The 72,089-nt window shown below is 41.0% G+C and overlaps 1 non-coding gene across 1 annotated transcript; it reads right to left on the bottom strand.

Annotated features, from left to right (window-relative positions):
• Window positions 1-69,906: 69,906 nt before the first annotated feature.
• Window positions 69,907-70,013, bottom strand: LOC141615876 (small nucleolar RNA R71). The gene has a single exon (XR_012530265.1). It is a non-coding gene; the product is annotated as a small nucleolar RNA R71 (small nucleolar RNA).
• Between the last annotated feature and the right edge of the window lie 2,076 nt (window positions 70,014-72,089).

Below are 72,089 nucleotides of genomic sequence, written 5' to 3'. Positions count from 1 at the left end.
ACATGATGCATGATATTAAAAATAGACTGCTTAAAAACATGTCCAATAATAAAGATGGGTCATTAACTCATTAGTTTAAATACATGACCAACCATAAAAATTAATTAAAATCCCTACTTTGCTCACATTTCCTCATTCATTCAGCAGTCAATCTTCTTCTTCAACCCTCAAGATTTAACCCGGCCTACAACGGAGTAAATTTCCTTCTCACTTCACTCCGTCTCACCTACGCTGCTACACTATTTCCATTTCAAGATCATCGGAACACCAGCTAAACACTATATTTCTCAATCCCCCTTTCTTTTGATCCTTCATAAATTTCTCCCATATTTTTTTGATTTCGATAAATTTTTTATTTATAGTCTTTTATGGCTATATTATTCGGGTTCGGTAAATTTTTATTTTTTTATCGAAATATGTCTGGGTGTTACTATTTAACAAAATTTAATAATTGATTATTTCGGTAAATATTCAGATATCAATAATCAGATATATCCGTAGTTCCTCGGATCAGACATCGAAAAATTTGAACTTTAAATCGGATATCTGATTAACGTAATTTCAATTCCAACAATTTTTTCACTCCTCTTTAATTATTTTCTAGTATTTTTAAATTACATTTTTCGTTATATGTTTTCCTGGTATTTTTATTTTAAGAAAATTATTGCCTATTATTCAAGTTATTTTTTTTTTTTTTTGTAATTTTTGCTCTATTATAAGCAAATTATTATTATTTTTTTCTGTGATTTATGCTCTATTAAGTTGATAAACTGAATTTTTTCACTTGTTGATTTTGTTAATTTTAAATATATATGTTTACCCATTAATGTTTAATTATTTAAATAAAACTATAAACTCCTACTACTTTGTACTATAAACTACTCGTACTTTAAAAACTAAGGAGTAATTGATTGTCAATGGTATACATAAAGGAGTTTATTCAACAAAAGTTGTTGGATAATTAATTCATATACAGAACATGGGCCTAAAAATCAGGAAACTAAAAACCGCCTTTGACATATTGACTTTTAACCACAGAGCGACACGTAGGCTCTGTGGTTGTTGCTTTAATATATAGGATATAGATATATAGATAGATAACTCTTGCCTCTTCTTTATTGGAGATTTGTCCTCACCTTTGTGTGAGTTTTGTGCTCATCTTGTGTGAGATTCATCCCTCTATTTGAGAGGTTCAAGAATTATGTGGAAGATCAATGGTCTTATATGTAGTCATATGGTGCTGCAATGGATATTGGATTATTGCCTACAATTTGTGAGATCGGACAAGATTCATCTCCTTCAAAACTTTATTATCAGATCTATGGATCCCTCGCAGTTGGCTGTATGAAGAAAAAACGGTATTTTAGAGGGTGGTGTGCAGAAGCGCTTTTATCTAATAACGATCTTAGTTTTAAGAAGACTTTGTCTTGCTCGTGTTTTACAAATTTGTATTCAGTTAATTTTAATTTTTGTTGCAATTCTTGTATGAGATATTATTATCATTAATGAAATTGATCTTTTACTCATCAAAAAAAAAAAAAAAAAAAAGCTATTTAAGGGTGGATAGAGTAAAAAGCGGTTGACAACCCTTTAATTGGAAGAAAAATTTGTTTGTCATTTCCGTTAAAATTTAAAAAATACTCCCTATATTATATACTTCGTCCGTCCCGGTCATTTGTTATCCTTTGGTTTTAACAAAGAGACTAAGAAAAAAAGAGGGGTTAAGTACTAAATGATATGTGGATCAAATTGAATGTAAATGATCAAATTGTTCATCAAATGAATTCCTAAAATAGAAAGAACAGACAATTAACCGAGACACTCCAAAATAAAAAAAAACAACAAATTACCGGAACAAAGAGAGTACATTAATTTGTCTTTGTCTAACTGACTGTAAATTAATTAAATAGAGCCATAACGTTTTATAATTTTACGTGTGTATAATTGTATTGAGTATATGTCGTTGACTGAGCTGCCGACTTTGCTCCAAACCACTAGAAAATATAAGTCTACATGCAATCATTAGTAAATATGGGTTTCATACACTTAGACCTTGTTCTTTTCAGCTGAAATAAGCTGAACTGTATTAAATGGAATTGAGCTGAAATAAATCAAACTGAATAAGGGTTAATTTTGTAAAAAGATGAGCCGAATAAAACTAATTTAAGCTGACCGAAATGAATAGAGCTAGACTGAACTAATAGGGGTTGAAATTAAGCTAACATTTTTAAATAAGCTAAGCATTCTAAAGACTTAACCAAGAAGGTAGACTATGTTCCATTTAATTACCCACTTGATGAACTAATCCAAGGATTTACTCCGTAGCAGTTGAGCACCAACTTCTGATGATTTGATTCCATAAACTTTTGAATTTTGATGTGAGAATATTTTCTTAATGGATAGTTGGTAAAGACTCGGGATTTATTTATTTGAACGAAAATAGGTAGCACAATTTAAGGAATCAGTGAAGAAGGAATATTTGAGTTATTTGACCTAACTTGCTGGCATGATGCAATCATTCACAAAGAATTAGTGTCTTAGTGAAGAAGAGGAAAGAATTAGTGAAGACTTGATTTCACCAACAATCTACTACTACAAATCTACAATATTGTACTCAATAAAATAACTATAAATATTAACTCTTTATTTGATAGTATAACTAGCCTAGATCCCGTGCTACAACACAACATTTTATAAATTTTATTATATACAGTCATAATAAATTAGATTATTTACATAAATTAACTATAGTTTTAATTTAATATTATAATCTACTAAATTTAGAATATATATCATAATAGTATTAAGAGGTAAAAAAAGGGATGTGTACTGCCATTGTTGATACTTAAATTATCTTTGTCTTAACCTCTATTATTTTTATTATTAAAATTAATAATCTCATTACCTGTAACTAATGAAACTTTATTGGCGATTTTAATGAAATTTTATTCTCTACTGAGATGAAGGGGGGAAGCCGTCCACAATGGCAAATGAACAACTTCCGTGAGGCGATTGAGGACTGTGAATTGTGAGATGCCCCGTGGGAGGGTTATAATTTTTCTTATGATAATGGTCAGGTTGGTGAGGCAAGTAGACAGAGCATGATTGATAGAGCTTTAGTTTCGTCACCATTGTTGGACATGTTCCCATATGCGAGACTGCTTTACCTTGATAGGGAATGGTCGGACCATGCTCCTATTAAGCTGGTTCTCAACCATAGAGAGAGGGGCGAGGTGAAGACATGGAAGTTTAAGTTCGAGCAAATTTGGGTGGGAGAGGACGGGTGTACTGAGGCCATTGAACGTGGGGTAGAGCGTGGAAGAGGGGATTTGCCGAGGATGCTGGAGGCGTGTGCGAGAGAGTTGAGGGCTTGGAAGAGTATTAACATCTCGAAAATTGGTAGGAGTGTTGGGAAGAACCTGAAACAGCTGGGCTCGTTGAATGAGAGGGAGAGGACTTTGGAGAACGTGAATAGACAAAGGAAGCTTGTGGCGGCACTGGCAAATTTGAGAAAACAGGAAGAGCAATTTTGGCGCCAACGATCGAGAGCACTTTGGCTTAAAGATGGCGATAAAAATACAGTTTTTTCATACTCGAGCCGGAGAAAGAAAACGCAAAAATTTCATCGCCAAGCTTGTTGATGACGACGGGGTTTCCAGGGAAGGAGATGAGGGCGTGGCTGGGGTTGCAAATGCCTATTTTCAACACCTTTTTACGTTATTGAATCCTGTGGTTGCTAGTGATATTTTGCAGGGCCTTCATAACCGTGTAACGGAGGACATGAATGCAATTCTTAGGCGTGATTACAGCGAAGATGAGGTGCTGGAGGCGTTAAACCAAATGCATCCACTGAAGGCCTCGGGACCAGATAGGATGAATGGCCTTTTTTACCAGACTTACTGGAGCACAGTTGGGGCGGAAGTGATGAGTACTGTCCTTTCTATATTAAGAGGTGAGCTTTCGCTAAGGGACTTGAATAAGACAAATATTGTTTTACTCCCTCCGTACCACACCAAAGGTAACGTAGGGAAAAATGGAGTATTTAAGAAAAGGTGGAAAAAGTAAGGGTAAAGAGGGAAAAAATAGGTGGGGTATGTAATTGTGTGTTTAATTGTGGGTTGGTAGGTGGGGTATGTAATGGCATTTTGTGTAAATATCAAATGGATATAAGGATAATTTGGTAATGTTGTGGGCCAAATAAGGAATGTTACCTTTGGTGTGGTACGTCTGTTTATAGTAAGTGTTACCTTTGGTGTGGTACGGAGGGAGTAATTCCTAAGAAAAAAGCTCCAGATAAAATTCGTGACTTTCGACCCATCAGTATGTGTAATGTGGCTTATAAATTTGTGTCGAAAATGTTGGCTAATCGGCTGAAATTGTTCCTTAATGAGATTGTCTCGGAAAACCAAAGCACATTTACACCTGGTAGGGCTATTTCTGATAACGTCATGATCGCTTTTGAGGTCTTTCACTACATGATGTGCTCGTATAGTACGGAGGAATACATGGCTATTAAGCTTGATATGGCCAAAGCTTATGATAGGGTGGAGTGGCAATTTTTGAAGAGTGTTCTTGATGCGATGGGCTTTGATAGGGCGTGGGTCAATAGGGTGATGGTTTGTGTTTCGACCGTCTCTTTTTCTGTTCTCATTAATGGTCACCCGTCTGAAGAGTTTGCACCATCTAGAGGGCTAAGACAAGGAGACCCGTTATCGCCTTATTTGTTTATCCTATGTGCCGAAGCTTTGTCGAGTCTGATGCGGAGGGCCGTGGAAAGGGGTAGTCTACATGGGGTCAGGATCTCGAATGGTGCACCATCCATATCGCACCTATTATTTGCTGATGATAGTATTTTTTTCACGAGAGCAACCACTGGGGAAGCTGACGTGGTCTTGGATATTCTTCGACAATATGGGTATGCCTCGGGCCAATTGGTTAGTGTCGATAAAACCACTGTTTCAATTAGCAAGGGCATCCCAAGGGCGAAGAGAAGTAATTTAGCTCGGCGGTTGGGCTACTTGGAAATCGAGGAACAGGAACGTTATTTGGTTTTACCCACGGTTCTAGGGCGCTCTAAGAAGGCACTGACGGATATCCTGAGAGATAAGCTAAGCAAAAGGCTGAGTGGCTGGCGCGGGAAAATATTGTCTAGGGCTGATAAAGAGGTTCTTATAAAGGTTGTGGTCAATTCACTGCCTACCTATGTGATGAGCATTTTTAAAATTCCCGTTAATTTTTACGATGAACTCAGATCTTTGATATCTCACTTTTGGTGGGGCCATGAAGAGGGGAAGCACGACATTAGCTGGGTGTCGTGGCATAGGCTGTGCAAAGCGAAGAGTCGAGGGGGTATGGGCTTTCGGGATTTCTATCTCTTTGATGTTGCTCTTATTGGTAAGAAAGTTTGGAGATTGATGACAGAGACGGAGGGCTTATGAGCTCGTCTTATGCGCGCGAAATACTATTCTAGTGGGGACTTTATGGCTGCAACCTTAGGTAATTATCCGAGCTATACGTGGAGGGGCATTTTGGAGGCAAGGGATGCCTTAGGGAGTGGATGGCGAAGACGGATTGGGAACGGGTTGTCAACTCGGGTATGGTATGATGCGTGGTTGGTTGGAACGCAGACGGGAAAGGTTTTATCTCCTAGAGTGGAAGGGCATGATAACATGGTGGTGGCTAGTTTGATGAATACCAATGGGCGCGGGTGGAACATGGAGCTCCTCTCGTCTTTATTCCTTCCTTTCGAGTGCGAACGTATTAATAATATCCGGGTCAGTGAGCTTAGGCCGAATGATGCTTGGTATTGGGCGGTGGAGAAGGATGGTATCTTTTCTGTGAAGTCCGCGTAGAGGAGGTTAGCCGGGGAGAAGGAAGCGTTGGATTTTGGGGGAGTATCGAATGGGGATAGTGAGAAATGGCTATGGAATAGGATCTAGAAAGTCCCGGTGTGGCCCCGAGTGAAGCTCTTCTTTTGGCAACTCTGTAACAAAGCATTGGCAACGAGAGCGAACATAGCAATCCGAGTTCGAGGTGAGTGCTCCTTTTGTTCCTTATGCAATTCTTTTTTAGAGTGTAGTGTCCATTTATTTTGTGATTGTTCTATTGCTAAACGGGTTTGGGAGGGCCTTGATCTTTCGGTGGATGAAGATGCTGACTGCGGGGATTTGCGTGGCTGGGTGGAGGAGAGGTGGAGGGAGTATGGGTGTAGGGAGCACATGTTGTTTATGGTGGGGTGCTGGGCCTTGTGGGAACATCGAAATAGTGTTATTTTTGATGCTAAGGAGGTGAACCCGTGGGATGTGGTAAGGAGGGCGAAGGAAGTGGTGGAGGAGATAGAAGGTGGAGGATTCACACGGGTGAGCAGGCGGAGTGAGGGAGTAAGTGAGGGGCAGGATGCGAGGAGGGGATAGCTTCGACCGCAGGCGGGCTTCGTTAAGGTGAATGTGGATGCGGGTGTCAAAGAGGGCGAGGGTATTAGTGTGGAGGTGGTTTGTAGGAATGCTAAGGGTGAGGTTTTGTGTGTGGGGGGTGGGGGGGGGGGGGGTGTCGGAGGTCAAGGAGCAACAATGCGAGCCTCGGGTTGCGGAAGCAGTGGCTATGCTGGAAGGAGTGAAGGAAGCGGAATGGCTTGGGCATAGAAAGATCGTTGTGGAGAGTGACTCTTTGCCTTTGATCGAATAGCTGAAGAAGAAGAAGACAGGAAGAAATATGTTTGCTTTAATTCTTGCGTAAATTTTATTGTTATGTAACTCTTTTATTTCGGTTTCGTGGTCGTATACTAGTCGCGCAAACAATGGTGTGGCACATGCTTTAGCTCATTTATTTCCTAGAGTAGTTGGTGTATTTCAATGGTCGGATGTTTTGCCACCGACTGCGAACAGTGCTGTTACCTTTGACTCTTTGTTAGTAATGCAGTAAAGCCTTCGGGTTTTCCCTTCCAAAAAAAAAAATATCAATATTGCTAAAAGTAATACTCATTATACCAAAAAAAAAAAAAAAACTAAAATAAATACTCACATCACATACTCGAATACACTTACCACCATTGCAAATCACCACCCCATATTAAGTACATAACCCATCACCAATTTTTTTAATAATAAAAACACAATTAAATAATCCGCAATTCAATTCCGACGAAATCAACAACAAACTCAGCTAAAATCATCTATTACATGGTTCGATACCATGTAATGAATGAGTATTTTTGTGTATTAAGCAAGGATGATTTACAAGCCTATTTATACTAATTACAAAGAGTACTATACAACTAATCTAATCATTTAACTAAGAGCAAATCCGTTGAATTGGGGAGATAATGATGGTAATAATTTATACATGATTTACACATAATAAGAATATATAGCTACAAATATGGGATCAATTAGTTTTTTTTTTGATTAATAGAAGGGATAAAATCCCAGAGACCTACAGAGAGTAGGGTCCCGAAAAATTCACAAGAAGCAGGAATAAAACAAAACGAGTACAAAAACAAAAACAATTCATCCTTTTCATCCTTTTCAACACGAAAAACTTGCGCGTACTAGTATCACGCACCAAGCCTCCTTTGCATAATCCTTTTCTCCTTCCATGATCTTAATGTTGTCCAATTGTTTAGCCATTCCTCCAAAGTGTAGGGTAAAAGTGTCCTCCATGATGTGCACCCCAATCCAAAACACAAGAGCAATATATCCATTATAGAGGGCCGATTTGCGTGCTTTTATGATAGAATGACGCCTCAGGTATCATTCCGGCAATAAAATTACTTAAGTAGAGCGGCAATGTCCAACCTTTCACCAACCCCAAAGCCCAACAACTTACCTACCTCTTTGGTCTTTCTTTCTTCCACACTCCTATCACTATCATAGTCATCATCCGACCAAGGTTCAGTGCTATCTTCCAAATTTACTTCCGCCATATTTGCGATTTCGTCTCTTAAGAATAGGTCTTTCGCTTTCATGCTCGACTTTTTTTTTGAATCTTTAGTGTTCTTGCTATTAAACTCCTTTGCTGAAGACTTGGACTTCCTCTTGAACTTTTTGGCATTGAAAATCTTCTTGAAGCCAGGGGGACAATCATCATCATCATAAGACAAAGTGTCTAATGGGTTTTCTAAATGAGCACCGTCTAATCTCCGCCTCATTGAAATTATGTCCATTTCCTCATTAATATCATAATTGACATTTCCAGTCACAGTTACTGTTCTTTCACTTTCTTTTGCTTGGTCATTATTCTCAGCTGTTTCAGCAGCCGTAGCCATGTTCTCAGAATGCTTAGCCCCCTCACAATCTTGGACACCAAACTCAACATGGTTAAGGACTGATAGTGTATCATCCCATTGATGGGATGACAAATTCAAGTTGAGCTCAGGTGGTTTGATATAACATGTAGTCAAGTTTAACCCCTCCCTAACAAAAATTGACTTTCCAATAGATTGCTCGTCGATGTTCAAATACACAACCTCAGCAATATACGACATAATATTGGTATCAATCATCATTCTACAGGTAACAAAGCTATCAGGGTTTTCCGAACTCGAGTCACAACATACTAGGACACCAAATTTATCAGCAATCTTTTCACAAGTATCTCTGGACCATACTTGTGGAGGAATTCCCATGACCTCTAACCAAATCCTCCTGGTATCCCCTTGTTGGTATATATCCTATGGACATACATGACTAAAGTATTGCATTAGGAGGGGATTTTTGGTCTCAATAGCATGCTCCATGTCTTCTTTTTCCATGAAAGTAACTATAAACTTATACGGTCCCAAGTCACGTACCTTAGTAATTGAATTCCATTGGTTGGTTAGTGTCTGAGAGAGTACCTCCACTGATCTTGGATCAACACTTTCGCCAATTAAACTTCGTTCCAATTCTTCTACCATAGTTGAATTAACCTTGACCTTAACTATTTTTTCTTCATCAATTGGTTTCATTCCTATGTGCATTCAACGGACCTTTCATCTGTACAAATCCAAAACATTTTGAATTGTTTAACCTTCTTTTTCTGGAAATGAATACATCACAAACTTCCCCAAATTTCTCGAATTGTGTCCTAATCATTGTATTTGTTGTCCTTAATTCAATATTATCCACAAAGATTGAGATAATTTCGTCTTTTCTTCTCCATTCTCTAAATCGTCTTCTGTAGTTTCCCCCTTGTCTCCACTGATTAAATCGTCTTTTTCCCAGATTGCGATTGAAATAGGTAGACCTCCTCCAGCAATTGTTGTTTCCATCACTCGCGAACGATTCCATGTAGCCTACTGTAGTAGCCCCCGGAGATCAGACCACCCTGGTGGTTGGTGAACCTCCGAAGACCACCGCAGTAGTTTTCCCAGTACGACGCCTTTTTAGTTGCATTGCATTGTGTGGAGATTTTTTTGCTTGAGAATATTGATTAAAGATGTTTGACAAAAAGACCCGTAAATCAAAGGTACCCAGGAATCTTGTGACGGAAAATTATAAAACTTTTCTTTTTGTTGAGTCAAGAATAAGTTCAAAACATGTAAGGCTTTATGTCTCGAGATCATAGAGTTTCATGTAAAACCAATCTACATGTAAATCCAATAAATAAGTTAATGCGAATAGTTACCTTAGCTACATGTTTAGGTCAATTAGCTTATGACTTCATACTAATACTTATGTACAACCGTCTTATGCAGGCAAAAGTTTAAAATTAATACTTATGTCCAATGGGAAAAAAGCTCCTACAATTTCTAACCTATGCCCACTAGGCATAGGATAAGAAACCCAAAATAGAAAGTAATAAATGTATTTTCTTGTAAATCAAAGTAAAAGTAGTTGATATTGCAATTTCCCATACAAATATCATTTATTTATTTTCTTTTTGGGTTTCTTATCCTATGTCTAGTGGGCATAGGTTACAAAAACCCATTCTTTTATATCCCAAACAAATAATAGAGGAGTTTTAGTGGGAAATCCAAGCGTAATCGCCGTGACCATCGTCAATAAACCCGATTTACTGCATGCACACGTACCATGTAACCTTATATGCAAACAACAAATTTTATGAGTAATAACAAAAACAAATGTAGTATTCAATAAGTAGAGTATAATATTGTGTGGTTTATCTTTACGAAAATTAAGAGTAGAAAACTCTCTGCTCAATCAATACGATATACTTAAATAAATTGTTTGTAATATTTTTTTTATAATATTCTATATACATCATAATTATTCATTTAAAAAAGATAATATAATAAAACAAAATAAAATGATAAGATACGGTCTTAAGATAGTGTACTTCTGATAAGATTAAAACACAATCTCTGCTTACTATAAAGAATTAGGGAAATAAATTTCTCGAAAAGTCGATCACATTTATTTTTCACGTTGAAGAATTTACATTCTTCATAAGCTCATTTAATTTATAATTAGACCAATGTAAATGACTTAAACGGCTAAACATAACAGTCAGTCTTACTCATTTATCTATACTATATAGTTAAAAGGCAACTTAATACATTTAATTTTTTGCCATGTAGGATTATAATAATTAAATTCTATTAATTTATATTGTTAATATTAAGGCTACTTTAATAAATTTATTAAAATTCATTATAAGGTTTAGTAATTTTTTTTTGTGTGGAAACCATAAGATCATGATTTAAATTATAAAAATAAATTAAGAATTTAGTCTCATCATTTAAATCATTCAATTTGTTCATCTAACTCCTCCTTAACCATAAAAATAGTAGCTAAAAGGTCTTATATAGTAAATAAAAAATCTAATAATTTGGATTATAAAACTACTAATATCTACAAATTAATAAATATAATTAAAAGGAAAACCAAAATATCTATCATCATCAATATGTCATATTTTAATTACATATACAAGATAACTTTTTAAACGACTTTCATGCAAAGTAGAGTTTGTAAGAAAAAAATTAATAATAATAATAATAATAATAATAATAATAATAATAATGATGATGATGATGATGATAATAATAATAATAATAACAATAATAATAACAATAACAATAACAATAACAATAACAATAATAATAACAATAGTAATAATAATAATAATAATAATAATAATAATAATAATAATAATAATAATAATAATAATAATAATAATAATGCAAACCTTTTACATACCATTTCTCATTTTCCCATATTTATGTTTATATTAAACTTCATAATAATGAAAAATGGATGCTCAAAAGTCATGAACTTTATCTTTATTTATACCTATATTAAATTTGATAATAATGAAAAAATAATATTTAATAGCCATAAAACGCATCCTCAATTGTTTATATATTTTTTATGGAAGGCAAAATTTGTAAGCAAGCAAATTCTTATCTCTATCGTTAGTAGAATGGTATGTTTCACCGATATTATTAACTAATTTTTTTTATTTATTTATTGGAAGTTTCATTGGATTATGAGGTGTTCATCACATTTTCAATTTCGCGTATGTGTTTGTGTTCTCATTTAGGTGCTAGGTGCTATCAAGATTATTTATTGTGTTAAGCTCTTCCAAGGTAAATATACTTATATCTCTACGATTTGATTATCATTCCCTCTTTTTTTCATTACAAGGTGAAATTAAGTTAATAACGATAATATTGCATAAAACATATTCCACTATTATCGTGTTACTTTTTTTTTAATAGGTATGATTTATTGAGGAAATAAGATTATAAGGAGAAGTGAAATACTAAGATTGTTTAAACAACTATATTTTACATACTAACTAAAGAATGGTGACATCAACGTGGAATCGTGGATGATTAATAATTTTTTGAGCATTTATTATATATATTTTGAAATATCACAAAAAAAATCCGGAGAGACGGTCTCTCAATAGCGTTATTGAGAGACCTTTCACATGATGGGGTGAAGGACCCACTGAATTTCTTTTTTCCCTATTATGTCTCCCACTAAATTAGTGGGAAACGGTCTCTCATGAGACCTACTGAATATCATATATGGATAAAAGGTGGAAAAATTGAGGGGGTGACATAACATTTTTTGTATAATATTGTTTAATAGGTGAAGAATTCGGCAATAATGATCCAATTGTTGTTCAAGTTGTTGCTGCTTTAAAATTTTTAGTTCCGCAATTTATTATTGTATTAGCTTCAATTTTATGGGGGTATGAAATGTTAGTTTTGTTATAACATTTCTACTTGTGTGTTTTATGTTATTTTCAGAATTGTTGATGAAATTTTGATATCTAATTTGTGAGGGTGCTCTATCTTTGGGGATCTTTGTTTGATAATATAGTTTTGTTTAATTTAATTACATGAATACTTATATTATTAATTCATTTTAGCTTGCATTGAGTTACTTTAGTTTTGATAGGGGTATCTTAATATATCTAATGTACGAAATTTTAATTTCTGATAAACTGTTGTATAAAAGACTAATTGAATTTATACAACCCTTAACTCATGGAAACCGTAAATTGAATTGATCGTAGTATGTTATTGTATTAAATTACTAAAGTATTACACTAGAAACAGAACAACCCGTGAATTTCACGGGTCACAAAACTAGTTAAAATATAAAAAAGCTAGGTATTCAAAAGGAAAAATAAAGCAATCAACAATTAATGAACAAATACATAAAACTAACTTTTAAAACTACAATCAGAAAACAAGGTAAAAACGATTAGTTTACATTCATTAAAATATAAAAAAGCTAGGCATTCAAAAGGAAAAATAAAGCAATCTACAATCAATGAACAAATACATAAAACTAACTTCTAAAGCTACAATCAGAAACAAAGTAAACACGAGTAGTAAACACCTTGCAAAATATGGAGTAACCTTTTCACAACTAATAACACAAAATCACCGAGTCATAACACAAAATATGGAGTAACCTTTTAAATCATGAATTATTTGTCAATTGTAAATAGAGTACCTACAAACAAAATCAAGTGGTATAAAATTAGAGAACTAAAAAAATAAGAAGAAAAAGCACAACAAACACACAGATTATAAACAGACTTATCATGACTCCGTATGAAATTGTTAAATTTGCATTTTGATAATTTAATATATAAACAGAATAGACTACCAACAAATAATATAAAACCAAAAAAACGACTTGAATATGAATATAGAGAGTAGAAGAAATCAAGCTTTATATAAAAAACTTCCAACGTATAATTGCTAATGCCCATATCAGAGTTGTATACAAACACAATATTAAATCTTATCATATTATAGGAGTAAATTACTTATCTTCGTTTTGTATCATAGTCAAACACATTATGTTATTTTCTTTATCTTATCATGAAGTGATTCGTAAAAGATATAGTTTTTGGCTCAAAAGTGTTTCAAGAGTTTGACTCTCTGTAATCGCTCGAAAAAAGTTTTCTTTAATAATATAGATAGATATAATATAATATAATTAGAATTAGGAAATAGCTAACTCAAAAACTAAAGGCATTCTTCGAGCTGATTGCAGTACAAGCGACCCGCACTGTTGGCTGCGACTTGCACGTAAACCTACTCATGCTTCCTATTCTTTTTGTTCCGTGTTTGTGTTCACACAATTGCATGTTTGTCCAAGTGGGAACAACCCCATGTGATCTTGTTGGCCACTAATGAGCTCTTGAATTGATAGGATTGTTAACCCGTTTCTTTTTGTTCCGTGATTTTGTGTTCACACAATTGCATGTTTGTCCAAGTGGGAACAAGCCCATGTGATCTTGTTGGCCACTAATGACCTCTTGAATTACTAGGATTGTTAACCCGTTTGCGATAGTCTAAGGCAAAATCGGACTTTTTATATGCATCATCTCAAATGCTAATTCAACACCACTCTTAAAATGCTAATAGACCATTCACAAAATCTCATTTGTGACGGCACGTATCCGTCACTTTGGAGTGACGGATACCATTTTCTCTCACAAATGACCCAAATAGAGGAGAGAGGGAAGCACATGGGAGTGCCCCACCTTGTCCCCCCCTATCCGTTTTGTGAGTGGCATTACTCGTCACTTGCTCCGACCCGTCTTCAGCAAGACTAACTGTAGACCATTAGTATGACAAAATGATAAAATGAGAATTTGTGCAATTACTCTTCTAAATCTCCTCTTATTTTCCCAATAGACATTTCAATCGACACTTATATACCGTACTAAATCCGTCTTATCAAACTTCCCCACACTTAGATCTTTACTCGTCCTCGAGTAAACTCAACGAACACATTAGTAGCTCACACCAACACCGATCCACAGAAGCATGAAAAAATCAACTAGACTCACAACGCTTATACCAGACGGTCTTCAACATAGCAACGAGAGAGCAAATAGCATCGGAAGAATTTATTTTCTTTTACCTAAATCTCTCATTTTGCCTAGAGCGCTCGCCCTTGCGGGATTCACTCTAGCCCTTTCATTTTTTTTCAACTCACTCTACTTTCAGTGACACGCAACTCGATTTTTAATTTTACCTGGAGCGCCCTTTCGGGTTTTCACTCCGTCCTCGGCCACATTCCAATCTTGCCTAGGCGCCCTTTCGGGTTTTCACCTAGCCGGGATACTTTTTTTTCTTTTTCATCTTTTTTCTTTCCTTTTCAACTTTTTTTTTGTTGCTGAAATAAATAACTGAAATAAAAGCACACAATACACGGACAAATAACTACAAATTGGAACGATTCTCCCTCCCCACACTTGAATGAAACATTGTCCTCAATGTTGTATGTACACAATAAAGGGAAAAGGAGAACAAACCTCAATGGATAAAAATGCCAGACGACCAAATAGATATATCAATCCTCAACATCGCACATCCTCCCCACACTTGGCCATTAGCATCCTCCATAAAGTACAATAACAACTAGGCAAACAAAAGACAAAAGTAACCAAAGAAGACTAGTGCCCCTTATTACTCCGATCCTAACAGATGACCAAGTAGCTCTAATAACATATGTGCCAGCAACAGATTGCACATAAATAAAATACTTCCACAACTCCGAGCTTACATGGTCAATCCTAATCTCCTCTACGCCAAATCAATAAATCATCCAACCGCATTAGCAAGGTGCCACAACAACGCACCGCGGTTTCTCCACATCTTAGCCATTGTCCTACCCAACTGGCCTTCTTTGTCTCCCTTCTTACGTCACCAACACCAAAAATCAAGGCAGTTCCGATTGTTTTTTTTTTCTTTTTTTTTTTCACCTTTTTTTTTTTGGAATTTCGTTTTTTTTTTGGAATTTCGTTTTTTTTGGAATTACGAAAAATGCACACACAAATCTATGGGTTGCCTCCTAGAAGCGCTGTTGTTTTACGTCGTTGGCTCGACATCTCGCGGAGTGGTAAACCACCCGACTGAAGTAAGAGTCTAGAAATTTACCTTACCAATGGAACGGGGTGAGCACTACTTGATTTAATATATATGACTTGTGTTGCTTTACCGGAGCCCTTCCGGCGAATTAATTATCAAAGCAAGTCTTACCCTTCCTTTTACCAGCCTCGACATCTTTAAGATTCTCCCATAGAATAATACACATTTTCTTCTCTCTAGGTGGGTATTCCTGCAAAATCTCACAATCTTTGCTCGGAAGTTGTGGCTTCCGACTTCTCATAGAAGTATGGTTAGTAGCAATAGCACAAAGAGAATAAACCGCAGAGCTAGTCAAATTAGGTGGATTAATTTCGAATTTAACCACCTTCCCATTAAACTCCATAGTCAATGAACCATTTGGAACATCAATTCGGGTTCCTGCGGTCTTTAAGAATGGTTGACCCAATAAAATTGGTACTCCATCGACCTCCCGTGCCATATCCAAAACATAGAAATCAGCAGGAAAAACCGGCTGATCTACCTTAACCATTACATTCTCTACTACTCCCCTAGGGTGAACACTAGACCTATTAGCAAGTTGGACTACCACCCTAGTACTCTTTAAAGTACCAAGCTTAAGAGACTCATAAACATGGAAAGGAATGACATTTATCGACGCCCCTAGATCTAACATGGCTCTTTCAAACCGTGTATCACCTATAGTGCAAGGTATAGTAAAGACACCCGGATCACTACATTTGGGAGGGGTCTTACTCTTAAATAAAGCCGACACAAATTCACTAGCTTTTCCCTTTGCCTTTTTAAAACTACGTTCCTTTTGATTTCTTTTAATTGTACAAAGTTATTTTAAAAACTTTGCATACCTAGGAACACTCTTAAGCAACTCAAGTAAAGAAATATTTACCTCGCATTTACGAAAGGTTTCGTAAATATCATTGTCATGCTCCTTCTTCTTAGTATCTTTTAAAGCATCAGAAAAGGTGGCAGTGGCTCATAAGAAGGTGTGGACAATGGGGGCCCATAGGGGCGCTTGGGAACAAGCGTTTGCATTTGTGGAGTCGCCACCAATTTATTGTGGAAAATTGGAAATCGTTCGAATACTTTGCGTCATGTCAAGACACAAAGTAGTGACATAGACACTAAGAACTCGTAACCCTTAGCATTCTATGTCTAGAATGACTCTCGTGGATGCCAATGAATACGGATGTTCACAGAGATCTGGAGTAAGGGGTGAGGGTACATATTAGGAAGCTCTTTTGATCGAACACCTAATCCCGCCCGCCTCGATAGCGGCCTCTACTAAAGATTAGAGAAATCATCTATACTTGATATGTTGTTGATTATATGCATGCAATGCAACATCTAATAAATTAATCCTAGTATGTGAGGATTAACTAAGTCGGTGAACATGTAATTTAGCACTAATTAAGTTGAAGTAGGAATTTAAGGTTGATTACATGTGAAAACATACAAACAAACGATAAATAAAATACATCAAAAATACAATAATCAAAATTACAATAATTACAATGGTTAATGATTTACGTCGAAAATACATTTAGAAGGGATAATTTTAGAAAAGAAGGAAAATAATTAAGGTTAGAAAACGAACGGATTAATAGGTGATAATACGAATAATAGTCGATTAATACGTAAACTAATGAACTAGGTCAAAGCAAGAACGGAAGTTCAGAGAAAGAACTCAACCCGGAATAGGCGCAACAATGCTGCGTCCCTTGGAAGAGGCGCAGTGGTCACTGCGTCTGTTCCTGAGGTGAGTTCTGGCTGTGAAGCCGGAACTGCATATCGTTAATGTTCGTTGGTAATTTTAATGGTTAGTTTGATGATTGACTCGGATGAAAGTGGTTTATCAGATTAATTACATACGAATTGGTCATGAAAGCAATAAAACACGAGTTAAAACGGATTATTACTAATTAAAACGAAATATGAACAAGTTAAAAATAATAAACAAGTTAAAGTTAATTAGAATGAATTAGGTTAAAACATGAAGATGGAAAAGACGTGAAAAACGATGAAAACATGTACAAAAGTCGAATTCCAGAAACTTGATATGAACAAATCGAGTCTCTAAAATCCGGGTTCGATGTTAATGACGAAAAATCGCAAATATTGATTATTAGGGATTTAAGTCGGATTTAAAGCGATAAATTATATGAATTATATGCTAAAATTATTATACGGATGAAACAATGAAGCACAAAAGAAAACGGAGTAAAAGAGATGAATCAACGAAGAACAAAGGAAGAAGAAGAAAAGCCGGAACTGCGGCTGCCTCTGGAAGGGCGCAGCAGATGTTGCGACTCTTTGAAGGGGCGCAGCAGTTGCTGCGTTTCTTCTCGACGTTTGTCTCCCGTTAATCCATAAAAATAGTTTGATAAAAGGTTTTGTAAATCGGTTTTAAACATGCTTTCGACGTAAATCTTACAATAATTAGTATAAAGATAAAATACAATAATAAAAGTGGGATTTACACCCTCAGACTTACATGGTTGATGAAACGAGATTGACTAAGTTAACGATTAGTGATTGCTCGACTCGAATGTACGACGAAGATGCTCTCGTAAGAGGAATTAAACTAAATTGATTAAGTTGATTGAGTGGAGTTGGTCAAATTGGTCGGTCATGCAAAACGAGGCTGGTACTCAGAAGGATCTGAGCTTACGTGGTCGAAAGTTCAAGCACGTAGGCTCCAATAAGCAAGAGCGTGGTCTTAGAATGCGGGAGAATAGAAGGGCGGACACTGCGTGAGAAATATGAGGAACGAAAGCTCCTATTTATACTAATCACACGAAGGAATTAGGGTTTCGGTAAAATTTTGGAAATAAATCTCGAAAAGATTTGAAAATATGCAGAAGAGAGTTGGGGAAGAGGCGCAACAACCACTGCGGCTCTTGGAAGAGGCGCAACAGGTGTTGCGTCCTTTCCCGAGGGGTTTACTCCCGCGGAAGAAAGATTTTTCGCGTTTCTGGTCATGGAATTGCGGTAGATCTCAACTTCCTTATTGTTTAAAATATAATTTCGGGATATATTTTGCCAAAAGATGAAAATATTGAAATATGGAATAGAAATATCCGGAATATTTCAGAACATTCTGACTTGGCAATTTAAACGGTTTATTTGAAAATGAAGACAATTTTTGACCCGGACTCCAAATGAACTCTAATTACTGTCAAAACGACCGTAATGGCGCGTAGATGACGACCAAGGGGTAGACACAAGTATTTGAGCTATCACTTGACGATAAACTTACGAATTGTCATAAATTGTTCCGTATACCAAACATGCGGCCTAATCATCACCGGGTGACTTGCAGGAGGTGCAGAAATAAGGTATCTACAGAGCCACCACTTTGTCTGAGGCTTGGACAAGGCGAAAGTCAAAGTATAGTCATCAGGTCAATCGAAGATTACAACCTGAAGACTATGGCGACGCGAGGCGGCTCAAGGGGTCTGAGCCAAGGACCTGTCATCGGGAACATTTTAGAGTCTGTCGACTATCGGGGAGGGTCGTTTAAAGTCCATTAGACTACGTAAGGAAGCTCGTCAGCCATAAGAAGAGATCATACCTGAGACTTCTTTCTTTGAGGAGAAATAAAACAGAATATTGAAGGACAGCAGGATGTCGGTAGAAACTGCTGGGTAGAATCTGCTCGCGTCGGTCTCAAGCGAACTTCGGCAAAAATCTTGAACTCCATGTCTCGAGAAGAACAATCGGCTGTCATGAACTCTCGCTGGGAAAATAATTGAGGTGTGTCGAAACACTGTTGAAGAAAACCTGCTCGTTGTTGCGAGCGAAGTCTTGATAAAGTACTGCAATGATTCGCAGTCTACTCGGAAATATGGGTTCGGATGAAGAATAAACATCAAACGGACCAAATATGGTGTTGGAGAAGAGGCGCACCAAAGATGGGCCCACAAATAACGAACTTATAACGAACTTTTGAAAATCGAATTGGAGGGAAGCTGAGGAAAAGGCGCAGCAAGAGCTGCGACTCTTGGAAGAGGCGCAGCACCTGCTGCGTCTTTTCTTGGGTTCGTCCCTGTCTGAGTAAAAACTCAACAGAACCCGTGTTTATTCATAATAATAAACACAAATTTCTTCAAACTCTCTCAAATTCCAATCGTTTTCCGTCAAAATTTGATCAAAAGCTTGCATTTATCATGACTAATCGAGGTATGTGTCTTATTCTTGCATTAAACATCCATATTTGCTCGATTTGAGTCGACAAAATTAGGGTTTTCAACCCTAAAATGTCGATAATTTGGGGATTTTCCCCGATATGGATTTCCCTTGTGAAATTGACCTTAGGAATGGATAATTGGTAGTGTAAGGAACATAACCATGAGTTCTTTTTGAACTTTCATTGAGTATTGAGCATTTGATTAGAATTGAGACGGTTTTAGAGTTGTTTTGTAAACTGCTTCGAAAATAGCCTTAGGATTGCCCATTTGTGATGAAGCTTGGTATTTGGGATCCTTGTGTGATGGGTAAACTTCCTATCATCTCGGATTTTTGATTTGTGACGGCTTTTTCAGGACACTTTTCTAGGGCATAATCACCGTTATAACGGAATGCTGTCGAAATTCTGACTTAAACCCATTACTAGGCTTGAACTGAGACTTGACTTGACCCATTTTACCACATGAGTGGTCAGGTTTCGAGAGAAATGGCCAAAGATGGCGGGAATAGAGCTATTTATGGAGCTCGAAAGCTTGAAAATACCTTGACTTGCGGCTCGCCGCCACTTGGCGCGGCCTAATTCGCTCTAATTTTACAGGTGAAGAGGCTTCTACGTTAGGGAGGGCTCCTATTGACGTGGATGCTGGTTTCGACCCTTATCTTACGTTTGAGGAGGTGATAGGGGAGGCTTTCGTCGCGATGGCTGCCGAGGAGGTCGCTGAGGAGGTTGCTGAGGAGGAGGCCCCGAGGCGGGCCAACGTCGGACGAGGTGGTAATCAGCTGAGAGGAGCACCCGAGTGGGCTGAGAGATGGGATAATAGACATCTCATCTGGGCAGCGGAGAGTCACTTGTCTTATAGGACGGTGAAGAGCTTGGTAAATCTCATACTCATCATCCTCTCATCATTTTTCTTTACTCATTTACTTGTCATTTCCTTTCTCTTCCATCTCGAGTTAAAGATAGCTTTGCGTCAAATCAATATAGAAAGCTGGGAACATGAGGTCCTTTTCTGGCTACACGACGATGATGGAGGCTTACGAGACACTGTCGGAGGAGGAGCAGGCGATCATCAAGCTTGGAGCTTTTGCAGCCTTGGTCCGAGCGTGGAGGGAGATCAAGGAAAGAAAGCTTCGGGCTAACCTTCGCCTGATTCGAGCCTTTCTTGATCAGTTCTGGGACACGACCTCAACCTTTCACATGCCTTTCGGCGAGGTCGGGGTCACTTTGGAGGACTACGACATGATTTCTGGTATGCCGTGTAGAGTGGAGGCTGTGGTTTGGCCGTCAACGGCCATGAGGGTGGACTCGGATGAGGCCAGAAGGCTGATTGGTTGGAACCTGGCGGCGAAGGCTGCCGCGGTTCCCGGGTTAGTGCCGAGCTCCTACGTCAGAGATTACTTTACTGGCCAGATCCCGACGTTGGTGACGATAGATGGGAGGGAGGTGGCTCCTCCTCCTTGCACAGTGGAGTAGAGAGCCCGCTTGTGGCTCTGGTGGTTCTTGTCTTCGCTCTACCTTGGAGACAAGGGGGAGAGGCTGTCGACGAAGCTTCTTCCCTTCTTCTCAGACTTGAGTGACCTAGGTCGTTGGGACTGGGTCACTTCCGGCTTTGCGGTCCTCACTCGCTACATGAGGGCCATGGTTTGTCCCGAGCTGTTGGAGAAGGGGACTTCTCCTGCTACCGTTGGCCCTGGACTGCTGCTGGAGGTATGAACCTTTATTTCGTATCATAAAAGATCATTTCTTCTCCTTATCGAATCATGGAAGATTGCCATTGATTGTCTTGTTTTGCAGGCGTGGGTGTACTCCTACTTTCCGGGCTTTGCGCCCAAGAGGACGGAGCCTGGGCCGCGATCTTATCCCGTTGTGAGGGATTGGGTGATGAGTCATAGGAAAAGCGAGCTCTCTTCTTATGATGTTTGTCGACGGGGCGTGAATGCCTTGAAGTTGAGTGACGTGAGTATTTCTTTCCTTCATTCATTTATTTGTCACTCTTTAGAAGCGATCATAGGAATGACTTCTTGTTTACTTGTCTCAGTGGGTGCCCAGGCCTTGGGCGGACTACGCTGACGCCCCCTCCTTTTGTGGCTGAGGTCCTTCGACCTAGGAGCTCGAGCCGGCTGCTGTTGAGGACGTCGATGGGTCTAGTGTAGTATCTGGGCGAGCGTTTGACTCGTCAGTACTCTCGTGATGCCTTCACGATTCCCATCGATCCTCCTCGGACGATGTTTAGGGAGCCTTCTGACGCTGAGAGGGAGGCTGACCTGGAAGACGTTAGTGGTGACGATCTTCTCCTTCCTGACGAGGATTATTCCGTGTTTACTCGCCGGAGGTTGGCGTACTGGCCAGTTGTGGTAAGTTCTTTGCTTTTCCTTTTTGAGTTGACTTGATGAGAAATGATGAATTATCATCGAATAAAGAAATAATTTGAATTTTGCAGGAGGTTAAGGAGGCGGGCATTGAGCCCCCAGCGTACCCCGAGACCCTCGATTACACTGACGCGGCGGGGATGACGTCGATCTCCGAGCTTCGCGACTTTGGCGAGGTGGTGACCGATGCTGGCTTAGATGAGTGGCATCACTTAGTTAGGAGGGTAAGCTCTTGATTCAGTTAGCTTTCGTTGTTGTATAAGAATACATTTGTTCATTTCATTAAAAAGTCTTCGTTTATTGAAATGCAGGTGGCGCCATCTCGTCATGTGGCTTTGTGGAGGGTAGCCAACCGGCTACGGGCTACTGCCATCGAGGCACTTGATGGTGGTCGAGGGCGATAGGTATGAATCTTTCATTTACTTCACTTTGAACTTTCTAATTTGCATTTGAAATGGTTGAAATGAGGCATTTTTTTGTCATTTGTAGAGGGAGCGCGACCTAGAGCGGGAGCTAGCGCAGTCCCAGGAGGAGACGGCTCGCCTGTTGAGGGAGTTGGAGGTCCGAGATGCCGAGATCGCTCCTCTTGAAGCCAGGGTCACTGAGTGGGGCGACTAGGAGTAGTTGTCTCTGTTGTTTGTTGCTTCTGTTGTGTTGTATACATTTTGTACATTTAGGACTTCATCTTGAATTTTTGGTCTTATTTTGGGCAGGAGCCCTCAGTTTGATGTACATATGGCACTTTGATTGTACATATGATGGCCTGAGTGCCTTTGCTGTTGGGTTATCTTGTTTGTTCCCACAGGTTAGCTTTGAACAGATTTGGTCGATGACGGTTAACGCCGTCATGCTGCCGAAATGTACATAGAAGCACATAAAACAAATATTTGTACATATGGCTTAAACTAGCGCAAAACCAAGAAAAGACCTAAAAAAATGCAAAAATTTTAAAAAATGAAAATTTGATAATGACCGGACGGTAGGGAGGGCTACCCCCTAAAAAAAATGAAAAAAGAAACATATAAGTTTGAAATGAAATGTGTAACGGGAGTGAAATGATTCCCCCAAAAAAGAAAATAGAATGAAAATGGGTAAGTTTGAAATAAAATGTGAAACGGAAGTGAAATGATTCCCCAAAAAAAAAAGAAAATAAAATGAAATGGGTAAGTGTGCTTATTTAACGAAAATGTCGATTTCGTCTCGAAAAGCGTGCCCGTAAGATTAGGAAACACGAAAATATGGTAATTCAACGGAATTACCAAAAATAATGACCTATACGAATAAGAAATTATGCCCAAAGGAATTAGGAAAGATCCAACGCGGAAAAATCACAGAAATCCTCTGAGGAAGAGGCACAACACGAGCTGCGATGCTTTGAAGAGGCACAGCAATTGCTGCGCCATTTCCTTGATTTGCCAGTTCTGACGGATTTTAGGAAACAGCTTTTAGTATAAATATAGACATCGAGGGAGTTTTTATTCACATAATTCGGTCGTTCTTCTTCCGTCTATTATAAAAAATTTCTCCTAAAAAATACACATCATGGATGCTTTGGAGAACCGTCTCAAAGAATGGACAAATGAATTTACAAATGTCGAGAAGTATGATATGGGTACTTTCAATGTTGGATCAATCTTGACTTTGAAATTGATGAAGGTTGTAAAACTATTCTTGGATGCTTGTCTCGAATATTGGGACCCGAATTACCACGTGTTTGCCTTCCCCGGAGGTGATATCTGTCCGTTTCCTGAGGAAATTGCTGCAATTGGAGGATGGGATCCGGAATATATGGCTGCTATACCCTATAGCTCTCAAGGGTATAAAAACAAATTTAGAAACTTGCTTGGACTGACTAGAGCCGAGGTTGACCGTCTGGTGACCTCAAAAGGGGTTCGAATGTTTGATCTCATTGACCGATTTATAAGTAGGGAAGACCCTTCGATTTTTTATACGGCGAGGCGTAGAGCATTCGGGTTTTACTTGTTGCATGGTTATATCCTCCAAGGGCATGTTGATAAAGAAATGAGAGGAGATCCTCGTTATCTGAGTTTGATTTAGCAAATGGAGCTGCGCGTGAGCCCAACTTATCTATGTCTAGGAGAGATCATATTAGGATTGGATAACAGGAAAGGCAACCGTGAGCTTCCTTATTTAGGAAGTCCTATCATTCTGCAGGTAAGAATGCAACCTCTTTTTTTTTTTTTTTCTTTTTTTTTTGCTTTTGCTTTTGCTTTTTTTTTTTTTTTCCTGGTTGGATCTTAATTCCTGTATTGGTAGGTTTGGCTCATTGAGCGTCTGCGACTGATCGAGCCCCCAGCTAATGTACCCAGATACCATGCTCGGTCGATTGCGATGAGGACCAGACTATATATGGTGGACTTCACTCGAGTTTGCAATTATTGGGAGAACAAGCTCAAGAATGAGGACGGTCCCTTGATCAGATGGGTTGTGCCATGGTGGCATCTGAAGTCAGTTACTGGAGTGTCATCTTTGGATTCTACTCGATCGGTACGTATTCCTGGCTTGGAATTTATGGTATGAATGTTCCCGGAGAGACTGATGAGGCAGGTGGGCCTTAAACAGACGATGCCCAAGCTTGATATCGTTCCTCAGACTGCGGTGTCACATACTACCAAGAGTCGTAGAGAATGGGCCCTTAGGTGGGCTCAGAGAAACATGTGGTTTCTACAGTCTTCTGTTAGTGCACTGTGGGTTTCGGATTCCTATTTGCAATGGATGAAAGCTACTACTCATGAGGAGCGCGAGAAATTAAGGAAGCGCGAGCCCGTTGACTACAAGATTCGTGAGGTAGCAAGGGAGAATGAGAAGCACTTGACTGAGGGGGAGGAAGAAGCCGGATTTCGAGTCGTTCATCCATCGAAGAAACCGAAGACTTCTCCTGTCGTAGAGATGGTCGTTGATCGAAATGGTAAAGCTAGACCGCAAGAGAGACCTTTGATGATTAGGTCTGAGATAACGCAGGAGCGTCCGGCTCGTGGTCGAGATAAAAAATATGATAAAAATGACAAAGGTAAGGGAAAGATGGAAGAGTAGCCTAAGTCGTAGTATTATTTATTATTATTATTAGTTGTAATAAGTGGTGGGGTTTTTAGAATCCTAGCCTATATTTATTATTTTTGTTTTTTAGCATTTTTCTATTATGTGGCGTACTACTATTATTTATGGAAGAAGAATGAATAAAAGATTTGATAGTTATGAAACTAATTTAACTTCCCTTTATTATTCTTGTCGAATTTCAAATGCAAAAGGAAATGTCCTTCTATTTACATTTAAAATAATGGGTTGTATCCTGTGAAGGATTGCCTACGTATTGATTTAAAAAATAAAATCAAATCCTTGCGCGTAGTTCGAGTAAATGTAAAAGAATAATTTTTCTAAGAAAGAGCTTATAGTGAACTAGAAATTAAGCATGAGCTTTAATTACTTGTAGAATACAATCCAATTTATTTGATGATATGAGGATGGCGAATTGTCAGAATACAAGAGCAAGGTGACATGAGCTTTATTGCAGCGGGCCAAGGGCCGTTTTTTTATTTCGTGTTGCATGAGCGGCACGTGGGTTTTACGCGAGGCGCATTTTTGTCCTATTCTAGGCATAATATCGTTTTAGTCGGTTGAGGTTAGTTGGGTTGGCAAATTCATTCTCATCTAGGTCTGTGATTCTAAATGCACCCCCGGAAGTATTGACTTGGCCAAAAATGGTCCGGCGCAGTTGGGTTTGAACTTTCCTCGTGGATCGACAGGTAAAAGAGCTCTAACTGACTTGAGGACTAAGTCTCATTCTTTGATGTTTCTAGGCTTAACCCTTTTGTTGAAGGCTCGTTTGATACGTGCCTGATATGTTTGCACATGATGTAATGCGCGCCATCTTCGTTCATCCAAAAGGATGAGTTCTTCATATCTATCTCTTTTCCAATCAGCTTCTGTAATTTAGCTTTCGAGCAGGATGCGTAAGGATGGGATTTCCAGTTCAACTGGTTGCACAGCTTCAATGCCGTAAGTCAAATAGAAAGGGGTAGTTCCAGTGGGTGTTCTCGCGGATGTACGATATCCCCATAAGGCGAACGGTATCTTACTGGGCCAATCTCGATAATCGATCATTTTCTTGAGGATTGTGACGACATTCTTATTGGCCGCCTCCACTGCGCCATTAGTTTGTGGTCTGTATGGCGAAGAATGGTGGTGTTTGATTTTGTACTTGGCTAGTAATTGTTCAGTCTCAGGCTGGAAATGTGATCCATTGTCACTGTTGATTTCGTGTGGGCAACCGTATCGACAGATGATATTGGTTTGTATGAACTTTGCCACGTTCTTGGCTGTGAGACTAGTGTAAGATGTTGCTTCTACCCATTTGGTGAAATAATCGATAGCCACCAGAATGAAACAGTGACCTCATGTTCCAGCTGGAGTGATCTTCCCAATGATGTCGATTGCCCAAGCAGAAAATAGCCAAGGAGATGTCATGGTGTAGAGTAGCGAAGGAGGGACGTGTTGTACATTCCCGAAGATTTGGCAATTGTGACAGTGTCTGATATATTTGATGCAATCAGATTCCATTGTGTTCCAGTAATATCCCAGACGTGTGATTTTCTTTGCCATCATTGGTCCACTCATGTGAGGGCCACATTCTTCATCATGGACTTCTTCCATCACTTTTTGTGCCTGTGAATGATCAAGGCAACGCAGAACTACACTGAGAGGTGTTCTTTTGTATAACTCTCCTTGCATGAGGAGATATTGAGAGGCTAGTAGGCGTATAGCACATTGTCCTTTCCTATCCATGTCCGGCCGATAGGCTCCATTGAGCTTGAAGTTTAGAATTGCTTGAAACCAAGGCTCCCCTGGGTTTTCTTCCTGGTCTGTAGGCAAGGTTCGTATTCTGCTGCATTATTTGTCACCTCGAAGTGGAGTTTGACAGAGAGTGGTGTATGCTCGCCTTCAGGAGAATGAGCAACACTCCTATTCCAAATCCTCTTAGATTCTATGCTCCATCAAAATACAGGTCCCAAGAGTCTACATTGGTCTGGAGTATATCCTCATCTGGAAAGAACCATGTATCTATTTCTTGGGTGTCGATGATGGGATTTTCTACGAAGAATTCGGCGACGGCACGCCCTTTTATAACCTTCAGAGGTACATATTTGAGGTCGAACTCCGAGAGCATTAAGGTCCACCTTGCCAAGCGTCCATTGAGAACGGGTTTTTCGAACAGATATTTGACAGGATCCATTTTAGATTATTCCTTGACGGAATATTTAAGCATGTAATGGCGTAGTGATACGTGCCTAATGTATAGTCTTTTTAGCCTATTTCAGCACGTAATTCTATGCATTTTCATACTACTTTTATGGTATTTTGCCCCGAATTGGGTACTTTGGTTCGTTTTGTCTATTTTGTAGAAATGAACGCGGAAGTAGTGGAACCGTACTCTTTTTCGTCCTTTTTGCATGCATTTAGAGGAGACGGGATTGTTCCAGAGTGAGATACTGCATTTGGAAGCGTCATGGCACGCACTACGAGGCACTTGGGTGAAGACGTGAGCTGAAATAAAGACATAATCACTCGATCGAGCTGTTTGCCAGTCGATCGAGTGGTTTCTACACCCTCTGATGCTCGATCGAGTAACATTTTACTCGACTACTAAGCTGCACAAAGACCAAGTTCTCGATCGAGTAACCATTTGGTCGATCGAGTAACTTTTGCTGAGAAGTTGGTCGATCGAGTGGTTTAATCCACTCGATCGAGTGGTTTTTATGGGTATGGGCTTTTAATCAGTCCGTGTGATGTTTTATTCCGCAAGCTTTAGTTTCTTTTCTATTTAAACCTATGTTAACTAGGTTAAGGGACATCATCTTTTATCATACTTTTACTCTATCTTTGTAAAAGAGAAAACTTTTACTACGTTACTTTTATTCTTCTTCACTGTTACTTTACTTCGGGGTTATTATTGCTCGGATTCAGTTGTTCTTTACGCCGGATTCGCATTGATTGTAATTCCTTCTCTTCCTTTATTGATAATAATCATTTTGTTGCTTTAATTTCTCATTTGTGTTCTTATTTCCCTTGCCCTAATTTTCATTATTGCGAGTTTTAGTTTATTTATAATGTTCACTGCTGGGAAATTGTCTGCTGTTAGTTTAATCACCGATATGAGTAGCTAAACTCCCTTCATGTTGGGATTAGGGAATATGCGGTAGAAAGATGACGATTTAGTAGATGAATCAGACGAATTAATCACGAGACTCTGTCACTATAGCAATTTAATTGTAATTCCCGACCTAGTTGAGTGCACGCTTCTATGTCAACCTTTAATCTGGCTAAAATTAATCCTGGATCGAAAGATTGGACTAAACAGGCCTGCTATAAACAGTAGACTACCTTAATGAGGACGAAAGTTAAGTTAGTGGTATTTTAGGATAGAAAGTGGACCGAAAGGACCTTTTAACATCCGTCTCACATTAGTTCGTCTGAATCATTTACAGCTGAGTTATTGGACTACCTTAGTGAACCGAAATCCCGACATGTCCCTCTCTCCTTGATAGTTTAAATCGTATTTTATTGCCTTTACTGCTCTTTACTTTATTTCTCTTCCTTTCAAACCTCGTAGTTTAGAATCAAATTCAACCAACCTCCAATTGTTACCATAGGATTAGAATTAGACAGCTATAATTGCATTACCTCCCTGTGGATTCGATACTCGACTGCCTCTGCTACATTTTAGTTGAGACCATTAGGTTTTATCTTTGTTAGGGTTGCGATAGTCGTGTCAAATTTTGGCGCCGTTGCCGGGGAGGCAATTGTTCAATTTATTAGTTGTTTTATTTTTAGTCCTTTTTCAGTTTAAGGAACACCCGTTCCTTAGACTATTCTTATATCCTGTTTGTAGTTTCCTCTTATGCGCAGGTCTCAGGGCGGTGAATTATTGCCTTATAATCCTGAGCTTGAGAAATCTCTGCGCGAGTTGAGGCGATCACAAAGAGTATTACCGACAGAGGAAGATCTAAGTACTCTGTCAAGCTTTCACGAGAACGAGCTTTTCGAGGAAAATCCGTCTTCATCCCCAGTCTCCAATTCATCAATCGAGACGATTACTTTCTAGGACTTTCTACAAATGGCCGAAGAAGCAACCATTGCCGATCATTCGAACCGACGGTGAGGATCTCTATAAGGGATTTGTACTACCAGGGGAGGCAAGAAAATTCAAACCGAAAACCGCTTATATCGGCTTGATCGAGAGAAATCAGTTCGGGGAGCTGAATCAAGATGCGGCTCAAAGATATGGAGACCTTTATTGATTATCGCTCCATACCCCCTCCCACTTTGGCGTGACAGCGGATCGATAAAAGAAACCATGTTTATCTTCTCACTCGCGATCTTTGCAAGAGAGTGGTATAGGGATTTGGACCGAGCTGCTCACGGTATAACTGACTGGAATTCACTGGCTTTAGCGTTCTATAAGAAGTACTTTTCTGCATCGAGGACTATTGCCATTAGAGCTCAAATAACGAGTTTTAAACAAGGGCCTGACGAAAACTTTCACGAGGCATAGGTTCGATTTAAGAAGCTAGTGCGAACCATACCGCACCATGGTTTCGAAAAATGGAGCTTGTGCAATCATTTCTATAATGGACTGTATGACGATCAGAGGTCCATTTTGGATGCTGCAGCCAATGGCCGATTTGCGGAAAACTTGGGAGCAACCAAGGGGTGGAAGATCATAGATGATTTGGCCATCCATAAAGCTGAATATGGGAACTCGAGAGGAAATCAAAGAAGAGCTGCTGAATCTTCTTCTGTCGCTGCACTTGAAGCTCTCACTGCAAGGTTTGACAAGTAAGAGTTAGGAGGAGCTTCCAAGGGGGGCATGTATCAGGTTAATGCTGTAACAGACGGTCCCTTCAGCTGCAGAAGATGTGGAGGAGAGGGGCACGTTTCAGATAACTGTCCCAACTCCTATGAGTCGTGTGCTGCCTTCCAACACTACAGGCAGAACAACAGTTACTACAAGCCGAATGTCCACCCAAATTTGAGGTGGACTAGTCAGAATGTACTCAATCCCACTGCCCCTCCGCATCAGCAGCAGTCGTATATCCCTCCACACAAGAATCAACAGGACTACCAGAAGCCTCCTTCTTTCAACCCTCCTAATCAAGGTGCATCATCTCCAAGTGGGGTGAGTGAAATGAGTGAGTTAAAGTCTATGATGCAGTCCATTTCAAAGCAATTACAACAGATGGACGCGCCATTTAAGGCACTTGAGACTCAAGTTGCCCAACTTGCTGCGAATCAATCCTAGAGAAAGCCGGGTGAATTACCGACTCAAAATGAGAAGAATCCACATGAGACGGTAAATCTGATAGAATTGAGAAGCGGTCTTTCTTATGAGGGACCGGAAGTGTCGAAATCAGACCCGAGGAAAGCTGTAACTGGTGATGAGCAGTGTACTGTCGAGAAAAAAAGGGCTCACGACAAAGGAACTACTCGATCGACTGAAAACTGGCCATCGATCGAGTGGAAATGGTGAAGAAACAGGTCGATCGAGCGGTTTTCCTGCTCGATCGAGTGAACAGGAAAGTGCAGTTGGTCGATCGAGTGGAAAGTTTACTCGATCGACTGACAATGATGAAGAAACAGCTCGATCGAGTGAGGAACTTGGTCGATCGAGTGGTATTGATGACGGGAAGCTTATTCGAGAGCCTACTAGTGCTCGTTTAAGCGAGAAATCACCGGAAAGACCTCGTTCGAGAGGTAAGAAGCGCCCAAAGGATACTGAACTTGCTCCGGAAGACACTTTGGAAGAGAGAAACAAGGGACTCGAGATACCAATCACGGTTCCCTTCCCAAGGCGGCTACATAATACCAAAGTTAATCAACAGTTTGGCAAATTTGTCGATCTTTTGAAGAGCTTGGAAGTCACCGTGCCGTTCATTGAATTGCTGACTAAGGTACCCTCTTATTTAAAGTTCATGAAAGAAATTTTAGCACTTAAGAGGACTATTAATGACAGTGAGACCGTAGCTTTGACTGAGGTGGGGTCAGCCCTATTTCAAAATAAGTTACCCCCTAAGCAATCAGACCCGGGTAGTTTTTCAATTCCGTGTCATATCGGTATACAATTGATTGATAATGCGCTATGCGATTTAGGCGCTAGGGTAAGTGTCTTACATTTGTCTTTGGCTAAGAGACTTGGTTTGACAAAACTGAGTTGCACCAACATGACTGTCCAGATGGCCGACCGTAGTTTATCACGGCCACTAGGTATAGTAGAAGACGTACCTGTTTAGATCGGGAAGTTCTTTATTCCCGTTGATTTTGTTGTCTTAGACATCCCCGAAGATGCACACACCCCTATTATTTTAGGGAGACCATTTTTGTCCATTGCCCGTGCAGTAATAGACGTCAGGGGAAAGACTTTGACCTTTCAGGTGGGGGGTGAGGAGCTGATTTTTCATCAGTCCAAGTTCCGGAGAGCTCCCATGCAAGCCCAGCCTTGCAATGCTCTCTCTTCTATTGTTCCTATTATTGACACTCCAAATGAAAGTTTGGAGAATTGTGCCGCTATTGTTGACCCTCCGCCTCAGATTGAGAGCAAAAAGGAGGAAAGTTCGTCTGTTTTCCTTACTGCAGGTACATATGAAAGCAAGGATGGGGCTGTCAAGGGACATGGTGTAGCCATTATCAATCAAATTGGAAGAAAGGATGCCAAAGACGGTGATAGAGGAGCAAGGACGAGGAAAGCCGATGCCTACGTGGATGCGAGCTACTCTCCTCCTCCCGTTTCAAGTTATAATTCATGCTCATGGAAGATGAAGAGGACAATCAACGTTGCTGAGATGACGTCCTCTAGTAAGAAGCCCACGAAGGGGCTACTGAAATTTGATGGGAATTAAACGGGGAATTGCCCCGTGTAACACCTTGTAATAGACAATTTTTGAATTTCTTTTGAATTTGTTTTATTGCGTTTTAATTAGGACAATTAGTTTAGACACTTTTTAAAATAGACGTAAGACTATAGACTGTGCTTTTGCGTATTTGGTATTTTGGGAAACTCTTGGATGTGATTTTATGCAGGTTTGGGGAAGTTTCACGCAATTCAAGGAAGAAAAGATGGAATTCAAGAGCCTACAAGAGGAAAGTCCTCGATCGAGTACTTTTTGTACTCGATCGAGTGAAAATATGGTCGATCGAGTAGTTTATTTACTCGATCGAGAAAAGCCAAAAGAGTACCTGGTCGATCGAGTGGATGTTTATCGATCGAGCAATAGGGACATCAAAAGTCCTCGATCGAGTGATTTAAAATCACTCGATCGAGTGAAATGAACAGGACACGGGAGTTTTCTAACTTAAACTCTTTATTTCCTTTTCTAATTCAATTGCATCCCTAATTCCGTCTAACCCTTCCCCTAATTGCGATTTCAACTCCCCCAAATCCCCATTTTCTTGCCCAAATCACCAAATCCGTCACCTACATTTCATTGCTTGCATATTAATCTTCAAAAGCCCCTTAATTTCCCCTCTATTTGTGTCCATTTTCGCGGTTTTAAAAGGGATTTAGGGCTTGCGGGTTTTTCGACTGAAATACGCCTTTGTTGCTTGTTTACTTGAGGATTAATTGCATTTGTAGGTTCATCATCATCAAGTAAGTGTTTCATTCACCCTCTTTGCGTTTTCTCTTCGATTAATTCAGATTTCATGAGGTGATATTGAACTAGGGTTTCGAAAATCCATGTCTAGTCGAATTTTTCGATTTAATTGTGTTTATATGCCCTTAATTAGCTTGCTTGACGATCATATCCCAATTCCTCGCTGTTGTTGCTTGTTTAATTCGAAATTTGCGCAAGAATTCCGCGATTAGGGCTTCCAAGTCGATTTTTTTCGACTGTCAGACGGTCTACATGCTTTCATGCTTTGTTTAACTTCAGTTCTCGCTTACTTGCTGCTGTTGTTGACTGTTTTTTCCGTCTCCTATCGCCTTTACATGCTGTAAATTGTTGGGATTCAAGTAATGTGAGTCGAAATTTTCGACTGCTAGGAGTCTTACAAGCTGTCATATACAGTTTTCGTGTTGTTTTAGTCTCCATTGGCAGTCATTACATTGTCACATTATCACCATTCACATGCTGTTTTTTCGAAATTTCAGAGGAATTATTGGAAATTGTTGCTGTAAGTCGAATTTTTTTCGACTGTTAAGGCCTTTACGAGCTGTCACATGCTGGTTAACGTGTTGTTTTAGCCACGGTTAGCAGCCGTTTTTATTATCATGCCCTTTACCATGTTGCAGGATGGATACTAGTTCTTTACCCTCCACTAGTTCGTCCTCCAGCCCGTCCTTGAGCGAGTCAGTGGCCCCTGCTGGTGCCACTAGCTCCGCCTTAGCCACCACTGCAGCTTTGGCTACTGTTTCTACCCCTGCCAGGCCTTTCTCCATGCTGGACAGAGGACTCACGCCTCGTTTCCCGACGCCTGGTATGCTGCCACCTAGGCCGAGTCAGCCGGCTAGCCAGTTAGCCATTACTTCCAGCCCTTCTGGGGCTGTTGTTACGAGGGAGGCCGCTCTTACTCCTTTACCGGAGTTACCCACGGTACGTTTCGCTTCCTCGGATCACCGGACTCGGTTATCCGCTTTGCTTCGTTGCCGTCTCTCCTCTACCCGTTTCATTGCACGGACTGACCTAGAGACCTTAGGAATTTATGAGGAGGTCTGTAGTTTGTTGAACGAGACGGGAATGTCGGGTCTGATTATCTTGCAGGAAGCTGCTATTCGTATCCCTACATACGAGTTTTTCAGCTCCTACTCTTTTGACACCAACTCTTACGCTGCCAACCACTCTAGTCCTTGCATTCACTTCCGACTCCGCAATGAGTCGCACCATTGGACTTTGGCCAGGTTTGGGGAGGTTCTAGGCCTCGTTAGTGACGGCCCCATCGACCCACCTCGGGATATCCGTCAGCCACTTTGGGCTGCGCTTTCTCACACCCCCTTCCCCACACGGAAGGGAGCCCACGTACACTTACCTGCTCCTCGTTATTTCTTGCGACTTATAGGAGAGACCATCTTTGGGCGACCTGAGCCCAATAACGTGACCAACACTGAGCTAGCGATTCTCGCGGGGTACCTTAACATTGACTACGGTACCCCGTTTGTTCTAAACATTGCTTATTTGGTAGCTCAGCATTGGAACGGAATTGGGAAGAAGGTCAGGACCTCTTTTGTCTGCGGCGGGTTAGTGACCAGGATAGCCCGCCATCTTTACCCCTCTGAGCCTGGACTTACCGCGCCTCATAAGCAGGCCTACCTTGATTTGGTTGCCATGGTTGACTTCACCTGGTTCCCAAAGACGAAGGGCGCGAGGACGTGAAAGATTTGTGGTTCCACGTCTGTTACCTTGCCGTGCTCTACCCTTCCTCCACTCTTACCGCTCCCGACTGCTGCTGAGGGAGCGAGGCCACCTCCTCCCACCTACCACCTCACCCTCATCCCTGCTTCTTCCTCTTCCAAGAAGAGGAAGCGGGAGGCCGGAGAGTCTTCTGGCTCTCAGGCTCAGACTCCGGCTCAGACTGGACCCACACCCACACCCACACCCACACCCACACCTTCACTTACTCCTCCTCCTTCTGGTTCGGCCCTGCCGGCCAATTTTGTCTGCCCTCCTGCTTTAGGGGCGCCCGAGGTCATGGACCAAGGGCGTCGTGATGCCTTCCTTCTGGATATGTGCAGGTACATTTCCGAGATGAGACGGGATGTGGCCTTGGCCCTATTCCCGCTCTACGAGTTCCATATCCGAGCACGGCGACCGATTCCAGCAGGGTGGCCGCATCCCTCCTTCTACCGATACCCAGAGGGTGGGTACCCTCCACTCCCTTCTGACTCAGAGGACGAGGTGGAGGAAACACCGGTAGCACGAGAGTTGCGGTTGCGGGCTGAGCAGGCGGCACAGCGAGCTGCCAGAGAGGAGGCGAGGGACCCCCCATTTACACCAGGTGCGGAGGATGTGACTGGAGACGACGAGTAGCTACTGGTCTACTCACTTCCCCAGTTTTCCGGCTGGTTTGGGGAAGTTCGTTTTTTGTATGTACCTCTTACTCTTTTTATTTTGTCTCCTTTATTTTTATTTTGTTGGTTGTATATATTCCGTTCCCCATATATTTCTTTGGTGTATCTTTGGAGGACAACGAGGGCGTTGTCCGTTTTGGTTTGGGGAGGGTATTGCATCCTTTTGAGTCTGCATTTGCATTTGTTGTTGCATTCACGTTTATTTTTCAGCCTTGCATTGTTTTATTTCATTAAAAAAATTAAAAAAAATAGAAAAATGTCAAAAATTCAAAAATTTCACGTTTACTTTTGCATATAGGTTGAGTCGGAGCGGTAGATTCCCATGATGACAATGCACTATAACTTGTCAATTTACTTGAGCCTTGCACTTTTGTTGATAGTTTTTGGCTTGTCATACACATAATCTACGAATTTCTGTTCAATTATAAGCTGACTGTTTAGACTTGACCTATAAATTGGCAAACTACTTAAAAATTCTGAGTTTTTAGAGCCAATACTGGTGCCATTCATGACCAGTTCATTAGGAATTTTGAGAGTAGTACTCCTTGCATAGCATGTTCATCTCATTTGCACATTTATGACATTCAATTTCTTGTCAAATGCACATATTCGGGTTTGTGGTTGGTGTCACATGCAGGGAGGGTCTTGCAAATTCCCCTTTCTTTATATCTTTCAGCCATTTAGCTCCACATTAGCCAAAACTTGCCTTTTTGACCCATTAGCTACATTCCAAACTAAGCCTGCCTAGTCAAGCTAGTTAGTATGTTCTTTTGTGGTATGTTTTCCATTGCAGTTTGGTCCGTAATTCTTGTTTGGAGTTGGTGTTTGTATTAAGGAAGGAGGAAAAAAAAAAGTATTGAAAAAGAAGAGAAAAAAAAAGAGAAAGAAAACGTGAAAGAAAAAAAAAATATGAAAAACAGAAAAAGAGAAGGCTGGAACGTAAGAAAGAAAAAAAAAAGAGTTGAGAAGATGTTCGAAGACGTACAATCGAAAAGGGTTGTTTGTTTCAGTTAGTTTTCAGACGGTGTCTAAAAAAGGAAAGTTTGTCACCGTCTGACTCCTCTATCCTTATTGTATATTTTTGAGGAGATTGTGTTGAGTTTAGTGAGTTTTGTGCCAAATGAAGGGCACTTGTACTTAGTCTTTCAGTCAGTTGAGATCCGGATGGTTTCATTATGGTCCTGTTAGGAACTAGCTTGACGCTTTTACCTCCACATTTCCATAACTTGTTTTGCCTTTTCTCACCTGAACCTCACTATTCCCATATTATTTGCAAACCCTCGGCTGTGACGGACATTATTGATTGGAGTGTGTGCATTAGTACTTGAATTGTCTTTCATTTTTGTTGCATGCATGCTATGTAGGTCGCAGTTAGGTGAGTGACTGTCTTTTCTTCTCTCTTTTACATACAACATTTGCCCTTTGCTTCATGAGAGAAGAGTGACCACGAGAGAGTCCAGTTTTGTTGGTCCTGCAAGGTCGATAGGTCAGCTATATTTCTTGAACAGCTTATAATTCATTTGCGTATTGACTGCTTGGCTTTAACTGTTGATTTTTGTTGCATTAAATTGGTTCAAGTAGACAAGTTAAGCTAGCTCTGAGTTATCATTTCCGTTCCATTAGTTTAGTTTTGAGTTTACTCGAGGGCGAGTAAAGGTTCGGTTTGGGGAGATTTGATACGTGCCTAATGTATAGTCTTTTTAGCCTATTTCAGCACGTACTTCTATGCATTTTCATACTACTTTTATGGTATTTTGCCCCGAATTGGGTACTTTGGTTCGTTTTGTCTATTTTGTAGAAATGAACGCGGAAGTAGTGGAACCGTACTCTTTTTCATCCTTTTTGCATGCATTTAGAGGAGACGGGATTGTTCCAGAGTGAGATACTGCATTTGGAAGCGTCATGGCACGCACTACGAGGCACTTGGGTGAAGACGTGAGCTGAAATGAAGACATAATCACTCGATCGAGCTGTTTGCCAGTCGATCGAGTGGTTTCTACACCCTCTGATGCTCGATCGAGTAACATTTTACTCGACTACTAAGCTGCACAAAGACCAAGTTCTCGATCGAGTAACCATTTGGTCGATCGAGTAACTTTTGCTGAGAAGTTGGTCGATCGAGTGGTTTAATCCACTCGATCGAGTGGTTTTTATGGGTATGGGCTTTTAATCAGTCCGTGTGATGTTTTATTCCGCAAGCTTTAGTTTCTTTTCTATTTAAACCTATGTTAACTAGGTTAAGGGACATCATCTTTTATCATACTTTTACTCTATCTTTGACAGTAGAAAACTTTTACAACGTTACTTTTATTCTTCTTCACTGTTACTTTACTTCGGGGTTATTATTGCTCGGATTCAGTTGTTCTTTACGCCGGATTCGCATTGATTGTAATTCCTTCTCTTCCTTTATTGATAATAATCATTTTGTTGCTTTAATTTCTCATTTGTGTTCTTATTTCCCTTGCCCTAATTTTCATTATTGCGAGTTTTAGTTTATTTATAATGTTCACTGCTGGGAAATTGTCTGCTGTTAGTTTAATCACCGATATGAGTAGCTAAACTCCCTTCATGTTGGGATTAGGGAATCTGCGGTAGAAAGATGACGATTTAGTAGATGAATCGATTTAATTAATCACGAGACTCTGTCACTATAGCAATTTAATTGTAATTCCCGACCTAGTTGAGTGCACGCTTCTATGTCAACCTTTAATCTGGCTAAAATTAATCCTGGATCGAAAGATTGGACTAAACAGGCCTGCTATAAACAGTAGACTACCCTAATGAGGACGAAAGTTAAGTTAGTGGTATTTTAGGATAGAAAGTGGACCGAAAGGACCTTTTAACATCCGTCTCACATTAGTTCGTCTGAATCATTTACAGCTGAGTTATTGGACTACCGTAGTGAACCGAAATCCCGACATGTCCCTCTCTCCTTGATAGTTTAAATCGTATTTTATTGCCTTTACTGCTCTTTACTTTATTTCTCTTCCTTTCAAACCTCGTAGTTTAGAATCAAATTCAACCAACCTCCAATTGTTACCATAGGATTAGAATTAGACAGCTATAATTGCATTACCTCCCTGTGGATTCGATACTCGACTGCCTCTGCTACATTTTAGTTGAGACCGTTAGGTTTTATCTTTGTTAGGGTTGCGATAGCCGTGTCACGTAGCTTCTTTGTTGCCCACTCAGGAGCGAGGCATATCTTTTCAAGTGGCGTATACTTGCATTCATACTCCAAGAACTTTTTACTAAGGTAGTAGAGAACTCTCTCTTCTTTTTTGACGGTTTGCGCTAGCATAGCCCCCATGGCAGTTTCGGTCACTGTGAGATATAAACCAAGAGGTTGATCTCGTTGAGGAGGCATGAGCACTGGTGGTTTGGCAAGTATCTCCTTGATTTTGTCGAACGCTTTTTGACAGTCGTCATCCCATATGGTGTGATCTCTTTTCTTTAGTTTCTTGAAAATGGGTTCGCAGATCAGGGTGAGTTTCGATATGAATCGACTTATATATTGCACTTTGCCTAAAAATCCTCGGACTTCCTTATCTGTTTGAGGTTGTGGCATTTCGATCAGAGCTTTGATTTTGGAAGGGTCGATTTCTATCCCTCGTTGACTGACGACATATCCCAGAAGTTTGCCTGACGTTACCCCAAATGCACATTTCTGAGGATTGAGTCTCATGTTGTACTTTCGCAGTCTTAGGAAGAATTTGCGAAGGTTATTAATGTGCCCTTCTCTATCCTTTGACTTGACGATCATGTCGTCCACATATACCTCTACTTTCTTATGCATCATGTCATGTAGGAGTGTGATTGCAGTGCGTTGATACGTAGCTCCAGCATTGATTAATCCGAACGTCATAATGGTATAGCAATAGGTACCCCATTGAGTAACAAAGGTGGTTTTATGCATGTCTTCTATGGCCATCTTGATCTGATTATACCCTGCGTACCCGTCCATAAAGGACAACAACGCGTGATCTGATGTATTGTCTACTAATATGTCGATATGTGGTAGAGGAAAGTCATCCTTGGGACTCGCTTTGTTCAAGTCTCTGAAATCAACACAAACACGGATTCTCCCATCCTTTTTGGGTACGGGTACTATGTTGGCTACCCAGTCTGAGTACTCAGAAACCTTAACGAACCCGGCTTTGAATTGTTTATCAACTTCTTTTTTGATCTTAAGAGCCCACTTTGTCCTCATTCGAAGAAGCTTCTATTTTACAGGTTTGAAACCTGGTTTGATCGGAATTCTGTGTTCTATAATATCCCTGTCGATACCTGACATGTCTTTGTAGGACCAAGCGAAAACATCTTTGAACTCCTGTAGAAGGTCTATAAATCTAGCCATTTCGGCTGGGCTCAAGGTTGTCCCTATTCTAAGTTCTTGGGGTTCTAGTTCGGTTCCTACGTTGATAGGTTCGGTGTTCTTTATAACTGGTGCCCCCTCCCCCTCTTGTAATATTTCTTTAGTTATGTAGGGAGGTAGTTCGATTGAGTCTGGGTCTGGGTCATCCTCATTATCATCGTAAATAGAATTGCATTCAGAATAACACAAAGAGTAAGCAGAATCAGATTTATTCATATTAAAATTCGAAAAGAGTTGAAACAAAGAAACCATTTGTTCCGTAGTCAGTGGTGGCAGGGGGACAACTGTTGGGATATTTCCCGAACTACTGTTACTACTTGATGTTATGCTAGGAGAAACAAGGAGATTGGGAATGACGATAGGAGGAGACTCTCTAGGGACTTCTCTAGACTCAGACTCTGATTCCAATTCCGACTCCGGCTCTGACTCGAATTCGTTGTCTTCTGGTTCTCCCTTGAACATCTCTCCTTCTCCATGGTGAGTTTGAAGAGTCTTCCTTGGTTGTTTATCCATTTGATTGATTTTCTCCATCCTTTCTGCTGATCTGGGTTGATTTCGGTCATTAACGCGGTAGGGTTGAAGTGGTCATCCTGAAGTATCATGGTAATGATCTCGTCCTGCGCAGCTCTAACAAATCAATCTTCTCCAAACAGAAGGCTAACAGCCTATTCGTCTAAGCATGGTGCTTGACGAGTCTTGACGGTAGGAACCGTTTCTGAAGAAATGAAGTAGCAATCGTGAAAGATCTCGATTCCAGATAGTTGCTTTCCTTTTTACTGCCAAGGTTCGGGGAACCCATGAAAGTGTTCTTGACTCCCTTCTCTAACGAAGTATCCATTTAGGGTAGGGAGGTAGGGTCGTATTTGGATTCCCACATTCTTACGGTTTTGGAACTGTGTGAGCATCTCTAAAGTTTCTTCTTTCGTGGGTTTGTATCCCAATCCTAATGGTATCCTTTGAGAGTTTCCTTCTTTGTAAGGTGCGAAGGTATTTCTTCGGACAAGATTCAATGGCATCCCCGGGAAGTATCCCTGAGACTTGAGTATGTGGTTGACCACTAAATTGGAGTAGGGATTGAAGTACAAGGTTGCCAATTCATTCTCTAAAAGGTTTATGTTATGGAAGCCCCCAAGCTCATGTATTGGATCTGTAGTCACTTGGTTGCTTGACATCTTTTGTATCACTGCGTTGATCGGTGACGAAGTGATCATCACTACTTTGCCATCTAATGGATCTTGATTTTCTGATGGAGGGTGGATGTTACTGCTTTGGAAGCGTGGATCCAAGGCCTTCCCAGAAATATATTGAATGATGCTTCGATATCCACTATTTGAAAGTTAACCTTTCGCTCGATTGGCCCTGTGGCTATTGTGAGTTTGACTAGTCCTGCCACTTTTTGTCGTGTACCATTATATGCACGAACACCTTGGTTGGTAGATGTCCAATCCGACTCTTTCATACCTAACTTATATGCTGTCTTTAATTGTATGACGTTGACTGTAGAGCCATCATCCACCAGAGTCATTGGCACGTTCTTCTTTAAACAAATGACAGTAATGTATAGAGCCAGGTTGTGACTAGCACCGAAAGGTGGCAAATCCTCATCCGAGAAAGTAACAGGGTAACTTAGCTTAGTTAAATCTTGGAAGACCAAGTTGACTGCGTCATCAGGTGTAGAGTTATGTGCTACGTTCAACTTAGATAAGGCTTGCAGTAAAGCTTGGCGATGAGGGAATGAGCTTGCAACTAGTTGCCAGACTGAAAGACCAGCCTTTGTCTTCTGTATTTGCTTTAGCAAGTGGTCAGTAAATGTATCTTCGCCATTATTTGGTGTGACGACATTGGTGTTAGTAATTGGACCATTAGCTATGGGACCATTTTGAGAAACATTTTGATATGGACGCCCGGAACGAGTAAGGTGGTCTATATCTTGGTCTTCACTATTTTTGACTATTTCCTCACTAATCTTGACTAAGTAGTGCTCGGTGAGGTATTGGTCTTCATCATCATCGGCCCATATGCCGTTGATAGTACGAAGCTCTCTCAACCTTATGATTTCAGCTTCTAAGTGGATGATTTGATCGATTAGGCCATCAACCATGGCTACCACTTCTTGCATTGTGGAGTTTCGGGAAAGATTTAGTGGCGCACGTTCCTTAGGTGTAGTACTTGGATCGCGGAGGGATGCCACTACATTTTCTAGCTCCCTTCCTCTTCTAATGCATGAATATCATCTTCGACTAGAGAAATGAGGTGTGAATAATCTAAGGTAGATTCTTCACTTGTAATCATCAGAATTCCAAGAGGACTCTGAGTATTGTTAGGCTTACCTCCAGGTGGTATGGGTAGGCGACCATCTTCGATCATGTCCTGAATGACATGCTTTAGCTTGTAACATTTCTCTGTATCGTGTCCTTTACCTCTATTATATTCGCAGTATGAGTTTTCGTCCCAGAACTTGGACTTCTTCTCTGGATCAGGTGTAGGCCCTATGGGCTGGAGCTTACCCTGTTTTATCAATCTGTTCAAAGCATTGGAGTACGTGTCGCCAATGTTTGTGAACTTCCTTTGTGGGTTATTCTTCTTTGCCGATTCGAGAAGGTTAACCTCATCAGTCTAACTAGTAGAGCCATAGGAATGACTTGTTGAGCCTTGATATCCACGACCTACCGTTTTGGACAAGAGTCCTTTACGGATGTCATCTTTAATTCTTGTCCCTAGTACAGTTAAGTCCTTGAAGGTCTTAATGTTTTGGTACCTTAGGTGATTTGGATAAATGGGTCTTAAGTTATCCACCAATTTTTCTACAAGGGTAGCTTCATGTGGACGTTTGACAAGTTGGGTACTAGTCTTTCTCCACCTACTTAGAAAGTCGGTGAAACCTTCTTTCTCATTTTGGGTAAGAACCTCTAAAGTGCGCAGATTGACTTGGATTTCAGCATTATCTGCGCATTGTTTAGCGAACTCGATTGCGGCGTCATTCCAGGTGGCAATATTCTTGTGTTCTAGGGAATAGAACCATTGCTTAGGAACGGTGTCAAGAGATGAAGGAAAGATCCTTAAGAACATCTCGGGTTTGATGCCTTTGATAGACATGTAGTCTTTAAAAGCACGAATATGGTTCAAAGGGTTTTCATGTCCCTTGAAATTCGGGATGTCAGTCATATTGAAGTTGATTGGCAATTTGGTGTTCACGACCTCATACTTGCGATTATTTTCCCTATAGATATCATCTCCCTTGAGGTACATCAATTGCTCCTCCAAGTATTGGAGTCGCTTTTCAGCTTCAGTTGGACCTACTGAAGGATCCTGTCCAACATAGGGTGGAAGGTTGTCATTCACAAACTCATTAGGGACTTCATCTTCTGTAGGAGGGAGCCTAGTTTCTACAGCAACAATTCGGCCCTCATTTGTGTTAAGGCGATCATAGACTTGGTCTTGGCTTGTTTGGAGACGAGCGAGCACAGCTAGGATTTGAGCATTACCATTTGGGGGTTGACTTTTGGTGCTTTTGGTACTAGTTTCAGGCATCTTGGAGACTGAGCAAAAGATCAACGACAAATCAAAACACGATCGACCACACTAGTACACTTACTCAAAGAAAAGAATCGGACTTGTGAAATGGGAGTGTGCCACTTGTGTAAGTGAGATTTGAAAATGACAAAGTTTTGAAATGTTTGTCCTAACCAACTTCTGTAGGAGTATTGACTCGAGGTGAGATTTTGAAATGGGCTTGAAAACCTGAATTGTGACTCAAAATTTGGACAGATTTTTGACTTATTTTGCGCTAATTTGGGCCATTTTTCGAAAATATTTACAATTTGAAAGGATTTTTGATTTTACCAAATTCGTCATGATTTTTAGAAGATAATGATCACATATGATACAAGCATTCAAACAGGCATTATAACGATATGTTGAGTGCATTTAAAAGGGTTTTGGTTTAAAGGGTGGGTTGCCATACCGAACGATCAAACCCGGGGTCTGTGGAGAGGCTCGTACCAAACAGGAGTAAGGCCGATTCTTAGTCCATTCCCTCGAGTAGGGAAAGCCCTTGATACAAACAGGAGTAAGCATCATGGTATAGTTGACGTCAATCGCTATTCATCCTTAGGCCCAGATAAGAATCTGGACCGTCCAAATGGGACGATTGGTCGAATGGTTTGGGTTGGGCCTAGGAAGGCCGAATAAAACGATTTAAGAAGATCGAGTAATGAAAACCGACAACTGTCTCATATAAACTATTCCCTAACCTTGTTCAAGTTTCACCCTTGGCAACACGTAAGTGTATTATTCCCCAGTGGAGTCGCCAAACTGTGGCCACGGGGGGCCCACAAGGTCGCTTGGGAAAATAAGCGTCTGCATTTGTGGAGTCACCACCAATTTATTGTGGAAAATTGGAAACCGTTCGAATACCTCGCGTCATGTCAAGACACAAAGTAATGACATAGACACTAAGAATTCGTTGCCCTTAGCATTCTATGTCTAGAATGACTCTCGTGGATGCCAATGAACACGGATGTTCGCAGAGATCTGGAGTAAGTGGTGAGGGTACGTATTAGGAAGCTCTTTTGATCGAACACCTAATCCCGCCCGCCTCGATAGCGGCCTCTACTAATGATTAGGGAAATCGTCTATACTTGATATGTTGTCGATTATATGCATGCAATGCAACACCCAACGTTTTAATCCTAACATGTAAATTAGTAATAAGTCGGTGGACATATAATTTAGCACTCATTAGGTTGAAGTAGAAATTTAATGTTGATTACATGTGAAAACATACAAACAAACGATAAATATAATACGGCAAAAATACAATAATCAAAATTACAATAATTACAATGGTTAATGATTTACGTCGAAAATACACTTAAGACGGATGATTTGGGAAAAGAAAAGGAAAATAAATTAAAGGGTTATAAAACGAACAGATTAGCAGGTGATAATACGGATAATAGTCGATTAATGTGTAAACTAATGAACTAGGTCAAAGCAGGAATAGAAGTTCAAAGACAGAACTCAACCCGGAACAGGCGCAACAATGCTGCGTCTCTTGGAAGAGGCGCAGTGGTCACTGCGTCTGTTCCCGAGGTGAGTTCTGGATGTGAAGCCGGAAGTGCATATCGTTAATGTCCGTTGGTAATTTTAATTGGTTAATTATTGATGATTGAATTGGATGAAAGTGATTTATCAGATTAATTACATACGAATTGGTCATAAAAGCGATAAAGTATGAATTAGAACTAATTAAGACTAATTATTACGAATCATAAACGAGTTAAAGTTAATGAAAATGAATTAGGTTAAATTACTTACGAATTAGGTTAAATAGAGATGGAAATGACGTGATAGACAAATAAAACATGTACAAAAGATTGAATTCCAGAAACTTGATATGAACAAATCGAGTCTCTAAAATCCGGGTTTGATACTAATGAGGAAAACCCGTCAATATTGATTATTAGGGATTTAGGTCAGATTTAAAGCGATAAATTATATGAATTATATGCTAATATTATTATTCGAATGAAATAATGAAGAAATAATAGAAAAACGGAATAAAAAAGATGAGTCAACGAAGAACAAAGGAAGAAGAAGAAAAGCAGGAACTGCGGCAGCCTCTGGAAGAGGCGCAGCAGTTGCTGCATTTTTTTCTCGACATCTGTCTCTGTTAATCCGGAAAAAGGGTTTGATGAAAGATTTGTTAAATCGGTTTTACGCATGCTTTCGACGTAAATCTTACAATAATTAATACAAAAAAAGAAATACAATAATAAAAGTGGGATTTACACCCTCAGACTTACTTGTTTGACGAAACGAGATTGACTAAGTTAGCGATTAGTGATTGCTCGACTCGAATGTACGACGAAAGTGCCCTCGTAAGAGGAATTAAACTAAATTGATTAAGTTGATTGAGTGGAGTTGGTCAAATTGGTCGGTCATGCAAAACGAGGCTGGTACTCAGAAGGATCCGAGCTTACATGGTCGATAGTTCAAGCACATAGACGCCAATAAGCAAGAGCGTGGTCTTAGAATGCAAAGGGAGAAGAGAAGGGCGGACACCGCGTGAGAAATATGAGGAACGAAGGCTCCTTTTTATACTAATCACACGAAGGAATTAGAGTTTCGGTAAAACTTTGGAAATAAATCTCGAAAAGATTTGAAAAAACACAGAAGAGAGCTGGGGAAGAGGCGCAGCAACCACTGCGGCTCTTGGAATAGGCGCAGCAGTTGCTGCGTCCTTTCCCTAGGGGTTTGTTCATGGAATTGCGGTAGATCTCAACTTCCTTATTGTTTAAAATATAATTTCGGGATATATTTTGCCAAAAGATGAAAAGATTGAAATATGGAATAGAAATATCCGGAATATTCCAGAACATTCTGACTCGGCATTTTCAACGGTTTATTAGAAAATGAAGACGGTTTTTTACCGGGACTCCAAATGAACTCTAATTACTGTCAAAACGACCATAATGGCGCGTAGATGACGACCAAGGGGTAGACACAAGTATTTGAGCTATCACTTGACGATAAACTTACAAATTGTCATTCATCATTCCGTGTACCAAACATGCTGAAAACTATAGAAAACATGGGATTCTGCGAGAAGGATTTGCAAAAGAAGACTATTCCGCTAGTAGGCTTCAGTGGAGAAACAGCCAGCTCATTAGGCGAGATAGTCATCCCAACCTATGTGGGAGGAGTCATCAAGCAAGTCAGGTATCTGGTTATAGACGGCTCCTCCACCTACAACGTCATCTTGGGAAGACCATGGTTGCACCAGATGAAAGAAGTCCCCTCAACATATCACCAATGCATAAAGTTCCCCACGCCATGGGGAGTAGAGACAATAAGAGGAGATCAGGAGGAAGCTAGAGGCTGCTATAAGAAGGCACTTAAGTGCACTGCCAGCCCTCCCGCATAGCAATTACAGAAGCAGCCTATCCAGGACGAATACATCGAACCCCCAGCAGAAGAGCTGGATCAAATCAACTTGGACAAACTGCACCCAGAAAGAACCGTGCTCATTGGAGCAGGATGCACAGGAATCTTAAGACAGCAACTAGTCAAGTTCTTACACGATAACATGGATTGTTTTGCGTGGTCACATGATGACATGATAGGAATAGATCCGTCCATCATAACGCATAAGCTTAGTGTGGACCCAAAGTGTAAACCCATCCAGCAGAGAAGAAGAAAGTTTGCAGCGGAAAGAAACAAGGTGATCAACCAAGAGGTAGATGGTCTGCTAGCAGCGAAGAAAATAAGAGAAGTAATATATCCAGAATGGCTGTGGTTAGGCCCAGATTACCCTGGCCTGACTGTAACCTGGCCTGACCTTATAAGGTTGATTGGGGCAAACGGAGACCGGACAATTCTAACCACTGTCAGACAGATGAAGAATATTACAGGATGAATAAGCTACTTAGTCCCAGAAGAAAGGCCTGATGGTAAGCACAGAATAGCCTGGCAATACACCTAAACAGGCTGGATTAAGCTGAAGAGCAGCAAAACGATTATAACAAGATTAATGTTCATGTCCTATTCTCAAGGAAGACCAAGTCTAACCATGAAGCTATATTACCAATGAACCTGGACATACAAGAGGAGAATGAGTTGAAGAAATAATCAAAGGAGAACGAGTCAACCGAACTAATAGGGAATGTGCCCTATTAATCCGGTAACAGCTCCAACAAAAGAGGAAGACGTTGAAGATCAATGTAACGTTTATATTTGTATAGCTATAAATATTGTAATCGGGCATTTGTATTTTCATTCATGATTCATCAGTGTTAAACCACTTCACTACTTATTTTTCATTACTTTTCGAGCACACAATTACTTAAACAAATTTGTATCCAGCTTATCTAAATAATATAAATATTATTATTTATACTTAATTTTTCCCTGTTATTCATTTACAATATTCCAAACTTATAGAGCTAGATACCCAAATTATTCTTTAATCAAGCCGGACCCATTCAGGGAAAATCCTGCTAAAACAATTGGCGCCCACCGTGGGGCATCTAGTTCTTCAACCAATAAAAATTCCCTTTATCATTTTTCATTTAATATTCACACACAAAAATGGTGGAACTCACCCCAGAACAACAATTAGCGGCCGCCCTGGCCAAAATCAAAGAATTGGAGACAATCCAAGAGAAGGCAGCCCAAGCGAAGCGAGAAATCAATCAATAGGTCAAGGAATCGAGTCTAGCCCGAGGAAAAAATTGGAAAATCAGGCTTCGGGCTCCAAGACCAGATTCGAACCAGGAACCCCATTCTCATCCATTATCAAAAACATTGACTTTTCCAATTTTGGAACCCCGGAGAGGGATACATTATCCGGTACCCCAACCATTTCCAATCATGAAACAAACAAAACTGAAGCAGCAATAATGATGGCTATGCTTCAGGAAATCCAAAAACTCCACAACAAAATAGAAAATATACCCGGAGTACCGGACTCGTGGCCGAGGTAGAAATTGACTTTTTGTCGACTCACCCTTTGCGAGATGAAATTGCAAAGATTGACCTCCCCAAGAAATTCACCGTCCCATCCATGAGAACTTATGATGGAACCTCTGATTCACAAAATCACGTTGCTATATTCAAACAGAAGATGTTGGCTGCCTCAATATATACCCAGTGAACTCAGGCAGGTCTGCATGTGTAAAGGCTTTGGTACAACCCTGACCGGAGCAGCATTACAATGGTTCATTAATCTCCCAAATGGAGGTATCAAGAACTTTGCAGAACTAATCAATGCCTTCAATCAACAATTCGCAAGCAGCAGAGACATGGCCAAAAGACCCAGTAACCTGTTCAGGGTAAAACAACTCCCTGAAGAATCTCTCAAAGAATTCCTAGCCAGATTTGTCAAAGAGAAGGTGGCCATTCCCAGGTGTGATGAAGAAACAGCGGTAGAAGCCTTCAGGCAAGGAGTCCTGCTTGACAGTGACATCTATGCAGACTTGACCAAGAAAGCATGGCCAACCTTTACCACGGTTCAATCCATCGCCTTAGAGCATGTCAGATTGGAGGAAGATCTCAACTTCAGGATGAACTCATCCGGAGGAAAGCAAGGTTATGGACACACTAACAGGAAAAGCTCCTACCAGAAAGGAGGAAACCCCAGATCAGCACCCTATTCCAGGCCTGAAAGATCTGAAGTCAACATGGCACAAGAACACAAAGGTAACCTTTCTAGCCTACCAACTATTCCTGAATATAACTTCTCTATTAATACTGCAGGATTAATCAAACGCTTGGAAAGCCTAGGAGATACAGTCAGATGGCCCAAGAAATCAGACAACCCCAGGAAAGACCCAACAAGATGGTGTGACTTCCATCAGGACATCGGGCACACCACAGAAGAATGCATCCAACTCAGGAAACAGGTGGCATATCTCCTAAAGAAAGGCTTTTTGAAGGACTTAATCCAGCAGCCAAAGAACAAAGATGAAGGACAAAGCAAGAGAGATTCAGGGAATGGTAGAGATCCTCCTCCTCCTCCCCCCATCTATGAAGTTAAGTTCATAAATGGAGGATCAGAGATCTGTGGTCTAACCAGCTCGGCTGCCAAAAGAATATCCAGGGAGTCTAGACTTCAGCCCTCTTCCAAGTCCAAGTCATTGCCCGCTATTACTTTTGATGACTCGGACCTACAGGGAATATCAGATCTACACCATGACAGCTTGGTAATCACCATGCAAATTGGCACAGCTAAGGTATCAAGAATCTTGATAGACGGAGGCAGCTCAATCAACCTCGTGATGCTTGACGTCCTAAAAGCTATGAAGATAGACGAAGGAAAGATCATTAAGAAATCCAGCGTCCTGGTTGGATTCAGTGGAGAAACAAAGAACACCCTGGGAGAAATCAGCCTGCCAACCTATGTGGAAGGCGTGGCTTCATATGAAAGATTTGGAGTAATGGATTGCCTATCCTCATATAACGTAATCCTGGGCAGACCATGGATCCACAATGTCAAAGCAATCCCATCAACATACCATCAATGTGTGAAAATTCCAACAGAATGGGGGATAACCACCATCAGGGGAGAACAGAGGACGGCTCAGGAATGCTACACCCAGGCTTTGAAACCTTCAAAGTCAGGAAAGTCCCTCGCATAGCAATTAAAGTCACCTGTCAGGGAAGAATATATTGCACAAACACAGATGGAAACAGGAGAGGTCATTTTGGATTCAGAGTTCCCTGACAGGAAGGTATTTGTAGGGTCTGATGCACCGGACTCGGTCAGACCCGATCTGGTCAGCTTTCTTAAAACTAAAATGTCCTGTTTTGCTTGGTCGCATTTTGATATGACTGGTATAGATGCTGATATTATAACTCATAAGTTGAATATTGACAAATCATTTAAGCCTGTACAAAGAAAAGAGGAGAAAATTTGCTGCAGAGAGACATGAAATCATCAACCAAGAGGTTGACAAGCTACTGGACATGGGAATGATCAGGGAAGAAATGTACCCTGACTGGCTTGCAAATGTAGTAGTCGTCCAAAAGAAAAACGGCAAATGGAGAGTCTGTGTAGACTACACCGACCTAAACAAAGCCTGCCCAAAAGATCCATTTCCCCTGCCACACGTCGATGCAATGGTGGATGCCACTGCAGGCCACGAGATGTTAACATTCATGGATGCCTCTAGCGGATTCAATCAACTAAAGATGCACCCTGCAGACCAGGAAAGCACGGCTTTCATCACTGAGAGAGGAATATATTATTATACTGCTATGCCCTTTGGATTGAAGAATGCAGGAGCAACCTATCAAAGGCTGGTCAACATGATGTTCAAAGACCAAATAGGAGATACCATGGAAGTCTACATAGATGACATGGTAGTCAAGTCAAAAAAGGCAGAAGACCACGTCAAAGACTTGGAAGTAGCCTTTCAAATACTGGAGAAATTCAATATGAAGCTCAACCTACAAAAATGCCACTTTGGAGTCTCAGCAGGCAAATTCTTGGGCTATATGGTGACAAAAAGAGGAATAGAAGCCAGCCCTGAACAGATCAAAGCTATCCTGGAGCTAGAACCACCAAAGACGGTCAAAGACATACAAAAGCCGACTGGAAGAATAGCGGCCCTGAACAGATTCATTTCAAGATCATCAGAGAGGTGCAAATCATTCTATAACCTGCTAAGGAAGAACAAGGACTTTCAATGGACCCCTGATCATCAGGCTGCCTTTGAAGACCTAAAAACATATCTATCCTCTCCTCCCTTGCTGGCAAAACCAGTCAAAGATGAACCCCCGACAAGTATAATCGATCCACCACTAAATCTTTGTCGGTGCGGTCTTGGTCAAAGAAAGACACACACAACAACACCGTCTATTACGTAAGTAAAAGTCTACTGGATGCAGAGATCAGGTATGGCCTACTTGAAAAATATGTTTTAGCTTTAATTATGTGTTGCACAAAATTAAGACCATACTTTGAAAGCCACCCTATAATAGTCAGAACCAATCTTCCTATCAAGTATATACTTAGGAAACCAGAATTGTCCGGACGAATGTGCAAATGGTCAGTCCAGCTAAGCACATACAACATAACATTTGAACCAAGGACAGCAATTAAGTCACAGGCACTAGCAGACTTTGTGGCTGATTTTAGTCCGACCCTAGAACCCGACCTGATAAAAGAGGTAAATAAACTGACTAGCGACCAAACAGACCTAGAATGGACCCTATTTGTCGATGGTGCAGCCAATATGAGAGGCACAGTCCTGGGGGTAGTACTAAAATCGCCATAGGGGGATAAGATAGTACAGGCTATAAGCTGTGCATTTGAGGCTACCAACAATGAGGCAGAATATGAAGCCCTAATAGCTGGATTAAAGGTATGTATTGACCTTGGCGTGCAAAACCTAAAGGTACGTACTGATTCCCTTCTTATTTCCAACCAAGTAAACGGAGTATATACTGCAAAAGACTCAAAAATGATACTCTATTTGGAAATTGTTCAAATTTTAAAAGCAAAATTCCGCAATTTTAATATTGACCAAATTCCCAGAGACTTGAATACCCAGGCCGATGCCTTAGCCGGCCTAGGATCCAACTTCAGTCCCCTTGACTTCGACAAAATACACATCGTACATTTATTGGAACCTGCAATAAATAAACAAGATGAAAGTTTTCCAATTTATGTTGCTAATTCTTGGACAAAACCCTACTATGACTGGCTACAACAGGGAATCCTTCCCCTAAATAAACAAGATGCCAGAGCACTAAAAATAAAAGCTGCTTCATATACCATTATTAACAACGTGCTTTTTAAGAAATCGCAGGCTGGGCTATACCTTAGATGCCTGGAGCCACAAGAAGCTGAGCAGATATTATCAGAAATCCATGAAGGATACTGTGGAAATCATAAAGGTGGACGAAGCCTGGCAAGCAAAGTACTCAGAACAGGTTATTATTGGCCTACCTTGAGGGCCGATTGCCTGGAATTTAGCTCTAAATGTAAAGCTTGTCAGATTCACGAACCATATATCCATCAGCCATCTGAGGAAATACATTCCATATCCGCACCCTGGCCATTTATGAAGTGGGGCATGGATATAGTAGGGAAACTACCCCAAGCACCCGGACAAAAAGTTTTCATGCTAGCAATGACTGATTACTTCTCCAAGTGGATAGAAGCTGATTCATACAGGCAAGTCAAGGAAAAGGATGTCATAGCATTCATCAAACACAACATCATATGTAGATATGGCATCCCCTCTGAAATAGTATGTGACAATGGCACGCAATTCGTGGGAAAAAGAACAAGCTGACCTTCTCGTGCTCAATGGAACATTAACTGGTAACGTCCACGCCAGGATATCCAAAAGCTAATGGTCGGCAGAATCCAAGTAACAAAGTAGTAATCACTGCATAAAAAAGAAGCTAGAAAGAAGGAAAGGAAGATGGGTCAAGAGCTCCCCCGGTCCTCTGGGGTGATGAACCACGCCTAAAACATCCACAGGCCAAACCCCCTACTTCTTGGTCTATGGATGTGAAGCAGTAATCCCGGCTGAGGTCGACATTCCATCAGCCAGATGCAGCCTAAACACAATAACAAGCAATATACCTCTAATGGAGGACAGCCTGGACTTAACGGAAGAGTTAAGAGATGCAGCCAGCATTAGATTGGCAGCATATCAGCAAAGAGTCGCAAAAAGCTACAACAAGACTGTCAAAGCCAGGGTATTCAGGGTAGGAGACCTTGTCCTCAGGAAAGTCTTCCAAAACACAAAAGAAAAGAATGCTGGCAAATTGGCCCCAACCTGGGAAGGTCCCTACCTAATTGACTCAATAGTCGACCAGGGAGCTTATAGATTACAAACCCTGGACGGCGAAATGATCCCAAGAGCTTGGAATATTGCACACTTAAAACTATTTCACATATAGAATATATCTCCCGGTCCTGGTATAATTTTCATGTTCACATTTCTTGCCTGACCTGACGTGAAACTAGATGTATGATACTTGCCATTATATGAATAAATGCCTTATATAATTTTTTCTATTATGTGCCCAAATACTTGCCAATATTCGTATACTTATTTTTACCAATTAGAATCTTCAATACTTGTTTTACATACTGCATTTTATTTAAAACAAATCTTTAAGATTGGGGGCCACCCCACCAATATCCAACTGATACCCATTTTTCAGTTGCAAAACAGGCCTTAAAATACTGAGCTCAACTTAACATACAAACCTGGAATATCTATTCCTGGATTGTATAACATAGATGGGTCATAAGCCCTCCAGACAGGCAGGGGACGTAAGCCCTCCAGACAGGCAACAACCCCACCCATAACACAATAAATTGGCCAGATCCAGCACAAAAACTCGCCCGATCCAGTTGAATAATTGGCCAGATCCAGTAAGACATTCAATACTACAAATGCCCTATCAAAACACAAAAAGGAACCAAAGAAGACCAAATATTTATTTACCCAAAATAGCTGGCCTTGCCACAAACCTAATTATTCATTCCAGGGACATTCCCCCTGGATGAGCCAAAAAAAAAAAAAAAACTAAATATTCATTCCAGGAACACCCCCCCTGGATGGGCCAAAGCAAAAAAAAAAAATCCAAACTAAGTAGGTTTCTCATCAGTAACCGACTCACAACCATCCACCATTTCCTGATCACCGGATTTTCCTTTGGAAGGAGGAGAATCCGCCTCATCTTCTTGACCCATATTGGCCAAATCAGGATACTGGGCGTCCAAAGCTGCCTCATCACGTTCCGGGTCCCAATTAGCTCGATAAGAATCCGGATCCCTCATAGCATCAACCCGACCTTTCCCAAAGAAGTACTGAGCGGCATCAGCAAGCCGCGCCTCCACTAGTTCCTTCTCAGCGCCAAGCTCTTCATTTTTCCTCAGCTGATCTTGCATAGCCTGCTTCTCAGCAGCCAACTCCTCCCTCACAGCCTCTAACTCTTGCCTGACAGCCTTCTCAGCATTTTTTGCAGCCACCTCGCAAACTATAGCAGCCATGGACGCCTCTCTAGCTGTCCCCAGCTGAGATTGAAGCACTACCTCATTACTCCTGGATGTATGCAGCCCACGGTTAACTTTATCCACTTTCTCTTCCAAGCTAGAAACCCTGGCCTGGGCATCCCTGAGTTGACAAGCAGTAGCCAACCCAACATCCAATCCCTACAAAAAATAAAATCAATCAGCCAAATATAAAAGTGACACAGAGAGCACATGAACAATTAAAAATATCCCTATACAACTAACCTCCTTAGCCTGAGAAGCGAGTTCAGCAGCCTTTGTCACAAGAGAAGTCAGAATAGAAACCACTCTAGTAGACGACTCAAGAGTATTAGCAGACAAGAGCTGGCCGCCCATTTTTGCAGAAAATTCATTTATCCGTGCCCGGCAAAGACATCCATGTCGTCAATCCTATGAGGCACTTGCCTTATACTCCTGATTGGTTGAGCTTGGATAGGCTCTTTCTCTCTCTCCTCCTCTTCAGGGATAACATCTTCCCTCTTCCTTTTTGAAGACTGTACAACCTCCGGTGACACTAGCCTGGGTGGATCCTGAGGAGGCTGTGCATCAGAAACCAGAATGTCAAGCGTTTTGTCACTACCACTAGCCTCCTGGCTCTTGGACTGTTCAGCAATCCTAGCCACCCCAGCCTTTAAATCTTTTGCAGAAAAGCTGGCCAACCTAGCAGAAGACCTGAATACTGAATACATAAAGAATATACATAAATATCAGATAAAAAGCGATAAGAAGACAACAATTAACATAAAGACATAAAGAAGACATACAGGAAAGAGCAGTAGAGCTAGGCTTGCCTTTGGGTACTTTGACCCCAGTCAGCTTAGTCTTCATATACTGGGGCAATAATTCCCTGCCCAAACTAGCTGGCCAGGCCCTCTCTTCCTCAGGAATAGCGAGAAAAGCCTCTATCCTGGAAATAACTTCCTCGTCAAGAGGATCAAAGTTCCAATCGGGAGAGCGCAAAACCGCCAAAAACACACAGGTGAAAATCAAAACCTACTGATTTCGTATAATATATACTGCAAACTAAGAGTACAGGAAACCTACCACTCTCCAAGGGAGGATATCTCAGATAATCAAAGCCTGATCCCAGAGTCTCAGTCGGATAAACGGGAAAGTCTTTGCCCAACTTTTATCATCTCCAGAGTCCAGGTTAGTAATTAGTGGAGACATTTTCGACTTGATTCTCAAATTAAAACGACCATTAACTGGATTTTTCATATGATAAATTGCCTTGATATCGTTAATGGTAATTGTGAGATTGTGCTTAGCACATAAATTTTCAACAGAATGGACAAGTTTCCAAACCATTGGGATAATCTGAAAAGGTGATACTTCCATAGCACGAATGGTATCGATCATTAAAGGGGTAAAAGGTAAATTACAGCCTGCTTTGAACGCCCATTCAAAAATACAGAACCAACCAGGTGACACCCAGTTAGCTCTGACTCGACAAGACTCAGGAATCCATACCTCAGTCGACTCAGGAATTATTTTCTTCTCCCTTAAAATCTTGTCATAGTTCGTCTTCAGTAAGTTCGTCTTCAGGAAAGTAAGGATCCAAAGATTGAAGAGCAGAAAAGATAGAATCCTGGTATTTAAAAGCAATAGCACGAGCAGGAGGATCAATTTCAACAACCTCCTCCTCCTGGACGTCTTTAGGTTCAGGTTCACCAGCAGCTTTCTGGGGTGCAGGACGCTTTTTCGCTCCCATATCCTTTTTTATTTTAGTTTGTTGTGATGAATTTTATTTTATAAGTTAGCAGAATAAGAACTCAGGAGAAATAGGGAAGAATTCTAGAGAGAAATTTAGCAAAGAAAGTGGAAGAAAATTGGTGGAAAACAAACTCGTCACAAATACCGTATTTATAGAAGGAGTTTAACGGTGTAAAAACCCTAGAAATTGCAAAACTGTCAGCGTGACATCACACAAAATTAGCCGTTGCAAGTGTTTAACGGTAACTAGGAGTCTAAGAGTCATTGAGTAAATATGATTCTTTTTATTGTTTAACCCGGTAAAGTTGACATCTCACCCCTGGCCTGATCCAGCACGGGTAAAATGTCAAGGGGCAATTGTTAGGCCCAGATTAGCCTGGCCTGACTGTAACCTGGCCTGACCTTACAAGGATGATTGGGGCAAACGGAGACCGGACAATTCTAACCACTGTCAGACAGATGAAGAATATTACAGGATGAATAAGCTATTTAGTCCCAGAAGAAAGGCCTGATGGTAAGCACAGAATAGCCTGGCAATACACCTAAACAGGCTGGATTAAGCTGAAGAGCAGCAAAACGATTATAACAAGATTAATGTTCATGTCCTATTCTCAAGGAAGACCAAGTCTAACCACGAAGCTATATTACCAATGAACCTGGACATACAAGAGGAGAATGAGTTGAAGAAATAATCAAAGGAGAACGAGTCAACCGAACTAATAGGGAATGTGCCCTATTAATCCGGTAACAGCTCCAACAAAAGAGGAAGACGTTGAAGATCAATGTAACGTTTATATTTGTATAACTATAAATATTGTAATCGAGCATTTGTATTTTCATTCATGATTCATCAGTGTTAAACCACTTCACTACTTATTTTTCATTACTTTTCGAGCACACAATTACTTAAACAAATTTGTATCCAGCTTATCTAAATAATATAAATATTATTCTTTATACTTAATTTTTCCCTGTTATTCATTTACAATATTCCAAACTTATAGAGCTAGATACCCAAATTATTCCTTAATCAAGCCGGACCCATTCAGGGAAAATCCTGCTAAAACAGCTGTCTAACGTAGTGGTGGTGCCAAAGAAGAATGGAAAGTGGAGAGTATGTGTGGACTTCACCGACCTCAACAAAGCATGCCCTAAAGATCCATTCCCGCTGCCTCATATTGATGCAATGGTGGACGCAACAGCTGGGCATGAGATGCTGACATTCCTGGACGCATGGAGTGGGTACAATCAGATTAAGATGGATCCTGCAGATCAAGAGAAGACGGCATTCATGTCCGAAAGAGGAATATATTGCTACAACGTCATGCCATTCGGCCTAAAGAACGTAGGCTTCACATATCAAAGGCTGGTTAACCGAATGTTCAAAGAACAGATAGGAAGAACAATGGAGGTGTATATTGATGACATGGAGGTAAAATCAGAGAAGGCCAAAGATCACATGCGACATCTGGCAGAAACATTCAGCACCCTCAGAGAATACAAAATGAAGCTAAACCCATCTAAATGCACCTTCGGAGTATCTTCTGGCAAATTCCTAGGCTATATTGCAACTCAAAGAGGGATAGAAGCCAGCATCGAGCAGATCAAAGCTGTCTTACAACTAGAATCACCTGAAAAGCCAAAGGATGTTCAAAGACTAGCTGGAAAGGTAGCAGCCCTGAACGGGTTCATTTCAAGATCTTCAGATAAATGTAGGCTGTTTTACGACATATTAAGGAAAAGCCAGAAGTTTGAATGGACCTCGGAGCACGAGCAAGCCTTCAGAGAGCTGAAGCACTACCTCAGTAGCCCGCCGCTGCTGTCGAAGCCAAAGCTAGGGGAACCACTATTCCTATACATGGCCGTCACGGAGGTGGCAAAGTGAGTCTTTGTCTGGTCGAGAGCGGGAAAAAGAGCGAGAGCCGGTATACTACGTGAGCAAGTCTCGCCGCGCCGGAGACCAGGTACACATCCCTTGAAAAATTAGTGCTAGCATTGGTAGTAGCATCTCGCAAACTGCGCCCCTATTTTGAATCCCACATCATACATGTCGTGACCAATTACCCGCTAAAATCTATCATGAGGAAGCCTGAACTGTCAGGCAGAATGTCAAAATGGTCTGTGCACCTCAGTGGGTACGATATCCAGTATGACCCCAGAACAACAATCAAATCACAAGTATTGGCCAACTTCGTGTCAGACTTCAGCCCAGCCATCCAGAATCTGGTAGATACGGAGATCCTCACCCTAGAAGGAAGCAAGGAGACAGAAGTCTGGCAGATGCATATTGACGGAGCCTCCAACCAAAGGGGAGCAGGTGTGGGATTAATCCTGTGATCACCACAGGGAGACCTGATAGCACAAGCAGTAAGATGTGAATTCAAGGCAACTAACAATGAAACGGAATACGAGGCCTTGATATTGGGAATGAAGCTAGCTCTGGAATTAGGGGTCAGGCTCCTGCACATATCCAGTGACTATTTGCTAATAGTCAACCACGTAAATGATGAGTTCATAGCCAGAGATTCAAAGATGATTGCACACTTGAAAATAGCGAAGGAATTAAAACAAAAATTCGCAACTTGCAAGCTTAGGCAGATTCCCAGAGATCGGAATGTGGAAGCGGGCGCCTTGGCAACTCTGGGGGCAACATTTAAGCCAACAGAGCTATCCAGCATTCCAATAGCACACATGCTGGAGCCTTCTATCCAAAAGGCAGATGAAGTAGACAAAGGAGAACTGGAGGATCCACAGAATGGAGAAGGAACCCAGGCAGTTACAGAGGAAGGTGAGAACTCACAGTCACCTGATCAAACATCTGAGCAAGCAGATGACTGGGATTGGCGTACACCTTACCTAGACTGGCTGCGTCATATAAGCTGTCAAACGACAAGAAAGAAGTAAGAACTTTCAGAGTAAGGGCTTCCAGGTTTATACTCATTGATGATATATTATTCAGAAAGTCACTAGCAGGCCCCTACTTACGGTTCCTGGACAAGAAAGAAGCGCAGACTGTATTACATGCTCTCCACAGTGGCGAATGTGGAAACCATGCAGGGATACTATTGGCCTACAATGAAGGCAGATGCAGCAGAGTACGCACGCAAATGTGATGCCTGCCAGCGCTCAGCACCAATGATCCATCAGCCAGCAGAACCCTTGCACCTTATCATTTCTCCCTGGCCATTCATGGTATGGGGCATGGACATAGTAGGACCTCTGCCACGAGCCACAGGAAACAGAACCTAGATGCTGGCAATGACAGTTTACTTCTCCAAGTGGATAGAGGCAGAAGCATTCACAGAAGTAAAAGATAAACGGGTCATTTCGTTTATAAAACGAAACATCGTTTACAGGTTTGGTATCCCATCAGAAATCATATGTCACAATGGCTCACAATTCATCTCCAACGATACCGAGGGATACTGTGCCAGGTGGAACATCACCCTAAAAACGTCAGCACCTAGGACTCCAAAGTCCAACGGGCAAGCTGAATCCAGCAACAAAATCATCATGGATAATCTAAGAAGGAGGTTACAGGAGTTAGGAGGAAAGTGGGCAGATGAATTGCCACTAGTGTTGTGGTCAGACAGAACGACACCAAAGATAGCAACAGGTCAAACACCTTTCAGCCTGGTGTTTGGCGCGGAAGTAGTCATTCCGTCAGAAGTCCTAGTTCCCACTCACAGGTATGAAAATATGACAAGGGAACTAAACAATACAGAGATGACCAGAAGCCTGGACACAATTGACGAGCTGCGAGCAAGCGCAAAAATCCGTCTGGCCGCTTAAAAACAGTGAGTGGCCAAGAGCTATAACAAGAATGTAAAAGTCAGGCTCCTGGAGGTAGGAGACCTGGTTCTCCGAGAGGTGTTTCAAAACACCAAGAATCGAAAAGTAGGCAAATTCGCCTACAAATGGGAAGACCATACCAGGTAGAAGGAGTTGTTGGCCATGGCGCATAAAGACTGATGACTGTGGACGGTCAAATCATACAACGCCCATGAAACATACTTCACCTGAAGAGATATTACTTTTAATAACAAGTAGACTTTAGCTTTCAGAATGATGTACTATGAAAAGCCAAATCATTTTTAAAATTAAAATAAAAATCCGGTAGTAGGCATACTGCCAATTTCACTTTTATATCTGGTGTCTCTAACTCTTTCAAAGCTTTAAACTACTATTAGATGGCGTGGTCTGGTAGCGTCCTGGGACCACAATTGCTCTGGTACCCCATGAGATGGCGACAGGTACTTCACATCATTTTAATAGATTTTCTTATTTTCAGGCTTCTCTAAGTACATCACTTTGAACCCTAGCGTCTATGGTACTTTGAAAGGATGTCTAGCACGACTGTCAACTGCCAACGTGGGGTGACAAGGCACATGGCACTCCAACATGCCTAACCTATTTTCTCCACAAGGAGCACCTTCACCAGGCGGACTGTGGAACATAGGAAAAAGGAGCCTGGTTGACAGCTAAAAACGCTTACCCAGCTACCCCTGATACCACCCCCTGGACGTAGCTCGCACTAATCGCAATTAATCAGGGCCCCAGCATGCATGCACACGAACATAGAACTTAAGGATATCTGCGCTACCAGAATCCTGCAGCGTCCCATTGGTCCTAGAATGACGATAAACTTGCCTAAATTACGCCCCTGTTGGCTTTAAACGTGATGAACACACCTTGCGTCATGAACAAGGTTAAGTAGTCCAAAACTGCGGCATACGCCTAAATCAGCCATCAGGCTGACACGACAGCTAGCTTAGTCTGGATCAGCCTCTTCAGGCTGACCAGGCTGGTCTAAATCAGCCTCTTAGGTGACACGGCCACTCCTCCTTACCCTGCGGCATACGCCTAAATCAGTAAAGCAGGCTGACACGGCAGCTAGCTGAGTCAAAACGTCAGCCCTTTACAGGATGACAGGACTCACCAAATCAGTCAAGCAGGCTGACACGGCAAACCTCCTAAACTAAAGAAACTAGATAACAAGCACACAATACGAAGGATAAAACCTTGCCAAACTATGACAAGGGGCATTCCAAAATATGGCCAAAATACGGCCCCAAGTTTAACCGCCACCTTGGCGGAGCAACCACAAAAAGAAAGTTTTGAAACTTAGAAAGTTTGCCACCTCTGGGCCAGACTGCCAAAAAGTTCCATCAAAACATAAAAATAGTTAATTATCGATCACATTTATGACCTCCACCTCTGGCATCTCCTCTGCCTGCTGACCTCCCGTTTCAGGTACCACACCAGCTTGCACATCCTCAGCTGCCATAGCTTCCTGAGCTCCATCACCAGCATCCTGGGACATTCCAGCGTCACCCCCAGCAGCATGCTCAGCCAATGTAGGAAATTCACCTCCCCAACTTCAGGCATCAGCGCACTCAGATCAGGTTAGGTGGGGTAGAGCATCTCCAGCTGCTTCTCCTCTTCCTCTATAGCTTGCTGGGTGGGAGCCTCCTCAAGGGAAGCACGCATCCTGCTGATTTTTCCCCGCCAGGTAGCATAGGCAACGACGTTGGTGGCCAGGGAGATCAGCTCGCTGATCTTCTCATCAGAGCGCTTGAGGGAGTCAGAGAAAGTGCTGCACACCGCTTGAGTACGAGCCGGTGATCGGCCCCTCCTTGACTTCTTCTTGGTGATAGCAAGCTCGTCTTACGCCCCACCACACGCTCCTTCGAGATCGGCCCGCTGCTGCGCAAATCAAGCAATAGACCCCTTGACTCCCGATTTTTACGTTGGTAGCACGGCTGGTGGTCTGCACGATGTTGATCATCTTCCTATTATAGAGTACAGACTGGAGGGTCTGGTTCAAGAAAGTCATAAGTCAGTAAGGGGAAACTAAGCAAAAGCAAACAGACAGGTAGAAAACGAAGAGTATTTACCATGAAGGCATTGTGCACGTCGTTCTCAGCCATCTCCTCTGGGGATAACTCTGAGAATGTCTCTTTCAGAGGAGGGAAGAGCAGCTAGTCGATCTCCGGCCAGTATGGCACCTTGTCCACATTCCCAAAACCCTCTGGGAAATAAGCGGTAATGCCTCCGCTGGATGAAGCACGACGACTGGCAGGAGGAGTAGGCGGATAACGAGACAATGGGTCAACCTCCAAGGGATCGGGGCAGCAGAACTGGAAAACGTAGGAGGAGTCTGGAAGGAAGCAGCGGGAGCACTCCTCTTGGAGGCAGAGGCCACATCAGGGCTGGCAGAAGGTCTCTTCCTTTTGGCACTTTGGAGGATGATTTCTAAGGGATCAACTTTGGAGCCTGCAAGTAGACATCACCTCAGGCGTCAGGATACTTAAAACGTCAGAGAGAAATAGCATGCAAATTAAAATAGTTGTAGAAGCCTTACCAGAAGACATGCTGTGAGCCGACTGAGGAGGATTGGAGGAAGAGGCAGGTGAAAAACCAGGGAGCAGGTCTGGGAACTTTCTCTCAGACTCAGAGATACTAAACAATTTGCTGCAGGCAGAAATCTTGGCACCAATGCGGGTCAGGTCACAGAGGCCTGCACGAAGACGTTGAAGTAAGCTAGTAAGTGACGAGATAAAATAAATCAGGTGACATGAAGGCTACTTACTCGAAGTCAGAACCCATTTCTCGAAGATGTAATCAGCAGGAGGCTGGATGAAGTCCTTCCTCACAAAGAAGAAGTCCTCAAACCATTTCTCATCACGGGATTTGGACACGTGTTTAAAAGGAGCCTCTCCACGGCCCCGGAATGAGAACTGACCCCTGCAGAGGGATCTGATGTTGTACATATGGACAAGATCGCCCAGAGTGACAGGTTTACCAGTGTTCTGACCGGCGGCCAGAGAATAGAGAAGAACCCTCCAGATGGCAGCAGAAATTTGTGCCATGGCGAAGTTGTTGGTAAAGATTAAGTCTTGGATGAGTTTAGGGAAAGGAAAACGGAGGCCGTATCTAAATGGGTAGAGATAAAAACTAACCCACCCTAGACGGAGGGCGTCAGCTTTCTGTCCCGGTTCAGGGATGGCAATATCCACCCCGTCACCAAGACCAAGCAGACTTTTGATCGTAGGAATGTCGGTCGGAGTCAAAGCGGAGTCACAGTCGTGGGGATGTTTAAAAAGTCCCCGAGAAGGAAAGGTTGGGTCGAGATTACGGTCAGCGGGTGTGGCGGTTGATGAAGATTGTCGAGTTTTACCCATGGTGGAGAGAGAAAATGGAAATCAGTGAAGAAAAGGAGGAAGAAATACCTGGTGAAAGAGACGGAGGGGAGTGGAACAGTGAAGCCGGCAAAATGAAGAAGAAGGAAGGTTGAGGGTTTAGAGAGAAGAATCTTTTTTAAATGGATTAGAGTAAATGAAAGTACAAAGTGGGAGTTGGGGTTATAAAGAGGAGAAAGGGAGTAGGGTGCGAGAAAAAAGGAATAGGGCGGCTGACGTGATGGAGTGCATGAGAAGGAGTGTAAAGACGGCTTAGGGTTTTAGCATACGATTACGTAAACTCCTTGCTCGACACCTTGAAGCGTACTTCACAAGAAATTTGGGCAAGCTGTTTGGGCTAAAAATAGCATAATAAGGAAGACCCACTTAATAAAATAAAATGCTAGGGGAGGAGTAATAAGGAGGAAGGAAGCCCGAAATTGGGAGAAGGGGGAAACGGGCTAAAGAAAGATCAGGAGCCCATCATAGAAGGCGTCCTAATTAAGGAAAGAAAAGTTAGGGAGATCAGGGAGAATTGGGGAAGGCGGCCAAGTATGGAAAGAGTTCTTATGGAAATTATATTCCCTTTCCATAACCAAAGTAGGACATATCTAGGGTTCTCACCCTATAAATAGCCAAGGAAGCAAATAAAGAAGGACATTCACACATTCACATTCAAGAACACGTCAACACACGGCATTAGCATATTGTTATCAAATATACATCCGTTCAAGATCTTGCAGGCCATGCGCCTAGTGCCAGCAGGATTAGCCTTGCACCTCAATTGTAATCATCCTCCTATTCAAGTATAGTGCAATAATTGGCAGGGTACCGTCCCTCCCACGGTTGTTCCCACCTTGGGTTTTCCGCGTCACCAAATCTCACATGTCAATTTACTTTATGCGCTCTATTTATTAAACATACGAACGATCATACAATCAACTAACGAGTAAGACCGCATTGACCTTAATCAACTCGGTAAAAAATACCTAAACATTCAATGTGGTTCAGACAACAGGTGTTAATCGGGCTATAACGTCTACTATATGTAAAGGTAACTGCTATTGAAATGATTGCATAACTTCAGTGATGAAACGTATAACTGCAAATTAAGGATGTGTAACTCCATTAACGATATGTATAACTTTAGTTGGTAAAAGTTATACATTCCATTAACGATATGTATAATTTTAGACAGCTTACCCAATTGGAAATTTGTAGTCATCAAGGAACACGTAATCTGCCACTTGTTTGCGATACACCGGGATATCCTTAATTAACGTCTTGTTTAATTTGAGCATCTTGGCAACGCCTATAAGGTCGGGGTCTGGTTCCCCGTATAACGTGGTGCAACCAAGACCATCGCCCTTACCCCGGGAGCGGCTACTAACAGCCGAAAGGGCCCGACTAGACGGCGTCCGGCCCAGGGCTAATTTGGAAGGTGGAGTCCGATAGGATGAACTGACGTTAGAACAAGGGCGTTTAGCAGTGTTGTTCTCTCCGGCGATTCCGATACCTCTCTTCCTTCCACTTGTGTTGCCGGCTAACCTCTGTGCCTCAATCATCACCGCTAGTTCACCGTCTTTAACCGCCTTAAAATTTGATACCCTAGATAACACAACTTCGCTTTCCTGGTTAATATCACTGAGGACAAGGGTGGCGGCAATTTCCGCGCGCATGAGGTTATTGCTGTCCTTTGTCCCTAAGGAACACTCGAATGGCTCTCCACGGTATAGCAACATATGAACCATGACGTAAAGACCACAGTCATTCTCAGGAAACCCTCCTCCCTGCCAGTTGGAGACCATATACTTTCCCATCTCATCAGCCTGGCAGAAGTTAAGCAAGGTGTTTAAAGGGAAGACCAATTAACAATACCACGGGGGGGGGGGGGGGTGGTGAAAATTAATCTAGTCACCAGTTTAATAAGTCTTATAGTAATACGCGCGAGCCCTCCATATGGTAAAGTCAGGAGATCTTCGTCGTAAGAACGATTATCAAGGTACTCGATCTGCTCAGAGAGGAAATTTATGCAAATGCAAGAGTAATGACCATTATCGCCAGTGCTTACCGGGACGAAAACCTACAAACATGCACCAAAAGATTAGTTGATTATCCTGAAAAGTCTAAGAGTTATAAATTCAATGCTTAGAGTTATACATTGTATGCCTAGAGTTATACATTATATGTTTAGAGTTATACATTATGTGCAGTGAGTTATACATTCTATGCCTGGAGTTATACATTGTTTGCCTAGAGTTATACATTATATGTTTAGAATTATACATTATATGCAGTGAGTTATACATTCTATGCTTAGAGTTATACATTCTATGCTTAGAGTTATACATTTTATGCTTAGAGTTATACATTCTATACCTGGAGTTATAGAGTAAATGCCTAGAGTTATACATTCTATACTTAGAGTTATACATTGTATGCCTAGAGCTATACAATCTATGCTTAGAGTTATACATTATGTGCAGTGAGTTATACAGTATATGTTTAGGGTTACATCTACATTGCTGTTAGGTTATATGCTTCAACATAATTAGAAGTTGCACCTTCCATACTGGAGTTATACATACTGTTATATGAAGTGGCACATTAGGTTATCAGAGTTGTGCGGAATATAACAATTGATGAATGACTAACTTTAGTCATCCAATATGCCTAATTCCTAATCAATGAATGTAATACTCCAGTATGGAAATGTGTAGCTTCAGCTGATAAACTTCTCTATATTGATAAGTGAACTCACCATATTAGACTCCAGTTGGAATGGACTAGAACACGCCTCTTGCCATAGGTCCCACACGCCACGAAATTGTTCAGATTGATCAACAACCACGTTTTTTTTCCTGCCATCCCAAATTGCAATTGCAAGGTCCTATAAAAATTATAGACGGGGGTTGTCAGCCTATATCACAAGTTACGTACATATAGTCACAAATTACTTGCGGAGTTCGTAGTACACTTACAGCGTGATCCAGGCCAAAGAAACAGCGCGAACTTGCAACAGCTGCGGTGTTCTCTTGCGTAAGCTGATTGAGTAGTATAGACCAGCAGTCCATGACATTGTTCATAATCTGCAACCTGGGCATCAACGTCTGGAGATCCTCACGCATTATGCAATATGGGGTGTTATATGTGACCAATTGTTCCCTACAAAGGATTAGCAAATGAGACACGCCGCAAGTATTGTTCATGACCTGTTTCACTGTCATATGAAATCTAGGTAAAACTCATATTTTACTTACACTGGGTTATACTAGTGGAATAGATCAAAGACATAATCAATTACATCCTTCCTCAGCCTGAAAACCGTCCTGAACCGTTTCTTATTAAATCGCAACAACTGTGAGCATACGTGCTGGTCAGGTTCGGGTGCCCCACAATTTTCAGAACAACCTAGGTTCTCGGGTACAATGTCCATACACGGAAGAGGGACAGTCGAATGAAGTAAGAAAGGATGGTAGATTGTGTCACATCGCGGCACATAAAGGGGGGGGGGGGGGTGTGGTGTAACACCCCCATACTCCAAGTGCCTTACCAGGACCACTTAAGGCATGGAAGTGCTACCATCTCGGTTACCCGAGCCAATGAATATCATAAGACAATAACAAAACGTACTTTAAAGGTAAATATAATTTAAATGTTTACATAATCAAAACCAAACTGATAATTCAAATACAAGATCCAAAACCAAATGTCTACTAGTCAAACTGAAAACTAAAGACATCGTCTGACACAGCGGAAGACTCTTTTAATCCATGTGATAACTCATCCCAGCTAGCCCGAAAGCGTCATATCAAACTTGCTTAATAACTACTCACCATCCCCGAATGGATCACCAAAGTTTTAAAAAACAAACGACGGGGTTAGTACTAATTACACGATAAAACCAAATATGAAACAACTGCCAACAATTCAATCAACACAACAGTCTCTAATCTTCATCATCAATCTCCACACAACTGACTACACACTAAAGTGTGTAGTCCTGCCAGAGTATCCATCGCAACAGATACTCCAAACCGCCAGTGGGGGACCGCAGCCGTTTCCACCTAAGCCCCGCTTATCTCATCGAGCGATAAACCCAGGTTCCTTAATGTGCACATCCCTTCTGTTGCGGGTTCCACAGAAGGCGAATTAAGGGCGTAAAGCCACTCCCGCAAGTGACCCCACTCAGCCAGGGACACACCCCGAAGAACACAGACAGATAAACAGTAATCACAACACAACCTCAACAACCGTCTGAAACATTCAACAATATAATATCACAACCGTCTGAAACAATCAACAATTACTATCTACAGCATAAACACCACAATCATGTAATTAATACCGAGTAGGGAAACCCTACCGGGAAAGCAATCACAACTCAGACGATCTAGCAACTGTCTCAAAACCTTTCTTCTACGAACCCTCCTCCTATACACATAATCATACAATCACTACCACAACAATACAACCACAAAATCCTCAATTCCCAAATTAGGGTTTAACAAAAAGTACCCAAACGCTTTAAAAATGGTACGTAAGACTTACCCTTGACGCAAAGATCACAACGATATCAAGAACGAATGAAACCGACTCCTCTAGCTCCAAGATTTGCCAATAATGCGAATGTATTGAACAACGTAGTTTGAAATCTCTCTTTATGTATATTGAAGAACGAATGAAATCGACTCCTCTAGCTCCGGGATTCGCCAATAATGTGAATGTATTGAACAACGTAGTTTGCAATCTCTCTTTATGTGTATTAGGTTTGTAAAAAGTGTTTAGGAAAGATAACGGAGTATTATAAATATTAATCCGCATTATTAACAAAACCCGTCAAATATCACCCAAAGGCCGACTTACTCGATCGAGTGTGATGTGTCGTAATTTTATATTATTTTCACCCTTCTTTTAGCTCGATTTTACATGACAATTGCACTTTATAAAATGATTTTATGAGCTAATTCCGTGTTCTAGGTGTTTTGCATGCATTATTGTGTTTTTGTGGAAAATGAAGCAATTGTCAGATTTTTCCTATCATTATGGCATTCACCGAGAATCACGAGGCTACTTGAGACGAGTCTTGGCCATGGAAGGAAGGAGCTATTTTGATGCTGATATTAGCTAAACAGCTAAGCAAGGCGATGAATACAAACTGGCAAAACAATTAAGGACTTCAAGCTCAGACTCAAAATCTCCAAGTCCACAAAATAAAAACGAAGCCGTCCAAAATAAAATGAAAGCCAAATATTGAATAATGTTGACAAGACCATCATTTTACAAATGATAAAATAAAGAAGTATATTCGTAGAAGTTAGTGCATTGAACATCAAGTCTTGAAGCATTCAATTTGATGATGTTACATTGAAGGATTTTTACGAGCAAAACGCATGCAACATTTACATGGGTGAAGAGTTATTCTGATAATTACAACATGAAACATCTCAAATTAATTCTTTAATTCATGAAACATTCTTTATTTGAAGAAACTTCATGCACTAAAAGCACAAAACCGTAGGAATAATTTTATATGTAATGTTTTTATATTAATTATTTATTCTAAACGTACATGTATAATTAAATTTGAAAGCTCAAATATAATGGAGGTGATTTGCTTTTGAGAAGTAAGAAAAACATAGAGACATAGACATCAAATAATAAAATAATTAGTTCCAAATTAAATTCTATCCATTCTCTCATTATTTACATCAATTACCTTTATTATATTTTAATATTGTTTATGCTATTATTTGACCAATTTAAATATTGTTACCATGTTCATATTTATTCATCTTATTGTTGTTAGTCTACTCATAATTATGTGTGAGTAATTTCTTAATCTAGGGGAGGGGAAGCCATGTTTGATTAGCCATTTACACATGTTGAATTAGAGAATTATATTATCAAATTGTTGCTTATAATACATGCTTGTTTCATATTGTTAATCTTTGATTGTTGGCCATAATCGTTGATTAATTTGTTATTCATTTCCTAAGAGCGAAAGTCGGGAATTGAATTAGGCAAAGTATGTTTTAATAGTTCGATCTAATTTGTGCGAGAGCTCGTTAGTAATCGTTCTATGGTTGGGTAATAGACCGAGAGGAAATTGCTAATAACCTAAACAACATTTGATTTTATGTTCGTCTTATTTGACATCAATTTATGCTAATCTACATGTGTGACCCCATTCCCCCTAGATCCTTATTCATAATTGTTTACAACTTATTTTTCATCATTGCTTTTACTTTAATCAAATCAAACCAAACCAAATCGTGACCGACCTTGATAGAATTCTACTCATAGCTTGTCATATTGCATCCACGTCTCCCGAGATCGACCCCTACTTCCCTAACTACATTCATTTGTTGTTAGCTATGCCTAGGGTATTTTATCTTTGTTAGGTACGCGATAAGCCTACCAAATTTTGGCGCAATTCTTAAAAGGGGAGCACGGTTTTGTTTGCTTTGGGATTAGTTGATTTCTATCTTGTTTTTCTTTGTCTTAAGGAGCACTTGTTCCTTAAGACCGTTACTCATGATCTCCTCTAGGTTGTTGTCTTATGCCCAGGTCCTCTCGGATTGGTGAATTACTTCCAATCGATCCCGAGCCCGAAAGAACTTTGCATAGACGACTACGCTTCTTTAAGGAGATTTACGAAGCTACATCTATTGAAGGACTTGAAAGTGTGAGGAGATCTTACGAAGAAGATATTCAAATTATTGAGGAAGAGGGGGATTCTAATTCAACACCACCAATCAAGAAGATGGTTCGTTTATCCGATCACTCCAAGCCCACCGCGGCAATGCTTCCTAGGGGCATTGTTACTACCCAAATTGGTGCGGCAGATTTTGAAATCAAACCGGCTTTCATTAGCCTTGTTGAGAGGAAGCAATTTGGTGGGAGTCCAACGGAAGATCCTAATTTACATGTTCAAAATTTTTGCGACTATTGCTCGATGATTAGGCAACCGGGGGTTACACAAGCTCAAATTAGGGAGATACTTTTCCCTTTTTCTTTGAGAGACAAAGCCAAGTTGTGGATTAATAGCCTTGATAGAGCCACAATGGAAATTACCGATTGGGATTCATTGGCTCTTGCATTTTATCAAAAGTATTTTCCCCCGGAGAAGACCCAACAATTGAGAAGCCAAATCACGGGATTAGTCAAAATGGTCATGAAAGTTTGTTTGAAGCATGGGAAAGGTATAAGGAGTTGCAAAGAGAGTGCCCTCATCACGGGTTAGATCCATGGTTCCTTGCCATTACATTTTATAATGGTTGTTGTGCCGAGTCTCGTCGAGTTCTAGATTCCGCTAACAACGGGAGGTTTGACCAAATTGATACGGAACTTGCTCATTCTACCATTGAATCCATGGCGGTGCATGATTCCCAATACGTCAACTCTCGTAACACCCCATTGAAAGATAAGGAAGAGGATACAACTATATCTCTTTTGAAAGCTCAAGTGGCTCTTCTCCAACAACAAATGGACAACCGAGGAACAAGCTCATCCCAATCTCATGAACAAGTGAATGTTACTAGCCAAGTAATGGTGTGTGAAGCTTGTGGAGGTGCAGGACATTGCACCGCTTTGTGTAGGGCATCTATTGAAGAGGTGAATGCTTTTCAAAGTTTTAGACAAAATCTCAGTCCTTTCTCCAACACCTACAATGAAGCTACAAAGTATCATCCAAACTTGTCCTACAAGAGCACCAATGTGTTAAATCCACAACATCAAATCCAAAATGTGCCACAACAACCAAGGCATGTTCAAGCACCCCCACCGGGTTTTCAAAATCAAATTCAAAGGCCTCATTATCAACAAAATTTCCAACAAAGCGTTCAACAACCCTTCCAAAATCAACAAACTCAAGGTCAATCATCAAATTACCAACAATCCAACCAAGGATCAAATAAGATTGAGTATTTGTTGACACAAGTGGTTGAGACACAAAGGAATATGGCCGCCCACATTCAAAAGAGCGATCAAGCTAGGGATGCGACAATCAAAATGCTTGAAACCCAAATAGCCCAACTTGCCACCTCAAGTGCCCAAAGACAACAAGGTCAATTACCACCTCAAGGTGCACAACTTCATGACACCGCAAATGCTATCACTTTGAGGAGTGGTACCACTTATGATGAACCCCTTATGCCTAACGATGATGGTGGGGTAGTTGGTAAGGAAAGTGGTGATGTTGAAGATGGCAACAAGGTTGATAGGTCGAGAAAGGTTGAGGATGTTTCAAAGAAAGTTGATGAGCCAATAGTGGTGGAAGATATGGAGGATGTTCCTCCAAAGAAGGATGATCAAGTCAAAGAGCCGGAAAAGATTCAAGTACCTTTCCCTCATAGATTAAAGAAGGCCCAAAAGGAGACTCAATTTGGTAAGTTCATGGAAGTGGTGAAGAATTTGCAGGTAACCATTCCTTTTACCGAATTAATCACCCAAATCCCTTCTTATACTAAGTTCATGAAAGAAATTTTAACTAGGAAGAGAACTTTTGATAATGTTGAAACTATAGCGTTCACCGCCGAGTGTAGTGCTCTTTTACAAAATAAGTCCCCTCCCAAGTTAAAAGATCCTGGTAGCTTTTCTATTCCATGCACTATTGGCACCTACACTATTGATAAAGCCTTATGCGATCTAGGTGCTAGTGTGAGTGTGATGCCATACTCAATTTGTGAAAGGCTAAACATGGGTGTCTTAAAATGTACTAGTGTCACCTTGCAAATGGCAGACCGTTCTATAAAACGCCCTTTGGGTGTTTTGGAGGATGTGCCCGTCAAAGTTGGAAAGTTTTTCATTCCGGTTGATTTTATTGTTCTTGACATTGCCGAAGATTCACAAATCCCAATCATTTTGGGAAGGCCATTTTTACATACCGCGGGCGCGGTCATTGATGTCAAGAATGGTAAGTTAACATTGGAAGTAGGTGATGACAAGGTCACTTATAATTTGAATAATGCTATGAAGAGTCCAATGCTAGAGGAGTCATGTTATTTCCTTGATGTTTTGGATGTTGTTGATGTTATTGTAGATGACTCATTGCCTCGATCTTTAAGCAAAGATCCTTTGGAGGCACTCTTGTTGTTGGAATCTTTTTCAGGTGATGGAGATATTGGAAGTGAAGAAATTGATGCTTTGGAGGTGGAATTAGATGGAGAGGAGCTACCATTGGAGGAAAGCTCTCAATTCATAGGTTTGGTTGCTACTTCTACCAAGGTTGAGGTACAAAAACCCGAGCTTAAACCCCTCCCCTTGAATTTGAAATATGCTTTTCTTGACGAGTTGGAAATGTGTCCGGTCATAGTTAG

This window comes from Silene latifolia, chromosome 11 (assembly GCF_048544455.1).
Source record: "Silene latifolia isolate original U9 population chromosome 11, ASM4854445v1, whole genome shotgun sequence".
Classification (NCBI taxonomy): domain Eukaryota; kingdom Viridiplantae; phylum Streptophyta; class Magnoliopsida; order Caryophyllales; family Caryophyllaceae; genus Silene; species Silene latifolia.
This window is presented reverse-complemented; position numbering and strand designations above follow the sequence as displayed.